Raw genomic sequence first — 72,089 nt, 5'->3', positions numbered from 1 at the left:
AACAATTACCAATAACAGGTCCTGCAACATGCAAAAAGTTGAACTCCCCTGCCTAACTAACCAGTTTTTTAGACTAAGCTTACTCATTTGGAGGTTAACAAGTTGAAGAACACATCTCAAACATAGCTAACTAAACATGAGAGTAATCATTATAGGGGTCCCCAAGTACTGAGACACCTACAGTGCCTACACCCTACAAGATGCAGGAGTTAGGTGGCTAAGCCCTTATGTTGTAAATGCTCTGAAACAAGGTAGCGTTTAAATCCAGGGTGTATTTTTTCAGTAAAAAAACTTCAAAATGTTGACTTGGCAGGGGAGATCACAGCATACAGTAACCCAGTACATTTTTAATTCTGATTGATCTTGTGAAATTGAAATCCTGTTTATGGATTTGAACAGAATAATCAGGATTCATAGATACATCTGAATTATTAATTTTAGGGGTCCCTTTATATCCTGCCAGGTACAGAATATTGACCGTTTTTCTGGCAGTTTAACAGGTGAATCACCATGAGCCAATAAAGGAATCTGGGTTGTAGTTGGCAGCCTGGAACTAAACAGGAGCAGTAAATGCAAAGTCCATGTGTACTCTCCAGGTCCTTCCCACAAATATAGTTGCGCTTTATTCATTTTTCTGTGATGGACCTTCATGTGCTTTTTCATGCCCAAGTTTTATTTTGCCCAAGCATTACTCAAATTTCTGCTCCTATTGGCATACCTTATCTGCTGCAAAGAGTGGCACTGGATATACAAACTGCTAAGCTCTGCTAACCCACTTAGCACTTAACACTGCTATGTCTGTTCCACTAGATGACTGTTGATTCTCACCCACTCCCTCCACTCTCCTAGAGCTGCCTGCTTTCTCTTTCCTGGTACATAAGTGCAGCCAGACATATCTTTATCTGCCACCTTCTCTTGGTAACAGCTCAAAAAAGGTGCCAACAGCTGGCATTGTGATGCGGGATGGTGTTGCTGCATGGCTCCCTGGAGTGTAGCATTACTATATTCATTCTGTGCTGTCCCACATGTGGCTCAACTTGCAACATGTCGGACAAGTGCTCAAACATTGCTGCTGTTTCCACATTGCAGACTTGGCATGGTGGAATTATGGTAGAGGTTGGAGAAATGGTGCATGAACACTGATTCCTTAGTGTCTAGGAGCTGAAAGATGGTGCAGGCAAGTAAAACAAAATCATCCACCTGCATTTGATTGATACTCTGCCTAATGAATCAAAGACATGCCTAGCGTCTGTGGCCACACCACCTATTTTCTATTGACTTTTTGAATTTCTAAATTTGAGTTTGTTTAATTATTTTTGCATGCAACAAATTTGGGTCAAACAAAATCTAGAAAAGTTAGCTCATCACTACTCCTAAGGTTATATGTGTTTGTGAGACTCATAGTATACTTTCCAGGTTGAAGGACATACAATATGTGTGCAATCTTCCTATGATAGATATGTTACCTATTACAAAAGAAAGTTTACTTAATGTTATTGATAACTTTCGAAAAGTGTTTTCATCTTTCTTGAGAAGGTTGGGAAATTCATCCTAAATTTGGTGAAATTTATCTAATTTATCCAGAATAGGGGCTGTGAGAGACTCCATTTAACGTATATCATGGCCTGATTGTAGAAGTCATCTACTGATGATGGTGATGTTGATATCCAGTATATAGTTGCGATGAGAGTGTAAGCTCATTTCAACATATCAATTTACATTGTGTAGGAGGCTGATTGGATATTAGGCCTAAAAGATGAAGGGGCATGGACGTGGGTGATATCTTGGGTAAAATGTTTGATTTGTGACCAGTAATTTTGAAGAAGAGGACATTCCCAAAAAATGTGTTCCAGTGAACCTCTAGAAAAATGCCTGCAGATATTTCTAGTGAATATCATAGTTGAAAGAATATCTTTTTTAGGGGAGATTGGAGGAGAGACCCACAGGAGAACATTAGGAATTCAGATTTTTAGGTTCAAATTTAATAGCACTATAGGTCAATAGTTAGAATGATCCATTGGATCTTTTCCAGGTTTAGGAACAGTAATGTGAGAGACCAGCATTGATGGGGGAATAGGTTTCCCCTCTAGGATGTCATTAAATAAAGTGTGAATGTGAGGGAGTAGGGTGGAGAGATAATCTTTATAGTAACTATATAGGAGTCCATCCAGGTCTGAAGCTTTTTAGAAGGAAGGTGCTGGATGACTTTAGAGATCTTTAGGGAAATTGAGCTGTTAAGCTTCTCCAGATGGGCCTCCAGGAGGGAGATACCGGGAAGGTAGGAGTTGAGAGTAGCCTGCAGGGAAGCGCCTTTGGAGGTCTGAATTAGGTGGGCTTTCTGATAGAGTTGTTGGTAGTATTGCTCGATCAGGGGAAACAATTTTAGTGGGATCATAGAGGGGCGTACCTTAGTTGTTTTAATGGCAAGGGATAGGAATTAAGAAGTGAATCTCATAACTTTCGGACTAGGAATGTATCTGCCTTGCTACCTTTTTTATATTATACCTGCCGAGTGGGAGTCATAGCTCAGCTCACTTTGTTTATTCCAAGCTCTCGCAGTTTGGATCTGGGGGAGGTAATTTTTCACAAGAGAGTAAGGGAAGGAAAAGACTGAAGAAAAGCCTCAGCAGCGCATAGATCACAAGAGTGTAGCTCTCTGAAGCTTGACGTCTTTCTTAAGACAGGTCCTAGGGATATATAATGGCCACGAATTACAGCGCTGTGTGCTTCCCGGTTGATATGTGAGAGACATTTTCCTGGAAATATTGTTGTGTTGCAGTGGAGATAGACAGCTTACAAAGTTGCTTGAGGAGATAATCATATAGACACACTCTCGAGGTTGAGGGAGTCAGTACAGTAGTCTGGCCATGGTCCGACCAAGTGATGGGGTGAATGTTGGAGGAAGTGTTGCAGGGTAGTAGGGGATGGTTGACAAGAGGATAATCTATACCTGTATGTGTATTGTGTGGAGTGGTGTTTGCATCTTTCAAATTTGTCAGTAAAAGAAGTTGTGGTAGATTTGCAACTTTGATTTGAAAAAAAAAAGAGAGCCAAGTGGCTTATTTTACTCAATGCTCTCAGAAAAAGGACTACCTGCTGGCCAAGAAGGCCAAACAATATTAAATGTGACCACCAGATGGCAGTATAAACACAAACTAATATTTCTATTGTTAAGTCACTGTGGTTAGAATACAAAATTAAATAAAAGGATAATGGCACCTCATGGGTAATTATCACTGGAAGAAAACCCTCTTATATGATGGAATTATTCTTCATCATAAAATAATACTTTTTTATGGCACCAAATGTTATCCCCAGGATACAGCCAGGGAGTCATAGAGAAAATATTATTGTTATACATACAAATGTACTTTTTCTTTTAACTGAATAGTTAAGTTGAGTCTTAACACCAAGGAAAAGAGAAGTAGACAGCTACAATACATATATAGGAGTGATTTTGTCTGGCAGGAGAATTTGTATTTCTGTCCATCCAGTCCTGATATGAACACAGCTTTGCCATAGAACTCTCTAGCAGGGTAGAAGACCTGTTTCCTTATGCAGTTAAGTAACACTGCTTGCCTTCACATCCTCATCTTGTGACTAGACAGTGGAATAAGAAGCACCAAACTTATGAGCTTGTTCCTCCGTCACTCTGCTCTTGCTGCTCTCCGCTTCTTATACTTTTTTTTTTCGGTTTGGAAAACTAATTTTTAGGGTGTGTTATTGAATACTGCTTTACTTTGTGTCTTTTATAGCAACACGCAGTAATCAGTGTTGAAGCACCGTGGTGCCATTCTGTATGGCACCCCAACGCACCCTCCCAGTGAATTCATTGTGTAGCATAATGTAGTGAGTGCTAACAGCGGTGCTAACAAAAATACTGCCTGCACTATTTCTAGTCCATTGTGGTGCTTTAGACATTTCAGTAAATGAGCTGCCATAGTGCAATGTGCATTAACACTCCACTGATGCGTAGACCCGGTATCAAATGATTGGGGTGCCCGACCCGAAATGTTCTACAATACCCAACAAAGGTTAAAAATACATTCCATGTAAAGCTGCATACCTTACAGACCTTAGAGGTAGTTGGTGCATGTAGTGACAACAGGGATGGCACCAAGTTCCAACAAGTGAAAAGTCACCAGCACTCAAGAAGAGATCTTTGTTTTATTCCTTTTTCATTGTATCATCAAATTGTCACAAAAAGAAAAAAAAAGCAATTTTTTTAGCACTGCACAAAGTTTCTTTATTAGAGCAAAATAGGGATAAAGCATTTCTGTACTTATGATTATATATTGCTAATATAACCTAATGCTGCTTACAAAACTTTGGTTTACATATATGTTCTATGGAATCTGTCAGGACCGTAAAAAGACAGCCAGGGCACAGACACTGCATCTAGTTGTTTCGTATTTTATGAAAGGGATTTTTGATAAGTATATGACTTCCCCTTTCATTCCTTCCTAACTGCACTAACAAAGTAAGCAATGTTACTCCACAGCCGGGCTCTCCGCCAAACCAAATGCCCCAGAATGTTAAAGCAACAAGCAGTCTGCCAATGACTTTTGGCTCTACACGATGGCTCATTTTATGTTTATTTCCTTTGTACTAGAAAAGGAAGACACTGTGGTTGGTAAATTGTAATGTGGTTATTTCAGTACAAGTATTGTTGTTTATAAACAGTTCTATACATACATTTTCACTTTTTTATGTACTATTGTATATACTGTGTATATGTTTATTGTTGCCCTTAAAATGTCATTAGAAAAATGTCTATAGCCCTGGGTTTTGAGAGATTAGATCCCTGGGAGCTGGGCACAGCTATTAAAGAGTTAGTTACACGCTTTACATGAGGAATTATCGCCATCTACTGCTGGCCAATAATAATGGACAAAAGGTTGTTTAAGAGTAAGAAAAGCTTCGTAACCAGCTCCTAGTCCAGACCATTGCCATAGCAGTTGAAGTTTCTGGGTTTAGCTTCTCACTACAGATTTCAGTGGATGACCACCCAAGACATGACTGATTCTGAACCCCTTTTCTTTTTGGTAAATTATATACTGTACCAAATTTTCTGCTGAGCTACAGCAAATTAGGTATAAACTGCTTCCTCTGTTACACTGCTTATGTTTCGTTTTCTGCAAATGTACATTTTTGATCATTCTGCAATAAAAGTAACTTTATTAATGTCTTCTGCTATGCTTCTAAATAATTGCAGACACCTATGTCAGGCAGTATTGCCTGGTCCTGCAGCAACACTTCATGATTTAACCAAGAATGAGCAGCAGCACTCTTATGAAGGCCCCTCTGCTCTGTCCTGCTGTCAGCATGTTCTCACTTTGTCAATCAGTGCTCATGGAATACATTTTTTGGTTTTTATGATTACTTGTAATAGGGTGTAGCGACTCCTTGTAGTTTACAACTGACTAAAGCTGGGTGATAGACAGGAAATGCAGCAACAGTGCAGTTCAGTCTTAGAGTTTTTTCCCCGGGTATTGGAATCTGGTGATGCCAATAATTACTTGTTTAAAAAGGAAAAGGTATTGTATCCTTCTTTGCTGGATTACTTTACTACAAGGTATGAGTAAAGTCTGGATCACATGCTACAATGCTATAATTTCATACCCAGACAGGATGGGCATCCAGGTAATTATACAAATAAATATGGCCAGCTTTGCATCCTGTTCAATCATATATATCACAGTTTGTTAGTGATTGGTTCACTTTCAATGAATAAAAGGTTTTATCATCCCCCCATACTGACATAATTAATATTCCCAATATCCTTGCTGGGTGAAAAAGATGATTAATGTGGCAAGGTATGACAACCAGGGCTCAAAAGAAAAAAAAGCTGAGAATCATAGGAGAGTAATTAGTCTTTAATTACATAATGGCTGGTGAAATGGCCATACTAGTATACTAACTAATTGTGCCTAATGATTAATGAATTCCCCCTTAGGAAACAATAAATTGTGTCTTTGGACATAATTAAATGAGATTATGTAATCAGAATCTGGGATGATTAATGCTGGATAATGCAATTATTAATGAATAGGTTTTCATGAATTAAAATAGATTTTACAGTAAAATTATTGGAAAATGGCGAAAACAAATGAGCTATAAGACTATTTTAATTATTGAGGTGAAAGGGCTAGGTGATCTTTCTCAGTATCCAGTAATCCTCTTTGTAACTGCAATCTTTGTTCCATGTGTTTTATGCCTAATATAAGGGTTCTTCAAAAAATTCCCACAATTTTGTAAACTCTATTAAGAATTTCAAAAACAAAATTACATCACTTTTCTATAATGTCACTATAACTTTTCTTTGTGATTCATTTTCCCAGCTTTCCTGCAACTTATTTAACTGTTATCCATTGTTTTTATGAATTAGTTCCAGGGTTTTCTTCTTTCATCACACAAGTATGGCCATCCTCCAACATTTCAATCCATTCATAGACGACTCTACGAGAGATAACTTTATCCCCATACTGAGCACACATGTGGAGATGAATTGGTGCTCACGGCACACCTTCTGACCACAAAAAGCGTATGACTGAATGCTGCTCTACTTTTGGAGCAGCATTGCACTGACGGTTGCACTTTGGTGCGATTTATAACTTTCGCAACCATCCTCACTGTAGTGTGACAACCCTTAGGCTATGTACACATATCAGATGATTCTCATCTGATTGTTGCCTCAGGGCTAGTATCAGGCATGAATCTGACGTGTGTACAGCCGCTGTCCGACGTTGTTCATGGATCAGTCCTGGCAAATACTGCAATACAAGTGAAGGGAGGAGAGCGCAGTGGGGTGCTGCTCGCTCGTTCTCCTCTCCTCCCCTTTCCATAGAACCGAACATCGCTCTATGTACAGCCCACGTTCATGCATATTTCAGTCTTTTGTCGTTGGAAAGGATTGTGAAAGATCTAACGTGTGTATGAAGCCTGCAATGTCAACCAGCTGGCAAGACTAGTCACATGACACTCACACACAACCAATTACTATTCCTCATTCCGTCACCGTTTCCACTGAAAATATAAAAGTGCAGAAACTCTTTGTTACCCCTCATACTTACATGTGGCAGGGCTCACAATTCTTAAACTACTATTAAAAAATAAAAAAAATAAAGATAACCTCAATATTTGGTAATTACCTGTCTCTTACATCCTTTTAAAATATTATACCAATTCAGTAAAAACCATAATAAATGAAGATATAAGGCGGATGTTACAAAGGCATAGTGCTTGTAATATTTTCATTGTTTGTCATTTTACAATTCACAAAAGTTTTTTTAATTTTATTAATTTAATAACCAGGGTTCCCCAGGATCAGAGGTGCCCAACAGGTGGATCGCGATCTACGGGTAGATTGCAAGGGCAACGCGAGTAGATCGCGGAGCCCTGCCTTTCAAAATTAACTTCAACGCGCACAGGAATTATTGGATCCAAGGTTTTGTTGTCGGTAGATCATTTTGACTTGGTCATTTTAAAAGTAGCTCCCAAGCCAAAAAAGTGTGTGCACCCTTGCTCTGGATATTACTAGGGGTTCCTTGAGCAATGAGAAGTTTGCACCTCTCAGGTCAGTTACCACTGACATCAATGATCTAATTGGCTATCTTCCCACTGTCATTCTTCCCACTGGCCACCACACTAATGTACTGTGAGCTGTGGATATAGAAATATAGAAGGGGTTCCCTGAAAGTTATTTCAATGGTTCTCCCATGTTGAAAAAGGTTGAGAAAGACAAAGCAATCTATTTCTAAAGCATTTTTAATTAACATTCACTGAAATATTCTTTGGTGGAAAATCAATTACAGCCACTGAAACACATGGATCTGAAAGATTCTTCAAGAGGAAATGTTTCAAAAATTGTTTAATTTGCTGCTTTATTAATAGATCCTATGATGGAGAATAGCACCTAGTCATCCTAAAGTAAAGAATTTTCACAAAAAAAAATCACTTACTTTTACCCGTGAAAAGTCCTGTGATCCAATCACAAACTGAGCCCAGTGAGCCCCATGCTGTCTTGTCTTCTCTCTTCTTTGCGGCACTAGCTGTCCTGTCCAACACCTCCATCTTCTTTCTTCCAGGTTTTTCCTCACATCACCTGAACTCCCACTATGGAGTCGTAAAACTGGGTGACATGTCTTCCTCCAAATATGTTGACATCACTGCACAGGTGTGAGAATAAGCACAGATGACACATGCCCAATATCAGGCATACGTAGAAGTATCCCATAACCTCCAGCAATATGTGACACAACTATCCCAGGAAGCTGTGGTAGTAAAGATGAAAGGGGACCTACCCAAAATAGTTAGAAAAAAAACATTAAAAAATATTTTTTTCTATTATATAAAATGTATAGCTTCCCTTTTGTATAATGTTAAACATTTGATGATAGGTCTACTTTTAAATGTTTTCAGTAGGAAGTGATTACTGTATACAGATCAGTTATCTTAGAGATATTCATAAGGTTCTCCTATAGTAATTGTTACATTATGCATAGTAAAAGAATGAATTTAAATGTTCAATAACAAAAAACATAAAATTTAATAAGAAAACAATATATATTCAGAAAGCATATCTTGTCTCTCTGACATTTTTTTCATGTGTCATGTGGGTGTCCTGTGGTGACATTCAGCACCCCACACTGTACGGTGACACAATACTGTAGGTTGTGATTCACAAAGTGATATTTACACCTTTTTGTGGTGCATCAGGCAACCCACACAACGTATTGGTATTGCGCTGGAATGGTGTACACTATAAAAGTATCAAATTTATGATCATTGTAGACTAAATATGATATTTTGTTTAGTATGTGACAGGTTCTCTTTAATAGTAAAGTCACAAATAAAGCCCAAGAGGCAACCACGTGTATAGTGGGGGATAGCATGAAAACCTCCAGGACAGTGAATGTTTTATGAAGATGAGATAACAGGAAACATTCACCCCAGTGCCTGATTGTAACATCCCAGAACAGCGGTTGCCAACCTTTCGAACCTCACGGACCACTAAATTAAACATTTTAAATCCCCCGGACCATTATTATGAATTAAAAAAAAAAATACACTTTTAAAATAATAATCTTCCTTATGGTGCCTGACAAGGACTGTGGAGTCTCTGATTCATTGATCAGCTCACGGTTAAGTGAAGTCTTACTATTGTTACTATTATCATTAGTTGCATTATCTTTGGTATTACTAGAGAAATACAAAATATTTGTTTGATTTTTCTCACTCATTATGGGTTCATTTCATTCCAATCTAAGACCAAACAAGAAATGATAGTTATCAAAGCCAAACAATTTGATGCCATTAAATATAATGGTTAAAGAAAATACACAGTTAAAGAGGAACTAAACTCAAGTGCCGAGATCGGGTGAAGTGGGTTGGAAAAAAATGCAAGCACATGCATGAGATCTGCAAATTTTTCTCTTTTCACGAAAAGGCTCCTTCTGCCCATGCACAGGAGGAGCAACCAAGAGCCTCCCAGGATGCGTGACATAGGTATTCCGAGAGGCTTTGCGCTCCCATTCATTCTTGATCGCCTAGGTAATCGAAAATAAAAGGACAGTGCTGTACCATTTTAGGTGTTTCACTTAATAAAAACTTAAACAAACAGAATTTTATTATAGTTGTCCACCCTTTTATGTAAAGTGAAATTTCTGGGTTTAGGTACACTTTAAGGTCATACTTACGTAAAAAAGCATCTGAGAAATAAATAAAATAAAACAATCAGATGAGATTGGGTATTGGCGGAGTGGGGTTACTGTTGTAATGGTGGAAACAATACTGAAGCGTACGGCTCAGCAACAGTTACCTCATACAACTTAACACTACACTGACGTCACACTGCGCCTCCCTTGTTTTTCTGTCTCTAGTACAGTTCGTGAATTTAGTGCAATATAAAGGCGAAAATTGTCATTCAGAATATAGGATTTTATTATTTTAGTTCTTATTATATTAAATATTATTAATAACACATAAAAAATGCATAATGTCAACATTTTTCTGTGGACCGCTAGTACAGTTGGTGACCACTGTCCCAGAATACAGGAGAATTATTGTAACTGATCTCCATGGTGACAATATGACAATATACAGCTATGTAGCGGAAGATGACATGCGTGCTGCAGCCCACGTGATTGGAAATATATGCAATGGCTCAACCGCTGTGCGTTCAGCTGTGACGGCACAACCAGGAATGAAAGTCTTTTAAGAAGTAGGCGTGTACTAAGACGACAGACCCCGCCTCCCATCCGTCCCTCTCTATCCCTGACACAATCCCTGAGGCAGAAGTCACGAGTCTTGTTTTCTTGAGTGACGTATCTTCCCCTTCCCTGGCCCCGCCCCCGGCACTCGCTTTGTCTTTAGTGAAACCGCAGCCTTGTGACGTCATTCCCAAGCAGGCGGTGTTCGGCCATAGCAGCAGAGAAGTAGCGGTCTCCGGTGTGATATTGGAGCCCCGTGACACAGGTACGTGCCCGTCCAGTGCGGTGTGACGGGCAGGCTGCCCTCCCGTCTAATTACACTTTCCTCTGTGCGGGGGGTACCGGCCTGTTTGGTGCGCAGACGTAGTTCACTTCAGGTGGGGCTTTGTATTCATCCTACCACACACCCGGGGCCGGGGGAGAGCTGGAGGCTGTCTGCTCTGCACCCGGGGCTTCCAATCCCTGGCTGGGTGCTTACCGGCTCCCTTCAGGATCTGATGAGTATTGGAATGGCTTCCATGTGCCAAGAAATAAAACTTCATCCACATTATAAGGAAACTGCAGCCAATACTTTGTTAGACAAACTGGGAATGTTTTTTTCTATTTCTGGTCCAGTGGGGAAATTTCCTCCAAAACACAACAGGAAGTAATTAAAATCCCCTCTCCGTTGCTGCAAGGAACTAAACCCTGTATCATTTACTTATCTGCGCTCCCTTTGCTGGGCGCTGCCATCTTTCTGCCTTGTTCTGCCCAGCGATGCTCTTTGGCCATCCTGATTGGTTGTGCTGGGGTGACGTAGGTTTATCCATCCCCGGCACACGCAGGGGAATGCCGGGTTTTCCTGGCAACCAAAGCTGATGCTGTACATGCGCGGCTCAGCCGTTTCACATATTTCTGGTGTGATCGGGCAGGTAAGTCGTGTTATTACAGAATCAATGTTCTCCCCGGCCCAGTTTAGCCGGGCCCATCACCCGGGACTTTTCAGTAGCCACCCGGCTGTTTTTGGTTGGTTACTAATGAGTTGGATCACAATACTGGGACTGCCACCGGCTACGGTTTCTTCCCACCCAGTTTAAAAAAATTCTGGATTCAACACTGAGAATAGACATCACCTGTCACCTTTCTGCAATAACCACATGCCTGAATTGCTAAAGTTCAAAGTGTGACTTTAGTTCCACCTTTAAAGCCTTTTCACATTGTTTATGATGGAGTCATTGAGGAGATTTACCCCTCACTTTCCATTGTGTGTAAAGGACAGGGACTGTTGGGGTCTCTGCTGTACAAATAGAGAAACAGTCAAAAAACAATCTGGAGGTCACTAACGGGTTCTCTTTAGGAATAAAATACGCATCAGCTGTCTGGCTTATGTGGTACCCCGATATGGCAGTGTTGTTGTAGGCGTCCATTACTTCCAAATTTTTTTTTTCTTTAGTAATGAATGTACCCTACCCTTGTGATCTAAAGCAGGGGCCCCCAACCCCTGGTCCATCTGACAGGTGGGCCGCGGCTCTGACTGGTGCACCTCCCGGCGGGATCAGGAGAAGGACCCGCTTAGGGGGGTGCACCAGCCAGAGCCGCGGACCATGTCCCCCGTACGGATCGCAGGCTCAGGGAAGTGGGCGGGCTGTGTCTCCGGACAGGCTCAGACCTGTGATAGGAGAGTGGGTGTGTTCTGGCATTATGATGTCACTCAGGGGGAGTGTCTTCCCTTTTGAGTGACACGACTCCCCGCGAATGCGTGGTCCAGGAGATTAGTGGTCCGTGAATTCCAAAAGGTTGGGGACCACTGCTCTAAAAGAGCTGATAAAACAAGTCCCCAGTAGAGATTGTAATTATTGACTGATCAGATTGTGGAGTTGGTTTTACTTTGTAATATTTAGAAGACCAACTCCATTCTGGTTTAAAGGTGGAAAAAAGTTCAGAAAAGTGCAATATGTTGAATTTTTTTTTTTATTTGTTTTTTTACACCTCAGTACACACCACTTTTTATAATATACCTCAAAAGTGTTAAAATGTGTTGTTAACATGGAACTAGATGTTGTACTGATGACCAGGATCATTTAACCCACTTCCCCTAAGCCCAATGAGTACTGTGACTGGACAGTGAAAGTTACAAGCAGCAGAACAATGGGTTTATCTATCACTCTGCTTTCAGTTTCCATTCGCTGATCTGACTCACCTCTTTTCTGCTTCTTCCTCCTATGCTCCATTTCCTTCACTTTGTAGCATGTTTTTGTATGTTGTGTTTTATATATACTGCAAATTAAATGCTCAGAAATATATTATAAACATTTCCAGATTGGTCAGACCACTTCTTGGCCATGTCCCCCAATACAGATATGTTGGGAGGAGGATGGTTGTTCTGTGATTCTGCAGTTTGGTAAGTCATAGGGTATGTTTCTATGACTGGCTGGCTGACATTGCAGCTGGTAAGTTTAGGTATCAGTTGGAGATGAGAAATAATTTCTGTTTCAGCGTATATAAAACATGGGAGATGGCTATGGGATTACATATTTTGTCAAAAAAATTTAAAGACCCCAGTATGATCCCAGTCCCGTAGATAGTATTGTGTAATTGTAGTCTGCTCAGCATTCTGCTGGATCTGTGATCTTTATTCTACAAGTTTATGGCCATCTGAAATAATTGGTCATGTGTGCAATGCATTGTGGGTAGACAGGCCAGTGTTAATTCCCTCTGGCTTGAAAGCGATTTACAGATTAAAACAAAACAATGCAACGCCTATAGGGAGCTGATAGTGAGATGGAGTGACTCGCCCATACTGACACCCACCGTCACATTTCTTCATTTCCAGCTTTGCCTCCTTCTCCCTGCAATGTTCAGCATTTGTTCCGTCTTCTGTATAGTTCCATTTTATGACTTCTCCAGGTATTGGGACACCACTGTCATTATGTGTGTCACTTTACAGATCAGAAATGAGAGCTATAAAGACCTCAGCTCTAGTCTGCTGGAGAATAACACATGTGTATAGGTGAACATGATTAGATTCTCATGCTATACGGGTATTTGTGTTGTGTGTCTGATGAGTAAATCAAAAAATACAGCCTGGCTGCTTTTAGTTTTTCATATATTGAGATACATAATAACATTGTATTCAGGGCAATATGAGCTGGCTGCTTTTAGTGAAATATCCTTATATAAGTAAATAGTTACATGGTTATCCCTATGTGTCAGGATGACTGCTAAACAGAGATGAGGAAGTGGGCATGAAACATGTCATTAAGTGTGATACCGGCCTAAAGGGAAAGCAAAGTGTGTGTTCAGTGAGTGCTGATCTAGTGGGTAGGTACCGAGGTTTATAGATCTGCACCTCACATCTGTTCAGCTAAGGTTTCAGCCACACTAAGCACCATGTTTCCTCTGGCTCATCAGATTTTGAAAGGAATCAGTAAAGAATAATTATTTATTAGCCCTGCATATGTAATGAACCAATGTGACAGGTACGTTACAAACTATATCTTGGCCCAGTGCAGTTTTTTTTTTTACATAATATAGCGCCAACATATTACACAGTGCTTTACAAAGTCCATCATGATGTCACAAGGTGTCCCTCAAAGGGGCTCACAATCTAATGTCCCTACTATAGTCTTATGTCATTAATACAGTCGAAGGTCAATTTTGGGCGGGAAAGTCAATTAACCTAACTGCATGATTTTGCAATGTGGGAGAAAACTGGAGAACCCAAAGGAAACCCACGCAAACACGGGGAGAACCTGCAAACTCCATGCAGATAATCCTGTCCGAGATTCGTACTTGGGACCTAACACTGCAAAGGCCAAAGTGCTAACCTCAATCAACATTCATGTCTTCAAAACATTACTAAAACTATATACTGCCCTTTAAAATTATCTCAAAAACACAAGAAGACAGTGGCCTGTTATTCATTTTCCAGCTTTATGGACATAAACAACTTTTCTTCTGAGGTCCTCAAACACCCCCTTAGTTTGAGCCATGATAAATATTCACAAACGTGTTGTATGTGTGATCTCTGCTGGATCCTCATTCTTTAAATAAAACCAGATCTCTCACACCAGATTACCAGATTGTCATCCCAATGATTATAAAACACCAGACTCACTGATTTCACCTTCGCATTATTTATTCCAAGGATTCACTTACTTTTTCCACACACAGATATATTATTGGATCATTTCTTTTTCAATAAATATATCACCGAATATCATTTATGTTTCATTTGTTTATCTAGATTTTCTTCACATACTTTTCATGACTGTTTTAGGTCACATTTATATAAATAAATTAAATTTTAAAGGGTTCACAAACTATCCAGCACCACTGTACACCCGTTCTTTAGTACATATTTCCGGATTCAGACATGAGCCGTGGTCACAGCTTTAACCTTATCTCTATATTTGTCATAACAGGAAATGAGCTCAGATGTGGTGACATTTTCTTCCAAATATAATAATCCAAAGGTATATACTGCAAGCTCCCAAATGTTGCCCGGGCAATTAATGTTAGATGATTGTTGCCTTTCCTTGAATGTCCTGACATTAAACTTGGGATGTGCACACATACTATAAAAATAAAGAAAATTGTATTGTGATAATAAGGACACATGCTACTAGTTTTTGTTCCAGTGAGGTGAATCTACCTATTGGGCAGAATGTTGGGAATTAGCAGATTGTGTAAATGGCTATGATGGAATATGTTGGATTTTTGAGTCCTTGTGACTATCATATGACTGTCATCTACCACAGATCATCTGACCAGCTAATCCTCTTCTTTACGACTTAGGTTTTTTTTTTCTCATGTAGTCACGTTATCTTTTTTTTTTTTTTTTTTTTCATGACTTTTTAAGCATATTTCTAAAATTAAACAGTGATGTTGCCCGGCTTTTGCTTCTCTTTCTAAATCAAGTGAATGCTAGATGCAAAATTAAAATTTTTGGAAAAAAATTTTTGTACTTTGTGGCAAAATCAGTAAAACAATTTCTGATATTGACACAATTTATTTCTACTCCATGGGCTCAGTTTATACTATACTAATATATTAAACTGTAAATCAAATATTCCATTGTGAAAATCTTCCAGGTCCATGTGTTTTACTGGCAGCGACTGATTCCCACAAAGGAACGTTTGAGGGAATGACAGATTCCCTGTTTTATAAATGGAGCCTCTTGTGAGCTTCACACTCTATACTTGTGCTAACTTCTCTAACTTTTTTTATTTGGCCTGTGATAAACCCATCAATGACAAATAGGGTTCTCTACATGAGAAGCAGCTGAGTGTTTATTTTTTTTCTCAGTAGATGTAATATATTTTATTATGTGTAAAAAAAAAAAAAAAAAAAAAAAAAAAAAGTGCAGGTTTAATGAAAAATACCCTAGTAATAGCCACTGGGTTATTTAAAATAGACCTAAACTCAAAGTTTTTACTTTACATAAAAGGATAAATAACCCTTTTATATAAAGTAGACATTTTTTTTTTTTTTTTTTAAAAGGTGCAGCCCCTTTATGTCTTGATTGCCGCGGCGGTCCACACTGAATGGGAGTGCAGAGCCTCCTGGGATACCTACATCATGCATCCCCGGAGTCTCTTGGCTGCTCCTTCTATATATGCTCATTCTTGGGCATGCACAGCAGGAGCATTTTACTTTTCCGCAGGCTGCGTCACCCAATCTCGCACCTGTGCAGTGGGAGATTGGGTGACATAGCCATGGGAAGTAATAAGAAAACTCACTATGGCAGCGCCTGTGCTTTCTCCACACCCAGACCAAGAACAATCCCAGAATGGTGTGGGTCCCAATCGAGGAAAGAAGTGAGATCGAGGGGTCTGCAAGATCCTTTCAGTTTAGTTCCGCTTTATCGGTCAACAGACACAAAATACTTACAGTACTTAGAATACTTAGAATTTCTTAGAGTGATTGTAATGTGTTTTTAATATATTTACAGTATTTTTTTTTTCTCTTATAGGAATAAGAACAATGTCTCTCTATCCATCTCTAGAAGACTTGAAAGTTGACAAAGTCATTCAGGTATATCTGGAACTTGCCTTATTTTTGGTTCTCTGGTTGTCAAGTTTACTTAACTTCTCTATTCTTGGTAGTGCAGACACAGCTTAATCCTCTGGTGGGCTGTTGGAAAAGAAGCCCGGGAATGTTGGATCTCTGCATTTGAATGAGGTTGGAGAAATGTGCATTACATTCCTAGGTCAGATTGCATGACTTGGGGATCCTCAGCTTTAATGCTTGTCCCAGCATGCTACATTCTTGTCTAACCAGGACTGGATGTTTACCCCATATGTGCTTGTAGAAATTTCCAGAGCAACCATTAAGCTGCTCTGGAAACTTGTAGGGACCTAAACATTATATCTAAAAGTCAGTTGTTGTTTCTGGTAAGATAGGTGGGAAGATCCCCAAACATTTGACATGGGGGTGCTAAAACATAGAATAAAGTGGAATGTGTCTTGATTTTGTAAAAAGTTCCCTTTCTTTTTTTCATTCGGCAGGTTAATAGTAAATATTGAATTATTGAACCTCCTTGTGGGGGGTCCAGACTCACAACAGCAAGTCAAAGTATAATGTTCAGCAGAAATATATTGCTGTATGCAGTTAATTACTTGGTGTACCGGAGATAAAAAATGCAAGAATATCAGAAATAATGCTTTATGGATCACAGGTCCAATATTAATAATAAAAATATTTATGTAGCACCAACATATTATGCAGAGCTGTACTTTAAATAGGGGTTGCAAATGACAGACATACAGACAGTGAAACAGCAGAAGGAGAGTACCTGTCCTAGAAGAGCTTACAATCTAATATTAAATAATGTTGTTCTTTGTTCAGCTAGCAAGTGGAGCTCTAGATTTCTTTTTCACATGATTTGCTTGATAACATTTCATTGGTGCTTCTGATATCCCTCACAGAAGTAGAGTGAGCCCTCGGTGGGGCGGATCAGTGCACTAGCTCAGGGCTCTGCAACATGCTCTAGAAATTCACGATATATTAATTAGTGTTGATTTGTAAAATGTAGATTGCTTGTAAATATGGAGAATCCAAATCTATGTTACATTTTTTTTTTTTTATGTGTCTAACTGAATAACAATTTCTCATCCAATGTGGATTGACAAACTACAAGCTCCCTTGCCTACATGTGAAGTGATGTACTACATATATGCTGCTTCTTTTTTATCTCACTTTATTATATTCTCTAGTTTAATTCTTCGTAGAAACAGGAGAGGAGCCGTGCCTCCTCCGATTCATTTTAAAGTGTGTGTGTGTGTTACCTTTTACCAGTTCACAAATGTTTGCTTTATAAAGACACGCCTTTTAGCTGGGATCGGTCAGCACTTTAAGCAGTGCATGTTGTGGTTTAAAGATTTATAATCAGCAGTATGGGTGTACATTGAGTTATAAAAGATGGTTTTGAAAGGAACTGATCAGAATAGAAATATGGAAATGGCCATTGCTTAATTGGTTTACATTTGCTGTTTATTTTAACGCAGTGGACTGGGAAACTGTTAGCACTTTATATGCCCATACTGGTGTCATATTAATGAGTAGTAAAATGTAAATGAAAACCTTGTGGGTGGTGATTGGACCTTCTATAACAAGTCAGTAATATCATTCTATAGATTTCTATCAGGACAGGGTCTCTTTAACGTATTTTCTTTTAACATACCTATTTTTCTTCTTGTTTGGTCCTGGTTTTCTGTAAATTAGTTTGTCAATACCCTTTTTTTTTAATATTCATGTCACACCAAAAATCACTTCCTAGAATACTAATTTTTTGTTAATGAAAAGAGGACCCATAAATGGCTTGGACCTTTTGTGTATTTTTTTGTGTTGCAAGAAAGGGAATGGAAGCAAGCCAAGACGTCATTTGAATAACTGAGTATGGCTTTTGTATGCACATATACATAATGTCTGTTTGTATTCCCATGGTCCACTGGGATAGGTAAAGAGAACCATTAGAAAGATTATTTGTGGCCCTTCCATTAGATCCAATGGGTTTAAATAATTAATGTTTCCTTATCAGCAGTATATTGTCCAGGTTATAGTGAATGATTGACCGGAACCCATCCATGTTTTACAGCCTTATGTTCATTTAGGTTGTCAGTTTGATAACTCATCAGTTCTGTAGGTTCTCTAGGTTTCTGATCTACTTTTGTATTTAATGCATTTCTATTATTTTTATTTTTACTTAATGCAGACTGGTTTATTAGGAAAGTTTCATTGTGTTTGGACTTTACTTATTATCCCCAAAAAATAATTCTCCTTACACACTTTTTCATCACATTCACTGACATAAAGTAAAGGTCTAAAGTAAAGGGTGAAGCTAACTAGAGGTGACGGATGGAAAATAAAACCTGTATTACGTTTGTTAATCCGAATTGGAGAACACCGATGGCAGTGTTCAACCCAGAAGTTTTTTTTAAGCTGGGTGGAGAAAAAAATTTAGGCCCCTCTGTTGTTACCCAACTTATCAGTAACCACCCAAAAACAGCTGGGTGGTTACTGAAACGTGCCGGGTTATGTGCCTGGCTAAAAGGGGCTGGGGAGAACACTGGATGGGTACTTTAACATGGCAGCGGTTTTACCTTCTTTACAACGTTCACAAATCTTAATATCCATTTTGTTTCAGTACCCTGACATTACAAGTGTAGTGATAGCCTGTTTTCTGGTTTTGCTACCAAATCAATCTTTAACTTCTTAATTAATATGTACTTTATGTTTTAAAATTTTGTTACAGGCTCAGACAGCATTTGCAACAAATCCAGCCAATCCAGCTATTTTATCCGAGGCATCAGCACCTGCAGCACAGCATGGAGGTATGAACACAGCATCTGCATATTTAAAGCCTTTAAAATACAGGGCATGTGGGTCAGAATATCTTTACCAGCTAATAAGAAGGAGAATGCTGCATTGTCATTTGAAATCTAATATCATATTTTTGTTTTATTGTATTTATTATAGAAAAAAGTTTTCTTCTGCTGCTCCTACCTATAGATCTACCACCTATAAATCCTCTTGTATTATTCTGTAGATGAGGAAGTGGGGATGATTTGACAGGTTAGGTAATCTTATGCACCTAGAAGTACATGATAGTTACATGATATGTAACTTCTTGAAAATCCTTGTTTGACCAAGAGTTTACAATCTTAATATCCAGGTTTCGTAACCCTTGCAGAAAGGTAGCATCACATATCGGCACTTTTCTTGGTGTCCTGGATAAAGTTAAAGGCTGCATATTTGTACTTTTTTATTGGGGATTTCTTCTGGTTTTGCCCAAACTTCCTCTGATTTAAATGTTTGTGTTTTCTTGGGCAGGTTTGTATCCTAAACTGTATCCAGAGCTATCTCAGTACATGGGATTAAGCCTGAGTGAGGATGAAATCCACAAAAACATGTCTATGGTGCCTGTAGATGGGGTAAGTCAATACTCTGTTCTTGATGTTCTTCAGATCCATAGCTTTTTATTTATTTATTTGTTAAAAGGACCACAATAATAAATATGTATACCTTTAAAATATACCTGAAACTTGCTTTTTAAAACGTGTCACCTGTAAGGTGACCTTGTGGCTTACTCATGTTTGTTTTTAAACAAAACAAAAAAAAGTACTAGCAAACCAACCAAAGCAAATGTCCCTCAAACACACAAAAAAATTTGTGGATGACACTTCTTCTGCTGTGTTCCTTCTGCGCTCATTGGTTTCTCTTGCCACCCTACCACTGTATCCTGTAGTAAGGTGGGGGTCAGGGCAAGGAATTATTGGAAGTATAGTGAGACATAGGAGATGAACAGTCCTGGAAATGATGGTTTTTTACGAAATGCCACCTGACTAGTTAGACCAGAGAAAGGTTGGAACCCCTGTCAGTGTGTTATCACTGGGACTGAATGTGATGGGAAAACTTCTATCTATAGGCAGCGTTAGGGCTTATGTCAGTGGGTGTTTATTCACATTCAAATGAGTTGGGAATATAAAGGCTGTCCGAAATAGGTTAATGAAGTTTAGGTCATTCACAGCTCAGGTACAGTTGTTGATAAACTCGGAAGTCAGATAGATTATTTATCCCTGTGTGTATTGGCTCAAAAGTGGTATTTCATCCAACACTTTCTTTCAAAGTTCTTCTATAGATAAGTATAGGACACTGTCCTAATGTTTCCAGCTCTAATATACAATACTAATAATAATATGTGTTCTTTTCGTTGAAACTGATTGTGCACATATTTTGTTGTTTAGCGCCAGGTAGCAAGACCATCAGCTGTAAACAACATGGTTGCTCCCATCAGTGGAAGTGATGTTGGGATTCGCAGAGCAGAAATAAAACAAGGAATCAGAGAAGTTATCTTGTGTAAGGATCAGGATGGGAAGATTGGTCTCCGCCTTAAATCTATTGACAATGTAAGTTGTTGTCTTTTCTCTGGGATTTGTCAGGTTCATAAGCCTGACCACTTCAGGGAAAGACCTATTTTTATGGATAATATCTGAGAGCAGTTACTATCTGTTTCTTGATCAATGTGAGTATTGTGATTTCTAAACATGGAACCACACCATTATATTTAATTTGTACATAGCTTCCAACGTAGAACAGTAAAAAATGGAAGTCCCTGAAGATAGGTGTCCTCGTGCAACCTATTGACACTTCTCATTAAGAGGTTTTTATTTAAATGCCTGTACATTTATAGTCACTATTAAATAGAACTGATCTGAGCGAAGAAAATGAAATGTTTTCCTCCTATTATGCTCACAACCTCTTGTGTAAATGTGTATTTAGTGATTTCAGCAAAGCCGGTAAAACGAAATTCTGATTTCATGAATTGACACCAAATATGTCAAACATTACTTTTTTTTCTTTGAGCAATTAAAAACTCTTTTTTGAAAACAGTTTACATAATCCAGAGCAGTTCCTGTTAATCATGTACACATTTTGGAAATTCCATGCACAGACTTTCTTACATCACTACCCAAGCAGCGAGTTATTGTGTCTTTCTAGTGACTTCCCTGCACATTCAGGAAAAAGTATTGATGTTCAATAATATTTAAAAACTTTTGTTTCTTTAGCTTGTATGTACTGCACATAAAGTGTTGTATCTCTGTCGACATTCAGCACTTCTGCACTAAATAGTATTTTGTATTTTAGGGTGTTTTTGTTCAGCTGGTTCAAGCAAATTCTCCAGCATCTTTGGTTGGCTTAAAGTTTGGGGATCAAGTTCTGCAAATCAATGGTGAAAACTGTGCTGGCTGGAGCTCAGACAAGTCCCATAAATTCCTCAAGCAGGTTTCCGGAGACAGGATTTCTATGGTTGTTAGAGACAGGTTGGTACATTTGTATTTCCTGCAGAAAGCTGGATAGTTTTCTGCACTTTTATTTTATGGAACCAAAGATAATGCAGATTGTTGACCTAGTCATTTAAACCTTTAACTTACAATGTTATGTCCCTCATGTTTTGGCAATCGAAATTGTTAAAAATGAAAGCTTGTTGTGTGTAGCCTGTTTGGTTTTCTGAACTTGAGGGCTGAAGAGACTAAACAACCTCTGATGTATTTTATAAGGGAAACTTGTCACTCCTTATATGTTAACACATAGATCATCTCAGCCCAAACAAATGCACATTTAAAGGGTGTGTGTGCTGCAATGGAGTTGAAGGCATGAAACCTTTAAATTAACACTAAAGCAAACATGGTAGGGATAACATCTTTTTTCATTTGTAGAATGGATGAAGCTGTGTACATGAAGTCTGTGTTCTAAACTTGTTTGTACATGTTGTATAATGGTCAAACCACCTGCAGAATACTAGCCCTATGATCTTGACTTGTGCTGGAGGAGTTACATTTAGCAACCATACACACTCTGTGTCCTGGAGAACTGGAGGATGCTTTGGTAGACTTTAAAAGACTCCAGTCTATTGTGCTTTTACAATACCCTTGTTGTGTGTTTTGCAGACCATTTGAACGCACTATTACAATGCACAAAGACAGCAATGGACATGTTGGATTTGTTTTCAAAAATGGAAAAATAACTTCTATTGTCAAAGACGGTTCTGCTGCAAGGAATGGACTTCTCACTGAACACAATCTCTGTGAAATTAATGGCCAGAATGTCATTGGATTAAAGGTATGTTGAATGCTATGAAATGGAATCCATTTGTTCAGATACAGACTCTGCAGACTTTGCAAATGTATTTGTTCTTGTGTTTGTGTGCAGTAATATATTTTACAATTTTATTTGCATAGACAAGTTTTGGACCAGACAAATTAGTTGGTACCCCCATTAAAAATTAATATTTGTTCCATTTACACCTTCATGTCTTTGCTATGTCATTAAGTAAAGCAAACAGGTGTAAAAATTGAGTATAAGATAAAATAAAAAGATAAATAAATGCTTATTCTACCAAGATATATCAAAATGGCCTGGACACATCTGTTGGTACCCCTACAAAAAATTGGAGAAAATTAAGGGACTGTTGCTTGGTACTATTTCTGTTCGTTTCACAACCATTGCAAATATTAAGAAGTTTAAGGTTTATGGGACTGTAGCCAACCTACGTAGACACAGCCACAAGAGCAACACCAACCACAGAAATGGCATATAGATAGTGAGAATGGTAGACAAAAGTCAAGGATGTAAGCAGAAATCCAAGGTCCATCTGATTGCACCATCTCTTGCTTTGTGAGTCACAGTGGTTGTAGTAGAAAATCCAAAAAGACTTCTGAAACATCTAAACAAAGCTAAACAGAAATTTGCAAAAATATATATTGAAAGGCAACAATGCTTGTTGACACAATGGGCCTGATTTATTTAAGCTCTCCAAGACTGTAGAAGATAGATTATCATCGGAGAAGCTGGGTGATCCAGCAAATCTCGAATAGAACTGGTTCAGGATTGAATACATTTGCCAACAGCAAATTGATTTCAAGAAATCCATTCCAGGTTTGCTGTATCACCCACGTTCCCTCAAGATCTATCTTCTACAGTCTTGGAGAGCTTTAATAAACAGGCCCAATGGGTGTTTCCTTTTTTTTTGAAAAATGATGATACAATTGAAGCATTTTTTACATCACTTACATCATACAAGTTACATCAGCTCTATGTCCACAATTGAAAAAAAAATAATACTTTAAAAAATATAACTACTGTGAAACATGGAGGGGGCTTGGTTATGTTTTATATATTCTTTGATGAATCCAGACACTCCAGATACCCCATACAGAACTGAAATTTATAATCTCAAGACTTTAAAGACATTCTAGAGTGAAATCTGCCTAATGTCTGAAGGCTCAGTCACATTTCATGGATCCTCCAACAGAAAAATGACCCAAAAAAAACAGCTAGAAGAACCTGTCTGTGAGCCCTGATTTCAATCCTGTTGAATATCTTTTGAAGAAGAAGAAAACAAAAACCTGCCTTGTCTGGAGAAGACAAAGTTCAAACCGGACACAGATGGAACTGTTTGGAAAGAGTGGGCTGAATTACCTATAGGCAGGCACAGAAATCTCAGAGAGCTACTCTCGGTAATCAATTGTTAGCAGTAACTGCCTCTAAAGGTTGTGCAATGAAATATTAGTTTTCAGTACCTATTCATTTATGTCTATGCCATTTAAATGTTGTTGACGAATTAAAACTCTTTAATTTTTTTTTTGTTCCATGTCTCTGCATGTGCTAAACCAGATGTACTGCATGTTTGTTGTGCTTCTCTGAATTTAAACTAGTTGGTATTTCTGTGTTTGTTCAGGATTCCCAAGTTGCAGAAATACTGTCCTCTTCTGCAAATGTGGTTACCCTCACTGTAATGCCCGCATTCATCTTTGAGCACATGGTAAAGAGGTGAGTGAATTGTCTTCCTATAGGCGACTTTACTTTCTTGCTCCTCATATACATTAACAAGTGAGTCATGTACAACAAAACAACTGACCTACAGAATGTAATAGTTACAGGACATTACTATCATACATTAGAGCCTGTTTCTGAAGTGAGTGAAGGATTCTTAAATTTTAGGGCACAGCTGCATGTTTATTAAACCTTCATTAAACCTTTCTCCTCACCAGAGACAAATCCATCTTGGCCGCTATGATCACCAGTCATTTGCGGGCTCAGTTCAGAGCTGTTATATGCACACTGGTGTCTATGCCATCACCAGAGGCATGCTTAGAATTTAGCATACACTTCTCATGGTATTAAGCAGACTTTACCTTTAGAAAACAAGTTTGATATGTTTAATTATGGATTTGATAACCTTATAAATGGTAAAAATATCTAATAAAAGTTTAACTTTTGGAAACTGTCAAATCGATTGGTTTAGTTCCACTTTCAGGTAAACAAGTAAGAAAAGCCAAGGGAAAACTTTGTGTGTTTTTTGTAAACACTAATTTGGAGTTACTGTAGTGTTTAAGTGTAGGAATGACTCGCTAAACTGATTGCTAACTTCTTAAAAACATTAATTTTGTATACATTTTTTTCCAACAGAATGGCTTCAAGTGTCTTAAAGAGCTTAATGGATCACTCTGTTCCTGAGGTGTAATATGCAGCCTCTTCCTTGATATAGATCCTTGGCTAAGCAAGGACTTATTTTACATGAAGCAGACAGCGGAGTTTCTTCTTTAAGCAGGATTCCTAATACTGCATGTTAACCCTGGCATTGTACATCACAGCAAAACCTGTTGCAACTGAATCTGTACAGTATTATATGTTAACAAAACTTTAATAATTAGAGAGCTGTGCAATTATCATTTAATCAACTACCTGTTTTCAAGCTGTCATATCACATGCTGTACAAGCTGAATGATGAATCAAATTATGTAATACTATCCTGATATACAAAACTGATATGTACCAACTGATTCTAGCTGTCTGCTGTTCTGAATATACCGCTGGTTTAGTAAAGAGATGCACTATTCTTACATGTAACTGTATCTGATAAAATGCTGTAATTTTTCTATTCTATGTGAGAGCTATTTTCCTATGTATGAATCTTCTTTAACTTGCATGCCATCTTGCTTTATATATGTTATAGGTTATTAAAGAGATAACACAATAGTGCAATGTAGTTTTCTATACTTAAAGGAAATCTATATCCATGAAAGTAAGATGGGATTATTTTAAATGCATTCACTTTGCACAAAAGACCATTTTGTTTGACCTTACACCTTTGTCCAGAGGAACATCTTTGGTTAAAGTCTGTGAAATCAGAAGATAGGAGCTATGTTGACTTTGCAAATGCATATATATGATGGCAACTACTCTCATTCTTCTGTCTCTGCTAATAAATTGGCTTCATGGTCATGTCCCTACTGAGTGAGTGGTTATTGCAGTTGGCAAAGGTCTACATTATTATAGGCTGGAGGCAACGGTCAATGTTTCCCTTTGTAATGGTTATAAGCCTATGTGTAGATATTTAGCCTAGATCTTTAGATGCACTAGCACCTTGTCTTAAACCTGTAAAGCAGGGAATCAAAGCTACATTTTAAAGTATATGTAAGGTTATATATTTTCTCCTAGACAAGTTTAGTTGGGAGCAGCTCATTCTGGCACTTTAGATGTATAGTGTGAAAATGTCAGATGGGATCAAGTGTTTACTTAGTTTTGTATAGCAATAACCTCTAAAGTGCCTCCTGGATGGTTGATGATTTTATTTTTTTATGAAATAGGTCAAGTCACTCCCACAGACCATGCAATAGTTTGCTAGACTCAAAAAATTCAAAAACCCACAAAACATTTCTTTTTAATGTAGCATCTTCTACAATTCTTCCTGCAGAGCCCACCATTGTCACACTTTGTGATGCAGCATTTTCTCTACTGTCAGTCTTTAAAAAGATTCCAAGGCTTAGGCTTGTGGTAGATAATAATTGTTAGGGATCCTTATAAGGCCACTTACAGACAGAATTGAGTGAATTTCTAGAATGTTTTTACAGAAATAGTTCAGGCCATGGAAATGGAAAAGAACTGAAATCTTGTAAATTAATCTTCTTGCTCCTTTAAAGCTCTGTAGTCTTACTGCAACATAAAAATTGATCCAAAATTGATGGATTTTTCAGTTCCAATGAGGCCTGTCATACTGAATATGCAGACACAAGTTAGAAGTTGTGTAGAGGGATTAATATGCTGATGCTAATCTATGCAGCTGCCTGTGCAAAAGAGAATGAAGCAAAAACACCCCAAAACCATTTGCAGGTAAATGCTCAAACCTTAGAACTATAGCCCCAGCCATAGTTGCATGCAATATGCAGAATCTTATGATACAAAAAGTCAGCTGTAGAGGATGGCTTGGCTGCATCTATAGTTCATTGTAGAATGTCCAGCCTAAACTACATGTCCACTTTATAAATGATGTTGATGCTGCTTGGTATCATGCAGAAAAGTTTGCAGCAGGTATACAAACAAACAGCGACACTGGTAACTAAAGGCCATATGGCACTCACAGGCCAGTGTTATGGGACAAATTGCTTTGACTACTTCATATAAACTCTGTTTTTGAGTTGTAAAAGTCCTGCAAAAACATTTGATGTATTTTCATATTAAAAAACATGAATTTTCATGGATGTAGTTATCCTTTACATGCTTACAGCACAGAATGTGATACTGCTGGTATAGTAATATCTGTACTAAAATAATGCAATGCTTTTCCAGTCCTGGCTCACGGTTGCTCAGGTAAAGCATGGAATATGTTTCTATAGTTCTGTATCTGCTATAAGCAATAGTACTTCAGTATATAAAGTATGGCATGCATGTTACATTGTAGCGCTAAGCAAATGAAAAATGAACTTCTGCTTGCCAACAGGGCAAGTAGTCATGTGGCCCAAGTAAAGTTCAACATGTGAGATCACTGACATTTTGTGTTCTCCACAAGATATAAAACTGTAGACCACACAATGTTGGTGTGATTTTAAAGAAAGCTTTTGTTTCAAAAATTTTGTAATAAAAAATAATCTACCTGGTTCACACAAAAATTGGCCCAAAAGTTTTTTTTGATACTTCTATTTTAAGATCAGGGAAGCAGCACTGAGCGATAAGTGGCTTTGTATAGTACAAAATGTGCTTGGCCACATGGAAAAGAAACATTGAGGGATGTTTTACTATATCCAAGTCCACCAGGAAAATGTAGATGGTTTAACACTCCCTTAATGTGTCCACAATTCTCAATTCCGTATACAGTACCTGTTTAAGGGTTGGCATTTACCATCTGTGCCACCTAGTTGTCTATCCACTTGCCTGACTACATATTTACACTTTTTTTTTTACTTCATCTAAGTTTGAGCCAAATGATCACTAGTGTGTAGATGGCAGACTTTGCTTTCTAAAGGGATAATACAAAGTAATGTTCTGTAAGCACATTTTATCACTTTTATTTTACATGCTTGCTGTTCCATATTGTAATGATTGCATTTTATAAACCAAAGTGTAGATTCTCTGCAGTGTCTATTAATGTGTCATGTAAGGCAGTAAAATTATCCCTGTTTGAATCTTCACATTAGTAGTTTACCCACCCTTCAACTGCCGATGGGTAATGGCTCATTTATTTGCTCCCTGCAGAAAAGAGAGGATTGATAAACTAATTAAAATCCATACAGAAACATGTGCACAACTGCTATATGCAAATATTTCTAGGCATTTTCAAATACTGTAAGAATGAACTAAGCCTTTACAGAGTGTAGAGCTAAAATTAGCCATGGCAAGAGTTTGTTGTCTTCAGACTGATTCGCATTAGATAAAAGGAACAGTAAGAATTCACACTGGTGTGGTGCATTTACTACTTCTTCATGCCAGGAACTGCTGTCTTTCTGAAGATGCTACATGGTAATGTCCCCCTGCAACAACTGCATAAGGAATGTACCTTGTACCACTCACTGCTGCCAGCTGTCATTGTGCAGACACACTGGTTTCACTGCTGTGGTGTGAGTGTATGGGTGCCTGCCAATGTAGCAGCTGTGGGGAGCCATGCAGGATCTCTCAGTTTTCAGGCAGGTCTGAATCTGCCCTTGGAGGCAAATATAATAATGACTATGAAGGAATGTAGCCCGCATGGTATGTTAGGAACAATTAAACTTCCACCATGCACATTCATAAATACAACCTATATACTGCAACATTATTTTAAATAAAGTATATCAGCATGTGCACTGTAAGTTATGGATTTGTACTTGTCCATGCAGCCTCTGAGAGAAACATAATGGGCCCGATTTAATAAAGCTCTCCAAAGATGGAGGATACACTTTCATCAGTGAAGCTGGGTGATCCAGCAAACCTGAAATGGATCTGGTCCAGGATTGAAAACATTTGCTAACAAATTGCAAAGGACTTAAGAAATCCATTCCAGGTTTGCTGGATCACCCAGCTTCACTGAGGAAAGTGTATCCCGCCTTTGAGAGCTTGTTGTTTAAAAGTAAACATACCACTCCTGCAGACCATAAATAGGAAAACTTTAAATCTGATTTTTTGCAGAAATTGTAAAGACAAGTTTAAATCCAATTTTAATAGGGAGAGCACTTATCCAATATGTAACATATTAAGATTTTTGTTAAGGTGATCAGAATCCTCTGTGCATCAAATATGTTTATAACTTTGTGGAAACAATGTTTGACATTCTTCCCTAAGGCTTTAATTTAAGTTTGCAGGTAAAGAGCCTGAAAAAAAAAATACAGAAAACAGTTTTAAAAACGTATTTAGTTCTATTTTATTGTGATTTGATATTTGGGTACACAGATTGCTCTACAAGAGCTAAATATTGCACATTACATTTTGCAGCTTAAGACTTACACATGAGAGTGGTGTAATAACATTTCCAAGTCTTCATGATTCTCACTAAATGTTCAGGGTTTGCAGGGTGGGAACCTGCTACCCCTCTTTTTTCTGTGATATTGCCTGTAAACCTGCATTGCTGGTGGGTGTTGGGGAAATACTAGAAGAGGAATGTGGCATATGGATTCTTCCTGGATATGTCTGAGCACTAATGTCATATATTTATATTTTGTAACTCAAAAAGCAATATTTGATAGTACTAATAGTTTTGAATTTTGTACTGCTAAATCCTGCTTGGTACACCAGGGGAATAATGTTTCAGTGACGGCTCTCCACATTCTTATGCATTTAAATACCTAAACTGAGGTAATCACGGTAAATAGTTATATTAGACGATTGTCCTTTTAGAAAAAAAATGTTGCTAAGAAAAATTGAAAAAAAAATGCCAAACATTAATGGGAATATGCACACAAATGCCTGACAATTGTATTTGAAAGCATTCTGCAGGGAAAGTTAATAATATGCCATCATATCAAGCTGCCTTCTCAGAATTTGATACCGCTAACATATATTGTATTTGCCTGACCTGGTAAAAAACACATTGGCAATATTCTTCCTATTTTTGCAGTTTGAACCTATTTTTGTGTTCACTGGGCTTTACAGAATACTTTGGTAGTTAACTATACTGTGCTGTATATAAGTGGGTGGTAAGGCAATATGCCTGTTGTGAAGTATTTCATTAGTCAAACGGTAAAAATGAATTTACCAGCGAGGCAACATGCACCTGTTGTGAAAAACAAAAAAACACAAAAAAAAAAATCAGAGCTCTGCAAGATTAGGATATTGTCATTGCTGTTAGGTATACAGTACTTATCCAGTAATACTAATGGTCATAATAAAGAAAAGTTCTAAAGGGGAAACCATGTATATAGTGCCAACATTAGATGGGATGATGATTTCTAGTAAGGGTTATTGAAGTTCGTCTGTGCCTGTGGATGGACAACTTTTTCAGCCCTTATAATCCACTATTGGTAGATTTTATTCTTGCTAAAAAACCCTTTCAAGAACCAAATATTTTTGGTCATTATTTATTGAACCCTTGCCTGCACTTCTACTTCTCATTCAGCCATGGATGCTGTGTATGGAATGTATTGAGGTGAGCACATGTACCATAAACCTGCTACGCCTTGGATGACATAAGCCCTATCATAGTCTGTCAAACATGTAACAGTATTAGACAGTAAAATACAATGTCTCCCTGTCTTTTAAAGTAAATGGGCAAAACAAGAGAAACATTTTGATCAAGCACCGTGCAGCTAAAGCAATGTACACATTTGACAATGGTTTCTCGCAGCAAAAATCTAGCATATGTACAGCAGTTCCCAAACATTATTGACCTGCCAGGGCAATGAACAAATGATCCAGCAGGGACAACCGCTGTACGGTCACATAAAGGAGGGCACTACAATAATTGCAGTACATTGCAGTCACTTTTATGTGTACATAACAGCAACTGATATCTGTTTGTGGTTTGGCAATTCTCATATAAAAGGCAGCATTATTCTTTAAATGGATCCTATGGTGAAAGAGTTACTTGAGTATTAAAAAGTAATTACCTTTCAATTATTACAAATGGAGACTATGAAGGCATAGTGCTGCATCCAATCTCAAAAATTACAAAACATTTGAACATTCCAATGGACTTTAAGGAACTTCTCAAAGCATTTACTATATTCAAAAATGTTTATAAAATTATTATTTATTTCAACATTAAACAGAGCATACATAACAGGTTATGACCCCATGCCTATTTGCAATGAATGTCACAAAATGTACTACTTTAGGAATAGATGGAGACCCATTCCTGAAAATATATTCCATCTATGCCTAAAGAAGCTTTAACAGTCCAATAGAATGTTCAAATGTAACTAAAAAAAAACCCACAACGTTGTACACTGTACCAATGGAACCTAATGGGCTACTGGGCCCAAGCAGGAAATCATAAGGTTTCTTTTTGCTAACCTTGCAGCAGCTTTTTCTGCATTCTTTTCACTTTTCCCAATTAATCTTCAACCCAGCTAGAGTCCCTAAAAAACTGCTTGATCTTTACAAAGCATATATTTTAAATGAAATTGAATGGGTCTTTTGACTTCAGCACAGTTAGAGTGTTTTTTAGATATTAGATAAATTTGGTGTTTTAGATAAAGATTTAGGGTAGATTAATACTGTTCTGTGTATGTGCACAGTAATGCACTCACATTGCTGTGAATTGGCCCATATAGTAACCCTTTAAAAATTCAACTGCAACACATATATGTGAACCAGCCACATAGGGAAAAACAGAATTTTACTTGAAATGCAGTTTCATGCAACAAAATGCATAAGCTCTGCCACAAAATAGGCAACAGTAAATAGACCCCTCCAGATGCAAGTTGCTACAATGATTGATCATTACATCTAAAATACAGTTTAAAGATAAATATAAAAAGATACCTAAATCTCCACTCTTACTAGCATAAAGCTGGCCATACATATAGCAACTGACAGGCAACTTCATCCACTCATCCAGCGACCACCTTGTGAAACAGCAACAGATTGCCAAATCCAGTTTGGTTACCATGTGATTTAAAAGTGGTTTTAGTTCACTGAAATCTGTATGGCCATCATTAGGCTAGATTTCTGGAGGGTATTAACAAAAAACATTTATTTCATGCAATGGCGTGTGGCAGTTTAAGTCTAAGAGGAGGCACCATCTTTTATGCAGACATTATGCTGCTCCTTTTAGATACAGAAAAATTGAATCCGAGATATCAATTCTCATTCACTAGCATGACTTGTTATAAGACATCCTCCAGATATGACACGACTTATGAAAAAATCATTAAAAAATATAGTGCAAGGTCAGAAACAAAAGGCATTTGCATAATACAAACCACAAAACATGAAAAGAGGTACAAAGTAGAAGGCTGAATTATCAAGGCACAGTCCTCTAAGCATTATTACTGTACATTCAGGTACCACACAACATTTTACATAAAACAAATCTTAAAATCTTCAAGTTTTCAGCAGGCAAAAGTGGGAAATAAAAATTCAGTATTGCAGTTTCCAGAATAAAAGCTGTCTGTCCGCAGACCCCGTGATGATGGTGTTGCATGGCTCATTCATCCATATACAGGTAACAGCATCTAAAAAACAGTGAAGAAATCAGTTATCATTTTATAAAGGGAAACATTGTGACATGCAGCAGCAGAGAAATATAAAGAAGCATACTAACTGAAAAGAATCTACAGCAGGAAAAACAACTTAGACACTGAAAGACCGAGGGAGGAAAAAAATTGAGGGCTTTTTGACACTTGGGCATTATGGAGACAAGCACCTTCAAATAATGTGGGGTGAAGCATGATGCATGTATTGGTAAGGCTGGGTTGCTATTCATTCCTTATGGTAGTGCAAAGTACCAAAAAATAGATGCATCCAATCTGGAAGTTTACGATAGTCAAGAGGACTAAGGGCTAAGGATTACAGTAGAAAAAAAAACGTAACATTTTTAAAATTGCAAGCATGCAGGTAGTTATTTTTGTTGTAAAAGGGCCATCACCTGTCCCTTCTATAATAAACTCACCTGTCCACAGGCCATCACCATCTTCACCTGGACCTCCAGGTCTTCATGATTGGCCAGTCTGGATTATCATAACTCCAGCACATGCACGCAGGAGTTTATTCATTCTGAGTAGCTTGGAAGGGGATGCGGGATACCTGGCATCATACACTGAGCTGTGCACCCAAAAGCGAAGCACTAGGAAGACCATGGTCTGTCCCTTTTGCAAAAAAAAAAAAAAAAAAAAAAAAAAAAAAAAGAAACTGCCTGCTTGCCATTTACTATTAATGTTTAGTTCCTTTGTATTGCTAGGTTTTATAAAGGCACATTTACTGCCCTGGTATCAAATTTAGATAACTGGAAATCAGAATGTCCCATTTTAAAGATCATATAATATATGCATATATACACATTTCTGGATCAATTTGGGTTCTTGACAGCACAAATGTGTAAAGACTGTGGGTGCAATTTTTACAACACCACAGGCTCCATTACAATTTATTACCACAAGGGAATGCTAGATTCCCTCCATGGAAACACATGGATTTGTCAGACTCCTTATTTTATAAATCAAGCTCCATGTTGTCTTCCTACACTGTACCCTAATAACACGGAGTATATGTCAGAGATGATGAAGTACCTGCATGCCCAGCTATTCTTTCAAGAATCCGTCCTCCTACAAGATCCCAGACAAGCAATTCACCTTTGTCATTACCAGACAGCACAGTGTGGCCATTCCAGTGAAAACACCTGAAAAGAAATGAGAACCAGAATTACTTATAAACAGTTCTTGTTTTAGAGGGGTGACAGTAATTCTAAAATAAAGCAATTTACAAAGTATGTCTGGGGTCACCCTGCATTTTATCAATTATCCCCATGCAACATTATATGAAGATGGCGATGCATATCTACAGAAAAACCGCAATTGTCAAGGAGATCACGGATGTGGGCACTGTCTCTGGAGGTGGCATATGCTTCATTTTTAGTCAAATGTGAAGTTTCATCAGGAAATCAGTGATGCTAGCTAACTTTTGGAAATGCCATTCAGATAAATAGTTTCACAAATATTCTTGCACACATACCCCAAAATAAGCCAGAACTGGCAATAAATTATACTATTTGTGTTATTATTTAATGTTCATCCCTTACATCTGCACACCCCATATAGTCCAGAGCAATCTTTTTGTGGGCTTGTTTTTTTCAACCATACCTTTGTGTATCATGAAAATATTTATTTATTTTTATGGCAAAGCTATATTTTTGTGCAAAGGCTGTGCAGGGTAATGATTGTTGGAGAGCTACAGAAGTATTAGTAGTAGATTTACTGTATATAGAAGTATTTTATTATGGGGTTACACATTACATTTCCTCTTTAATTAGTGCAATATTAGGGCTTTTTTCCTAGCAAAGAGTGTGCAGCACTAGGCAGAGGAGCCACACCGTGAAGATCTCTAAAATAATCTAAAAGTAAAATTAGCAGCACAGCAGAAAGTAACATACTCATCTCTAAAACTAAAATCTCTTTTACCAGTTTTAAGTAAATACAAAGTTAAAGTTGTAAGGAAACTTATTCCTCCTCATAGGGATGCTTTACCTCTGAACTTCTCCTGAGGGTAGAGAAGAAATGAGCATTCCAGTTTGAACATCAGTGATTTTTAGGCAGCCATCTTCCCCAGATGAAAGTACGTGTCTGTTGTCTGAAAGAACAGGTTTAATTGTTTTTTGTACAGTCAAAGCCAGATGAGACAAATGTCTTACAGGAAAACTAGTCGGTCACTATGGCGCACATTGCAGGTTTGACGTGTTAGTTAAGTTTTTAAGTATGACCATCTGTATATGACACAGGAAACAAGCATGCAAATAAAGATTTCTGATTTACTAAGTGGCACAAACTACTGAAGGATGAATGACAGGTAAAGAAATAGAGCCTAAATAATGAAAACGAACAATGGCAGGCTCCACGTGTCTATAGAAAGGTTACCAAGTTGATCACAAAGCTACAAAGAAATAATCCATCCATGTACCTCCATATTGTCCTTCTAAAACTCGGTATACTTTATCACAACTTAAATGTTAGTCAATGGTAATATCTTCTTCAATCTGGAACTCTAACCAGGTACAAAATCAAATATTGTGCCCTCATCCCCAATCTCGGATCAGTGGGGAGAAACCTAACCTGAAAGTTAATTTTATTTGAGGTTCTGTAATATCTCCTTGACAAAATAATTCCTTTCTTTAATAAATCCTGTATTAGCTGTAAAGAAAGACAAATGTTATGATTCCTTTGACTGTTCAGAGATGGCTGTTAAGTTGGTTGAAAATGTGTAATTTTACTATTAAATGGGTTTCAAACAAAATAAGTTAGATAGGCTCACCAGAACTACCAAACACTGAATATATTAAAGAATTATGTAAAAATAATTACCAGGACTAAAAGAAACATCCAAAACTGTTCCATTGTGGCAAGGAAGCTGATGTGTTATAGATGAATTAGCAATGTCCCAGATGCTTACAGTCCCTTCCTTGGTTCCCGATACCAGCAATGATCCATTGGAGGTCACATTGATTGCGTTTACCTAATAACAAAATATATGAAAGCTGAAAATACTAATTTGCAAAAGACCCGATTTATAAAAGGCAGAGGGAGATCGCAATTTTTGTGTTGGTGAGAATTTTGAAGGATATAGCTGTATTTGGACAGCACAAATCATGTTTGTCTTTAATAAATCCTCGCTTTACTGCAATGCCTGTACATCAGAGCATTGGTCAATGCATCCTTTTTAGCATAGCAATGATTTAAAGGTTTCCAGCTGCATCTAAATCCATCAGACACATTACCATGGATATACATACATGGACACATACTCATGATTAGTGAAGGCATTTTTTATATTCCGGTTCTAAACCCTACCAACCAAACAGCATACTTTATATTTTCAAAGACTACTTTTCTATATGCTGCAATGTTGCAACCACAATAACATAGCCAATTGGCATCAATAGGATGTACTGGAAATAGATCCTGCTACCTCTTTACCCATAATGGAGGATTAGTAAAATACCCAACAGTGTCATCTGAATTTTTTTTATTCTACTCTTTCACACAGATATTACATGTAATTTACTTCAGCATCCCCAAAAAACTCTCAATATACTCTGCATGTTTAGACTTGGAGGCAGACCAGTGGGATGATCTGACTCACTTAGATTTTATGACTCTTGGCATTACCTTTAAAATGCACGTTTTTTCCCCTATGTACATAATGCAATACTGATTTAGCAATTTTGAAAACTATGCTTGCTAAAGAACGTATAAAAATGTCAAATATCAAAAAATTCTATTAAAAAAACCCAGATACAATAGTTTGCTTTTGTAATGTTGGTTAAATTCTAATGTCAAATTAACAAGTAAAAAATTACTGTCTCTGTATAAAAAAAAAATTGATTTCTAAATAGCATATGTAGCCTGCCTGAAATCAATATTCATACATAAAAGCTTTTAAGAGGCACTTATTTGGATCACAATTTGAAGTACAGCGAGACATTAGAGGTTATCTGAGGACCATACATACACAGTAATGTTGGGCCAAAATGACATAAATTGGACTTTACAATATAAAGAGTGTGTGGCCAACCCCATCAGCTGGCACCACTGGTCTCCCTGCTTGGCTTGATCATTAAGGACAGACCATCAAACAATATCTATTCCATCCCTAGCAATGCCTCCATCTTATCTCAGAAAGTACACCGTCTACTACATAGACCTCTGTACCATCTACCTTGTCTTCCTAGGAAGACCACATTAAGTCAAATAAACCTCACTTTCCTACCATACAGCAGCTCAAAAGGGTAAGAGGCCGGTGGACTCTTGGGGTAACTCTCTGAAAACAATATCTTACTCATATGCAGTTCTCCTACAGACTGTCATGTGACTTCACAAATGTCTGTAAAATCTGTTTCAGGGTACCATTGAAACGTTCACACAGATCATTTGTTTGTGGGCGATAGGGACTAGCCACAATAGGGTCATCTGTATTTTTGCACACAGGGGTCCCCATTAGGTCAGACGTGACCTGTGGGTGTTGGTCACTGATGAGTTCGGCTGGGAACCACACATGTGAAGATTCCCAGCAGAGCAGCCACTTTCCTGCCCCGAGGGAGGAATATGCCACTGCTTCTGGGTACTTAGTGGCTTTATGCACTATTGTAAACATGTACCACTTCCCTGAGCTACTGGCAATGGTTAAGGGCCTAATGATATCTACAGCAACCCTACAAAAGGGATCCTCAACTACTGGAAAAGAATGCAAAGGGGCACAGTGCACATCTCCCCCATTGCCCATTCTGACAGAACAGTATCGACAGTAGCAATTTATGTATGCACCTATGTTTGGCAACACCCAAGTGACCTGGGAGGGGAATTCCAGTGCCACAGGGTGGGATGGTGGACCCACCGTGTCACCAGGCCAATTGGCCGAGACGTGCACAGGGCGCACAGTCCAAGCACCAGCTCAGTCTCAACCAGATCAGCTCTAGAGGGGATGATGTTATGCTGCAGGCTGTTGCCAGGTTGGGGCCCCAGCACATGCAGAGGCTGGTGACTGCTGACAGATAGAATAAAGAGTGGTCCAGAACGAGAGACAGGAGTATGGTCAGAAAAGCCAGAGGTCAGGGCAGGCTACAGACAGGAGTAGTAAGGGGCAAACCTGGGGTTGGTGCACAGGAAAATCAGTAACAGGAGACAGACAGGAACAACTGAAACCTGGGAACAGAGCCAAGAGGAACTCCTTGTTCAGGCAACTTCCTGTTGGGAATCACATGACCAGCAGGTAAGAGAACCCACCACCAGAGGGATTGCTGGAGCAGAGGCAACTGAGCTGGTGTTCACACTTCTGTGGAGTATTTTGGTTCTATGGGGGTAAAAGGGCAGCTCTCAGAGGATCTCATGGCTCAAGACCAGGAAGGGACCAGTGGACAGGATTCCTGAACAGGGCTCCTGCTGGCTGTAGAGGAATGCGAGATGGGCAACACAGACAACGGCACAGATCCCCTGGTCCTGCAGGGGATCTGTGACAAAAATTTTTATCTGTTCCCTAAATATGTACTACTACAGTTAGTGGGCAGATCTTTTCGGTACAGTGGCTTCTTGTCCCAGTACACCATGAACTTTGAGACCTAGCTTCAACATTCACAGAAGGTAGCAAAGTGACTACAAACTTGGGTCAAAACCACAGTGCTTGTGGGGTGCAATGCCTATCCACTGTCTTGTGGCAAACAGACAGTGGGCTAAGGCCGAGTCTACTAAATATGAGCAAGGAGATGGGTTAGAAAAGAACTCTATGTTCTCATATCAGAGTCTGGGCTTGAGCAGCTTTCTCGGAACTGCAAGCAACAGCTAACACTGGCAATACACGGTCATCCACTTCATACCTGGTCATACCCAGTTTTGCATAGTTTACACATTCAGAAATCTCAGTAGCAACAGGTTTTACAACCGTTAAACATAAGGGTGCATGTACAGCCATCATCACTTGCCTGTCCTCTTCCCTAGCAAAATTTTCAACCAACTACCCCCCTCTGTCAATCCCCAGGTTCCACAGATGTTGCAACTGCATCCTTGCACAGTACTTTGCAATCTTCAGACTGTCCTGTTGGCAATTCCTGGATATACAATATTAACTTTTATCAGATATCTATTGAAGTAGGTGTCTTCACTGGATAGATTTGTTTACTCAAGGCTTCTTAAGTTACTCATTTAACCTGGTTTAAAAACGGTTACGATATAAGCAACAGAGTGCATGGTCATTATTAGGCCATAGTTCTACTTTAGGTAAGTGTAGTGAAGAGATTATCAAATGATGTGGCTCAAACCACTAATTTTAATTAAAGATTGCATATTCATAGGATTCAGGATTCTATGTCCATTTGTGACACGCTTAATTATGGAACGTTACATGCTGTGATATGCCTTTCATTATACTACAGTCCCAATTTATTAAGGGCTTACCCCAGCATCATGTTCTAATTCAGCCAGCAGCTCAAAGTTATTCCTTTTGGTCCCACACACATCAGAAGGTGCACAGCGCCATACCTGCAGGAGTGAAGAGGATAAAAAGACTTAACATTCTCGGACAACAATGGGTTACAATGTACCATATCAAAAATCTGTCAAGTATTTATAGGTCAGATGATTTTACCACTCCCCTGCAAACAAACACTTTACACCCAATACATTATACATTTTTCATATGCTAAACAACGCTTTCTCAATTAAAAAAAAAAAAAATTAGATACAGTTTTTCATTACACCATAAATTATGGTTAGGAGAATTTTTATTGGATACTGGAAAATTAGGGTAGTGTAACGCAATAGATCAACGTAACCAAATTAAAAAATCCCCCACCCTGCCAACCACTATCACCTTTACATAATTAACATATCATTACTTCCTTGCTGCTCTTTCCATCTAAGAGAAAAGAAGCCCTATCAAAGCCTCAAGTAACAATATAAAGAATGCACAGTATTAAAGGGTACTCCCATTTTAGTCTCTTCTCGTTACCAAAGGCCAAACAGAGCCCAGTTTGGTTCACAAACTAACCCATACCTGGAAGCAGCAAATACTTCTTGCTATTTCAGGTAGATGACGTGTCAAATAAAATAGGAGGGTATAAGCAGTTGGGTAAGGCTAGTAGTTAAAGTAGTACTACAGCATTGTGTAATATATTGGTTTTATATAAATACGGTTTATTATTAAGTCTTAGACAGTGGTGGTATCTTCACCCTGTCCTCCAGCTTCGGCTCTTTAGCCACCTTGAACTGCAAGACCGGAATCATGTGACCCAGCCAGCCACATGTGCAACTCTGTGTATATTAAAGAAAAGATTGCAAATGGCCAGGTTTATTCTATTGGACTCAAACATTTAAAGGATAAATTCACCTATTTACTATAAAAGGAGATTGCTTGTTTGCTTCGCCTAATTTCTGGATTACAAAGTATTTAGAACCATATATAACATGCGTAAAATCCAAGCTGTGCTTTTAAATTCTTATGATACTTGAAATTGTGCATCTTGCCATTTTTATTGAGTTGCAAGTACAATGTCCCTAAAACAATTTTATTGAAAAAGCTTGTTTTAAAATAAACCTGCGGGTTCACTTATCTTAGTATAGTTGCCCCAGGACCTCAAACCAGACACTTAAGGTGGTTAGCTCTCTATTAGGCAAATATAGCACACCTAAATATTATTCACACCTTTACTGTAGAATCCCAGGATGCTGAGAACAACCTATTGTTATACCAGTGGATTTTACTAACAGCATCGTCATGTCCCATTAAAGTGTCTTGTCTCCTTCCAAATGCTATGGAATAAAAATATCTGGGGAAAAAAAACAAAAAGGAGAATAAATACATTCATAGAGAAACAAAACCAAATTAGTTATTTTGAGGTCTAGAAAATCTAAGGGCAGTTCATGTGTTTGGATGGACCTGCATCTGTTTAGAAACAAGTTAAAATATGAATGACATGACTACAGCACTATTTCACATCAAATGTCTTAAAGTGACATATAATATTCCACTAAACTCAGTAATAGGAATTAAAATAGCTTTGTCATCTCCCAATATCATTTCAGCTACAGAACAAATTACCCTAGCAAACCCTTCAAATATTTAAAAGCAAAGTACAACTTTGTCAATGATTATGCCCAGCACAATAGTGCAATTCTCTGCGTATGTGTGTGAACATTAATAAAGCTTTGGATGTAGTTCATTAATAAATTAGCCCAAGAATATAATCTGTCATTTTTTTGCCATCTGTCCCATTCTAGAAATGTCCCTTTACATTCTGTGCTGTATACAAAAGGATAGGAGGAAATCTATACAAAGCAAAGTAAATGTCCTCTTAGAGTCCACACAGACCTTAGTGCCCTAACAGTTTAGGGTAACATGATTTAACTTGTATTGTTGCTGCATATTCAAATCAGCAGACTAGCAAAGCACCAAAACTTCAATGCAACGCAGCATATTGCAAATTAGTGGGTGTGCATTAGAGTTGCAATAATGCTTTAGGGTGCCAAAAAAAGAGCAGACAAAGTCTACTCATAAAAATGGCTACCAGGACAAATAAAATGTGATTATTTTCAGTGATAATAAAAAACAAACATGGGTTATAAAGCCCCTCACTTCTCAAAACAAAGGCTACAAATAGTAGGTGTTTGTGAACCCTATATGATCCCAGACTGTAAATGTGTATTCATGTAGTTGTATGTCTGGTCGAATGACGACTAACAAATGGTCAGATAATTAAAAAGGAAGTTACTTAATACGCACACATTATTATCCCAAGAGGAGCACATAACTGTTGTATCGCCTGGTAAAATTATGCAAGATGACAATGCCTGTATAGGAAGAACAGAAAAAGTGAATCATTAAACGTTTAGCCATATATTCCCTACTATTGCCACACACCAGTAAAGTGTGCAAACTCCTTATTCCTATGAGATACACTAGCATGGCTCACTTCTATTATCCCTTCAGTGGTTCTATACCATCGCTACCCCTAAAGCTGGCCATACATGAGTTGATAGGTTGCCAGTCATTTCAATCATCAAAACTGAAAGCAATATGATATGTAGTAAAAGGCTTCAATCTTTAAATAACATTTGTATGCCAAAGACAAAACATTCCTATTGCTATGGCGATGCTCCCTCATTTACAAAAATTAAACCTTATTTTGAGTCCCAACTATGCAAGTATACCTTGATGCCACATACCAAAACACTGTACAAAGTACTAAAAAGAAAACATTTTACCAAACCTATTAAAATACAATTTGTTTAAAAACTATTAACCTAAAAACATAGGTATGTTATCACAAACACAAATGGTACATTGATATATATCGCATATTTTATCCAACTCAACATGTTTCACAGATATGAAGCCACTTCTTCAGGAGCATACCAACAGAGGAAAACACTTTCCAAAATGTGGACAGTAAAATGCTTCCTCATTTGCCAAAATACAGCAGAATCACTGGCAGCTCACTATTCCACCAAGTAAATGATGACATAGGAATCACATTAAAACTATTCTTTTCCACCTATTAATGGATTTCTTTCTTGCATGAAAATTAAATATCCAGCCATCAACTGACCGAGGCATGTATTGATATAAAAAAAAAAATATTTTATAATATATATATATATATATATATATATATATACACACACACACAAAATTAAAAGGCTTTATTTTTTCAGCTGATGCTTTTCTTCCCACTAGTCTCTAAACATGAAGTTATTGTTACCTGAAAGGGACCTTCTTACCATATTTGAGAATGAGACACTTCTTTGAAGAGATTTCTGGTTTGTGCAGAACATCTTCAATGTGGAATCTAAAATACAGAAACACTTTAAAATAAACAAATTTTTAATTTCCTGTCCACTGCTATAGAAGACAGAATTGGAATGGGGCAAATAACACGTTCTACAGATAGAGATTACCAGAGGAGAGCCCTTTGAATGGGAATTTCTATTGAATTATGTGCCAAAACAGCCTACTGTTTTATTTCCTGAACTTTATATACAACCATACCAAAATATTAATCTGGGAGACTTTTCACTTTGGTGTCTCCATAAATATTTATTGATGTCCGACATTCCACTTCAAATGAAGACTTCCAAATGTTACTCTATTAGCTCTCTAAATGAAGGGCCTATAGATTTTATTTCACAATCTTTCCCCAACTAGGCCTACTATACCCCATATATAGGACACTCCGTTCCATTTCCAACTTTATAAACTACTAGAGAGGCTGGCAGTTCTGGTGGCTGTGGTTCTTGCTTACGTTTCCAAATGTGATTTTGAAATCAATTTTTCTTATTGCAGGTGTCTCCCTACCACAAAGCAGTTTCTACAGATACCTTCCAACTAAGCTCTTCGGGGCAGGGTCCTCTGCCCCTGTATCGCTGTCTGTATTTGCAAGCCCTATTTAATGTACAGCGCTGCGTAATATGTTGGCGCTATAATAATCTTGTTTAATATTAACTCACAAGCACAACAATTTACTACTGCCTCCCTAAGTTATCCTCTTATGGCATAGTCAAAGGCAGCCACAAAAAGTACCCTAGCAGGACTTCCATAGCTGGAGGATTTCATTAAAAGCTAAATTGAATGTTCATAGATCATACCAATTTTGCCAGGGAGATATTACAGCAGTAAATTAAGTAGAATAAAAGCAATGCATGAAAACTCATGGCAAGGTTTCCATGTGTGCCAATAGGAGAAAAATACAAACATCTAAATTTACATAAACTTTCTAACTTCTCATGTTAAATACCCGCTGCCTTGGATGTTATCTGTGAATCTCATTTGGCCCCTAAAAATATTTTAGAAGCAGATTCTGAAATTTACTCAGGATGCAATTGGGTGTCAGATACAACTCACTACTTCAATATTGATTAAACTCTTGTTACATGAACTACTCCAAGTCAAAGACAGTTGTCATTTCTTGGATCTCAATACCATCCAGTGTACCAATGGCTAGGCCTTATTTACACCCAGACATCCTGTACAATGGGCAAGCAGTCTATGCAGTCCCTTCAGTGTTCCCCTCCCAATGTCCACATTGTTATTAGATCTTCTTTTACGGAGAGCACAAGAAGTAGATACTTAAATTTTGTTCTCATAACTAACCTTGAGATGTTGTGAAAACAGAGGACCCATTAGAAGATACTGCAATTCCTGTGATAGTTCTGTTTGGATAAAAAAAAATTGTTAGCAAAAAAAACTAAAGTTTTAAATTTACCTTTTTATTAGTTTAATCATATTACCATTAAAACATAAAAATAGATCCAAGTTTAAACATTGAGATGTACAGTATTTAAAAATTTAGAATAGAAACCACATTTTATTATTCATATATAAAACACCCAACTATGACTCATTTGTGATTTGCCAGGCTTATTACAGTAAATATAAAAGAACCTCAATTCCAGATGGATCTCCTATTCTATTGTCTGGAATACAGCTACAAAACTATTTTCAGCAAGTAATTTTATTTCCAGAAAAAGATACAGACCGATACTATTTCAGTAAAATATTCTACTGTTGCTTACAACTAAAAAGATGTAATATCTACATACTCTTTGTGAATTCTGTGCCCGCTGTCTTTTTGAAATTTAGTAATATTGCTCCAAGCAATGGTTTTACTTTCCTCTGTTAAATCTTCAAAAGAATCTTCACTGGGGGATACTGAAAAAAACAAAAACAAAAAAACAAATAAATGGCAAAATAAATTTACTAAAAACTATTCAATTAAACACTATTTAAACTCAAGACTTGCAAGGATATGGGACAAGTTTAGAAAAAGCTTTGGCATCACATTTGTGCCTCTCATCTTCTACAGAGTTTCATAGGCAACTAGTGTGTCGTAACCCAAAGCAACCAGATTTTAGTAGTGAAATTTATGCAGAGAAATTAATGTGGATTGGTGTTCCTTATTTTTTTCTGATAATGGAAAACACCACTTCAGATATGCAAATGTAACCAACATGTGTGCAGACCTGCCTTCTCTCTTAATCACCCAAAACCCTTTTACAACATGGACAATTTTGCAGCTTCATTTCCTATACAAGCTCTTTGTCCCAATATGCAGACACTATTACAGTAATGCTTTGAGGAGATGAGATAAAAAAAAACAAAACAAAACACATACTTCATGGTCAGTAAATAGTTTAAAATTTAGAATGAAGGCTATACTTTAAATACAGAAAGTTTAAAATTCAAAAAAGAATTCTGCTTTAGTGTTTACTTCTTACTGAAACCGATATTCAAGTCACTTAAAATTCCAAACACAAAGCAAATGGAAGGATCCCAGTACAACAGAAAATAAATGTTATCACTTTATTTATTTCGGGCAAACAGCGGGTCTGTAAAAAACACAACCTCCAACCCACCAATACCTACCTATCCCCTCTGCTTCTTGTGCACCTATAGCAGAATATGACATCCTCCCAACTACTAACTAGTCTTGAACACCCTCACATAACAAATGGGTGTTGCTGCTCTCCTTCACATTCTATGCCAGCTGACACTGGGCATTTTGAAGGAAAAATGCTATGAGGCAAGAGTAGCTGGTAATACTGGAGAAGCACACAAAAGGTGATGTGTGGGTAGGTTTTTCTGTCACTTTGACTTAAGAGACCCAGTCATCTTGTTCGTTTACTTGGCTTGTGTATACTTCCGTTCCATAAAAACATTTATATCTCCAGATTAGCCAATTAATGTGATACGTCTACTAAAAGATGAAATGGATAAAAGTAGTAAACTACCAAGGGATACCAAATGGAATGGAATGTCAATTTACCACTAGTTATTAGGATGTAGCAGAAAAGTGTTAACCCCTGGCAGGGGCACCCACAACACCCTTTTATTTAGTAATGCAATTGGAAATAATACCTTCCCCATTTTACTGTTGCTCAAAATTTGCCTTGCCTTTTTGAAGAAAGATGTAAAAAAAATTCAGACCTACCAGGCGAATCAACTGTAGAAATATTTAGACTGGAAGACCGTGAAAAACTTTTTGACTTTGTAAATATTCTCTTTGGATGAGGTTTCAGGAATAGCTGCTTGGGTGTCTGGCCAAATTCCAGAATTTGTGTCAGCATTGCCACCTTCTGATCAGGATCGTCAATACTAATAAAAGCAGAGAGAACACATAGAAATCAGTCTACACATTTGGAGTCCCATGCAAAAATCTGGTAAACTTTTGACGGCAAATTAAGCCAAATATAAATATGGAACCAATAGAAAGGGTTAATTAATAAAGCATTGAATAACGTGTCACTGTTACTATGCTCAATCAGTTCAAATTTGTGCACTCTAAAATTGCCTGGCTAGCAACTCCAATCCACCTGCATATCTGCTCAGGAAAAGTTTGTAAAGTCAACCACAGCATTTGATTCCTTGTCATGCAAGTGCGGTGCAGGCAATATGACCAATCTCTAGTTCTCCGGCAACAGCTACATTGGGAGAGCATCCTGATTCAAACTATTGGAAATGGCTGGCTAGCCCAGAGTGGCCAGAAACTATATGCAACATCCAGAACTGCACTACAAACCACCACAACATGAACACAACAGAGTGCCATAAGATGGTTGCAATGGGAAGAGTCAGGAAACATGGTTGGTAAAACATTTTTTCAGGTCCGATTTTACCCTGAATATACGGATTCTCACCTTTCCTGCAATACCAGGCAGGCTCCTTTCCACAAACAGATCAGAGCACTCAGAATAATGGTCAGACATCTGGCTCCCAATACATTTGGCACTATAGGCATGTAAAAGGACTAAAGCTAAAAAAATGCATTTTTTTGGATTGCCTGAAGGAGAAAATTACAAAAATACAGTTGTGCAACAAACACACACACTATTATTTATCAATGAAAGGTTTCTGTGTGGCCTGCTCGGAAAAGTTTTAGCTTTGTCTGTGGAAGTACTATTTCTTTTATCACCATGTATTCATAGGCATTATAAACAAGCCTTCCATCATCATTAACATATAAAATAACTGAAAACTAAAACATTAAGTGGTATATACACGACAACCATCACAACAGATGCAGTGGTTTAGATCTATGTACTTCTCTATGTCTATTGTTACCTGTTCAAGTCGATTTCTCCTTCATATGTTACAGGGTGAAACACTACAAAAATATAAAACGTTAAAATAAGACTACAGATATACACAATTAACTAAATGCAATCCATGCTGTGGACAGGGTTCAAAAAGTGTTGATACCACTATATTGGCAAACAAACATCCCTACTTGAATAGGGTAAGAACTTTTAAGAAAGTTGGGTTAAACTTTACTATTTTTAAAATGTGACAACTAATAGTAGCAAAAAAGGATATTATAAATCAATGTAATGTTTTCCTTCAGTTTTATTGACATTTTGTGCATGGTTCTTTTGCAGTTTCCAAAATTCATCTGTTATAAATGAAGTTCAAGAAGAGGTGAGGGTGGATGAGAGGGGTGTTCCTCTTCATAAGAATTTGGCGCTGTACTATGAATAGCAGGTCACAAATGACATGCTCAGTAAAAGGATAGAGTACTGCACCACCTGCTGGCTGTATTTTATTAAATTGTACAAATTCATTGAACTAATATTTAGACTTGCTCACAAAGCCCCACATTTAAATTTAAATATATTTTTATGATAAAACACAGTAAGGCTCAGTCTACATGGACTGTTCTCCAAGCATTTAACCTGAATGTTAAACGCCCATGTGTTCCGATAGGCTAGTCTACTCCAGGGCGGTCATAGGAGGCATGTTATTGCGTTTTTTTTAATCAAAACTGTTCAGATATACAAAGTGTATACATTTTTGATTGCATTGTTCTCCCTAGACCTTTTAGCTGGGTGCACCACCCGACACTTTTCCGTAACCACTGAACTGTTTTTGGATGGTTATTGAATAGTTGGATCACAATACAATACACCTGGCTACAATTTCCTTGCACCCGGCTTAAAAAGGTTTCTGGGTTGAACACTGGATTGATCCAACTTTGTGTGTAATCAATCGAAAACATACCAAGCTGTACATTTGCTAGCATGCTGGATACCCATAAACTCAAGAAAGGAGCACAAAGTGGCCGACTGCTTTATTCTGCAGATGTGGCACCCTTTATCTGTTATGTAGGGGGTTTCGTGTGTTAACAATCACTGCGATTTATAAAACAAAAGTGGTTTCCTACCGTTGTTAGCGGCAACAGCTTCACTTCCTCTCTGCTTACAGCCAAATATCAGATCAATCCAATCATGGAGATGATCAGAAACATACTGGCTTTCCAGTGCTTCTGTGTTCTTCCGCAGAAAATCCTCTGGATCTAAAATTAGTGGATGAGGCGTTATACAAGCCACACAGACAGTGAAAATTATTACCATAGACAGTAGCCATATTCATAGGTACCAATTACATGCTACATGAGGACTATATTACCTGAGGCCCATGGTGGAAGCTCTACATCATCCACCAGTTTTCCTCCTTGTCTCTTCCCCAGCTCCAGGTTCAAGTTGTTTAAAAGAAAACTCCCATTGTTGCCAAAAAACTCTGGAATTAACTAACAATACAGATTTGAGTTATAAAAAGAACACACAAATCAATCTAGTATAGAATATTTTAAAAAGATTACCTCTTTGAAGTCTGTCACACCTTCTAAACAATTTCTCCAGGTCTCTGCAATACTGAAAACAAGAGGTGGAATCGGTTTTATAATTATATCTTACCTATGGGGCATATTACATGGATGGAATGTAATTTACAATGAAGCATTGTCTTTTGCAGCACAAAAAGACTTACCTGTTGAACATTCTGTCTGCATGGTCATACTTTCCATTCTGGATGCAGAGCATATGCTCTGGGGCTGGGGAGAAATAATAAAAGAGACCATTTTAGAGCTTAAACAAATGTAAAGCTTGTGCATCAGTACTTGTCTCATGATCTGTACACTGGCACCAGAGTTTTATGGCAACATTTGACTCCATATATTCGGTCATCTTCTAGAGTGCCCCAAGAGCCCAAAAACCTAGAACACAAATACCATCTTGTGCTGGTCTCCTTTGCAAGCTGTCCATTGGTCAGTGAGTTGCCCTAACAAATGAACAGAGAGCAACCCAAAGACATACTGGTTTTTACCAACTGTTTTCAGCAATCCTGATTTTATTAGTATAAATTTTAAAAAAACGTACATATGGCATTTAAAGTTGTAACTTTTTTTTTTTTAGTTTTAATAAAACCACTCACTTCATAAAGAGTCCACTTTGGGCATTTCCCAATTTAGGGTAACATTTAGTTCGCTCACATGCACTTCTAGTAGAAACGAATATAATTGTGCACCTCAAAGCATAAGTATGTTCTGCCAAAATTACCATGAGCACTAGGTCTTAACAACTCTAAAATGTAACTGTATGTAGCCTTACCAACTCGGACCAGGTAGAAGAGAACATATCCTGGCGAGGAATAGTGGCTTCCATATATAAATTTTGGTTCATGCATTTCATGATAACGCTTCTATTAAAAAAAACAAAATGGTGCATTATAAAAAAAGTAATATGTAACATGGTAGAAATTATACAAGGAACAATTTTTATTTGTTTTTCCATAGGAGAACAGCTATCCTGGTGCCCCATACCTGAAAATGTGCTGAGAAATTTCACCTTTACCCACTTCTTGCACATTTGTGATATTCTTTGCACTAGAAAGTAGGGTATGGCTAAAGCTGGCATCTCCAAGCAAATGTCCTATAGTTTCTAAGAGGTTTGTGGGCGACCTTTTATGATGGAACACTACTTTCTCTGAACAAGATAATACCTAGATTTCTTTAGTCAATATGAGTGACAGTTTACATTGCATCGTTGGAGATTGCCTTTTCCCCTCTTACATACCAACAGCCTTTGAAGTCTATCTTCATTTAAAGCTCCAACTGGTTTAGTCAAGTCCCGGAAGGTTTTTGGATTGGACAAATCTTTAAGGGAAAAAAAAAAAAAAATAAAAGCTTTTAATTACATGCACAAGTAAATGGTAAAATAATATATCATAGGTGTATGGGAACATTGTATGGTGACGAACAGTTATACAAGTTCCAGCAAGAAAAGCACTGCATCCTACCTAGCTCAGAACTTGTGTAGTCGGCAATTACCCAAGGAAACACAGGATACTGGGACAGATCATTGCAGCTCCGGTCTGCCAGGTTATTGAGATGTAAGAGATACTGGTAATTGGATATATGGCCCATCTGCCACTGGAGCATGTAGCTGTCTGCAGTATGCTCAGTCACATGGTTTTCTGCAAGAAACATGAGACACCGACATTATTTTCAATGCCATCTTCCCTAAGCATTATGTTCCTAATGCAAAACATTGAAAAAGGTCAAACATTCAAAGGTTTCTGGTGCTTTTGCTAAATACTGAATAAGCTTTGTTTTATAGTACTCTAGGCAAATACAAGCATCTAGTGCAGAGTCATTCTCTGTTGAAGAGGAACGGAGTTGGGCTCCTCCTCAGTGCAAGGGATGTTTTTGTGTTTTTTTCATGTTTGGAGTCCTAATAGTCTTTCTATGTGTTTTGTTTAACCAAATAACTGGCTTCAATAAGTCTGTAATTTTATGGTGATGAACTGTAACAAAAACCCAACCTATATAAGCTGCAATATAGTAGTATAGTCCATCACGATCTTTTGGATTGTAAAATTTGAGGTATATATCTGAACACAAGTCGTTTTCAGTGCAAAATACTTCCAGTCCCTAAAAACGGAACAAAACAAAAAATAAATAAATGTGTAGTTACCCACAACAATGACAAGTTAAACATAAATAGTTTTCACAAAGGAAAGGACTGCAAAACAGTAGATGAGATGGTAAATTGTGTATCTGAAAAGGTTCTCATTCATCCAGGTACCTTTTAACTAGAGCTGTACTTAAAGCCAGATTTCCAGGTAACAATTGTCATCATTGTTTCAACATAGCTGCCCAGGACACTTTGCACTTATGCTGGACACAGTTACAATAATATTTACATAGCCTGTCAGGTCACTCAACCATTCTTCCTCACTTGAATTGACATATCTAGCTCCCTTACCTGCCCCGAGTCTAAAAGCACCAATCCCACACCTTCCTCCTGTTTTATGAAGGGACCCAGGACCTTGTAGAACAACTTTAATTTAGGGGGGTGAGGGAAACAAAAAAGCAAACAGTTTTGTTTCTGACAAATACACCATCATGATCCCAAAAAAAAAAAAAAAAAAAAACTCACTAAGGTCTACATTTCAATATCAGTGGGCCCTAACCTAATATTACTGCACTATGCTCTGTGACAGTTTAGACTTACATGCTTTACACTGCAGAGTGTTTCATTTTATGATGAAAACTGAGAAACTTACCAACCTGTTACTGTATTCTAACACACTAATGAAATAGCCATGTCACACAAATCTATGTCATGAGATTTTAAGCCAAGCCATACACACTTAGATCTATTAAGGTATAGCAATATGTGAAAGGTAAGAGAAGGAAGAGATAATTTATCGAAGATCACCTAAACAAACTTACCACTGGCATTAGCATGTGTCTCCTTTTGTATATTCTCCGTATATCAGCCAAGCTGATGCAAACAACTGGTTTCTAGAACAGATAAGCAAACACTTTAAAATAGAATTACATTTTGCATACATTAACAGATACAATTATCAAACAGTTTTTGCAACAGTTACACTTCTCCTTAAAGTAAATCTGTATTTACCCTGATTGCCATATTGTTGCAGTATCCGGTTTAGTAGGGACTACATAAATCTTAAGTCATTTCATGAATGTCTATGGTGTACTCTACACCAGCAGTCCCCAACCTGATGTCAGGAGAAGGACCACCCTTGGAGGGGCGCACCGGGCAGAGCCGTGGACCATTTCTTCTGTATGGATCGCAGGCCCAGGGCGGTAGGCGGGTTGTGTCTCTGGACACAACCCACCCACTCTCCCATTGCAGGCTCAGACCTGTGATGGGAGAGTGAGCGGGTTCTGATATCATGACGTCACTCTGGGGGAAGTTTCTTACCCAAGAGACGCGCTCCCCGTGCATGCACGATCTGAACTACATTAATTTAGTGGTCAGCGAGCTCCAAAAGGTTGGGGAGCATTGCTCTACACTACTTTGCTTGATATGGAACCTTAGGAGCAACTCATAACACATAAAAATCATTATCTGTCATATTAACAGTTATTTATCAATTAGGGCTGGAAAGAAAAGTGATGGAAAAGCTACAAGGGGGTGCTGAGAAGTTCCTGGCTTTGCCCCCTTCCAGATGAAATAGAAAAATGAGTGTGGGGTCATATGACAGCCTAACATCTTAGTATGTAACTGTGCAAATATCAGGTCTTTGCGATTCTTAAAACGTTTTTTCTTTTAGTGAGAAGCTGTGATGGCAGAGGCACAAGCAAGTTTCACGTCATTGGCGTTACGGGCCGTCATGAAGTTTTTGTTTCTCCAGGGAAAAGTCAGCAAAGGACATTCACACTGAGATGTCACAAACACTGGGGGAGAAGTGTCCTTCCTACAGCACTGGCAAAACCTGGATATCTCGTTCAAGACTGGGCATTTCACTGTTGAAGATGAGCCCCGCAGTGGGAGCCCCCCAACTGACCTGGCAACCTGCGATGCTGTCCATGAGCTGATTATTGAGGACCGGTGAATATCCGCAAAAAAGATAGCCCAGATACTCGACATCTCACGGGAGTGTGTTGGGCTTGTTATCACCACTATCCTAGACATGCGCAAGCTTTCAGCGAAGTGGGTGCCGAAATTTTTGAACAGTGATCAGAAGAAGGAACGAGTTGAAGCATCCAAAGCCTTTTTGCCCAATTTTGAAGCTGCACAGGACTTTTTGGCTAGGTTAGTGACCGAGGATGAAACCTGTCTCCACATCTATGATCCTGAAACCAGGGAATAGTCAAAGGAATGGCGCCACAGCGGGTCCCTGCGGCTGAAGTACCAAATCCAGAAATCAGCCAAAAGTCATGATGTCTGTTTTCTGGGACAGAAGGTATTCTGTTGGTGGACTACCTACGTCAGGGCTCTAGTATCACCGGACAGTATTATGCTAACCTCCTGGACCAGCTGAAGGAGGCAAATAGGACAAAACGCCGTGCAAAGTTGACCAAAGGGATCCTTTTTTCGCAGAACAATGCACCTGGGCACACGTTCAATGTTGTGGTTGCCAAATTGAACACCCTGGGTTTTTAATTGGTCCACCAAACCCCCTACTCACCTGACCTGCCCTCTTCGGACTATTATCTGTTCCTGAATTTTAAGAAACACCTGAAGGGGCAACGTTTTGAGGATATTTCTGACGTCAAGGATGCTGCTGAAAGCCGGTTTGCGGCCCAACCAAAGAGCTTTTATTTGAACAGTCTAGAAAAGCTGCAACTACGCTGTACCAAGTGCATCAGTCTCAGGGGGGAATATGTTGGCTCTCTTCTTTCTGGGCAAAGCCAGGAACTTCTCAGCATCCACTCGTATGAACTTAGTGAATTTTGCACATCTACTGTGTTTCCCCAAAAAGAAGACAGGGTTTTATAATAATTTTACCTTTGAAAATCGCATTAGGGCTTATTTTCAGGGGATGTCCTATTTTTCTCATGTACAAAAAATCTATAGAAAGATACTTCTGTTACCTGTGACTTGTCAAAATCACATTTTTTCTGTTATAGCAGCAACAACCCTTTGAAAAGAGATTCCACCAACCCCTTATTAAAGTTGTAGTGTCATACCAGAGTAGGTTATTAACCACCCTGCGATTTCTTGACCCCTTGCTCCAGTGCTTTTAAAATCTCCTGCCCTCTCTGTCTGCTCTCTCCTTCCTCTTGTTATCCCTCTGTGTACCACGTGACTGCACTCTCCAAAGATGCCGATAGGGCTTACTTTCGGGGTAGGGCTTAATTTTCCCCTCTGCAAGATTAGCATGCTAGGGTTTATTTTGGGGCTAGGTGTTATTTTCTGGGAAACATGGTAGTTAGTGAAGATATCTGCCCTTCCCTTTACTAGTGAATCATATAATAGTAATCATATTTCATCAAACAGAGGTGTTTTCCTTCATTTAGTTGCTCTGGGTGTTAGCATCCCTCTTCCTCTTTCCCTTTTCTAGCAAAATACAGCGGATCTGTAAAAGTTACAAGACTAGATAATTCATTTTGGCGTTGTTTTGTGTCCATAAGAGCAATTTTTAAATTACCTTACTAAATCATGCCACCCCCGCTTCATAAACTTATGATAGACCTAGAAATGCAGAGACTGCAATATCAAGTGATGATACTGACAACACATGACCCAAATGCAAAAATTCACTTTAAAACAGGAAAAAAAATATACTTACTGGGTAGCCATTTAATGGCTGAAAATAGAGGTATTTGTCCGTTATGCAGACATGTCCTGGATTTGTGACCAATGGTGTTAGCACTTCTGCTACGCATTCCATGTGGGAAGTTTCAGATACACTTTGAAAGCTGTAAAGGGGTTGAGAATATGAAAAGATTACAATTTTAAAGCGCTGTGGGAAAAAAAAAGGAGGCGAGGTTTTCTTCCAATCACAGACCTTTGATTAACAGGAAAAACACCTTAGGGTTTCACAGCACCCAAATTAATAGGGTGGTTGTAATGTGCCTAGTGCATTCTAGAGATCTGATCTCATTTATGAATTGGTAAATTGATCTAGCCAAATATTTTCACTAACCTGTTTTTATCAAATGATGATCTTGCTAAACGCGACTGCAAAATGGCAGTAATCTAGTGAAAGAAAAGAAAGATTTTATAATTTTGCGCCAGAAAACCAAAACTGCTCCTTGTAAAAGGCTCTCAGCTCTTACCATGGCAGTTTGATCTCCAAGTTTTTCCAGGCGAGAAGCTCTTTGTAGCTGTAAGAAGGAAAAAAAAAATAATAAAATGAGGGAAGACAACTAAATAAATACATTTTTTTTACTAATGCTGCAAGTCAACACCTAAAGTTTGCCTTTGACCATCGGGCTGCCTTTCTCAACAGGGGTCAATTTAAGAGGACAAAGAGGCCATATCAATTCTACAAAATCAAAGCAGTGGCTAAGCATTGTCTGCCTTAATAACGGAAGTTGTTTCTGGCAAAAACTACTGAATTCTTTTTGTTTTACTTTACCCAAACAATAAAATTGTATACAGTCAAGCTATGTTCAAAGTAAATGATCCTCAATGAACAATAATTTGCACAAAGCATATCAATTGAGGATGCTATACACAAGGCAACAACATGATAATCAGCAGACCAATGCACTGATGGCAGATGTGATCACATAAGGATTAAACAATTACTGGCCAGACATGCTTGATTGCATGCAAACGGTTTTATGTCTAATCAAATCTGTACACACTGTTAATCCCTAGAAAAACGGTCAGGATGAATCATTCTGTGCACCCAAAACTCATCATGGTAAGCCATGTTTCAATGACATTGGATATTTTTTTTTTTTACAATTGATTATCCAACACTTATTGATTAATAGCTCAGTTTAAATTATCCAGTGTGTTTGGATAGCTTAAAGTTATGATTTCAGGATTCAGAAACAGTCAGAAATATACTTTATTTTACCTGAAGCACAGTTTGTACAACATCATCAACCTTCCTTGAATCTTCCAACTGGAACAATAAACTACTTCCTCCCTAAAAAAAAAATATTATAATGGATACACGTTAAACAGAAATCTATGCCAATGATTACATTCAATTCCATCTGGCTGAGCCAACAAGTTCTGATGACTGGTTATAGGGGAACAACAATTATCCATTTTGTTTTATTTATTTTTTTTTTTTTTTTTTTTTTTTTTTTTTAGGGACACCTGCATTTCTCTTAAAGAGGAACTACACTCAAAACACAAAAAACAAAAAAACAAAAACACACTTACCTTCAATCCCACAGGACAGACTGATCACTCTGGGGATGTCCGGCGTCTGGTCCCGCGTTGTCCCAGCAACTAATGTTCCGGCAACCGACCCAGGCACGAGATCGGGTAACATAGGATGAAAAAAAAAAATTGCCAATCTCACTGCTCATGCGCGAGATTGGCAAATTTTTCTCTTTGCGCAAAAAGGCTCCATCTGCACATGCCTGGGATGATGGGCATGCGTAGAAAGAGCCGCGCCCCCCCCCCCCCAAGAGCCTCCCGGGATGCCTGACGCAGGTATCTGGGAAGGCTTTGCGCTCCCATTCATTCTCGACCACTTAGGCGGCTGAGAATTAGGGGGGCAGTGCTGCACCCTTTTTTAAGAAAAACACACACAAAAAAAAAAACAAACAAAAACAAAAACACAGATTTGTAGAAAATTCAGAGTATAGGTATGCTTTAAGACAACGAGACGGAGGTATCTGGCCTCCCTCCACATTAGCATGCTGCAGCATAATACTTCAGTTAGACAATTTATGCAAAAGTGATAAAGTATATCTACTGGCAGTAAATTCTTGATTCTAATTAGCAGATTCTAATTTGCACTTACTACGATCAATTACAGATCAGCACTGTCAAACCATATAGCCTCAACTTTCTAAAGAGCTTGGCTTGGAAATTTGACCCCTTTTCCAGAGTTACCATAGATATACAAAGACACACACAAAGCCAGGGCTGTACTTGAGAAGTGTGCCTTTGTCATAATACAAAAATGATAAAACCTTGGCCAAAAAAAAAAAAAAATTTACTGACCAGCATCACTAAACTGGCAGAAATGCTAAATGCTCTTTTCTTGGTGCACCCCAAAAATAGTGATACAAAGATTGTATTCTGCTTCTAATCCACTGCACAGCATCCTGGTACCCATGAAAGCCAGCATGCAGTGTAATGCAGACAGCATACATTGCTGGTTCTAGTCCAGCAATGTCACTAAGACTTGGGAAAACCATAGGGGTTGGAGAAAGGAACTTTCGCACATTTAGGAGACCAGGATTCTGACACAGAATTGCTGACATCAGCATGTAGCTCTAGAAGTAGGATACATGGGGAAACTTGAGTGAATCATGTGAGCCTTTCTGTGCTGCAGCATTTTTTTAGCCTGACAGTTTCTAAAATTTGCTTAACTTGATATTTTAGAAGTAAATTTCATGCTTTTTTATCTACTTACTCGTTGAGCCTTGTAAGGTGCTACTGTGTTTTTCTCCTTGATAAAGAACAACTGGGGGAAAAAAAAAACAAAAACACATAATACACAAAAATGAATAAATTGCAATAAATGCATGCAATGTAAGAAAGTAGATGTAAACCATAAATGAAGACAAATTCGTTTTTTATATAGCCAATGACACTATTAGACAGCAAGGAACGGTTTACTGAGGGACAGCCAAATATAAATGTTTTTTGGGTACTTCCATAAATGTATTATATGCATAGCAGTACATTGTAATTCAAATCCATAAAAGTGGGCTTAATATATTAGGGTATAGAGGTTGTCCTTTATTCGTCCTGTCTGCAACGTAAAAACTGCATATAATATAAATTCAGATTAAAAAAAAAATAACCCATACACAACATGCACCTGAACACTGAAAGTCTATAGACTGAAGTAAGTCCCATGCACCCAAATTGATATTTCAGCTATGTGGGATACAGTTTTAATTTTTATATTAAACCTGCATCTAAAGCATTCAGATTTTCTTATGTTCAGAATCCCTTCATTATAAATATTCCAGTATGGGCTTTATTCCACTTTACCAGGATGAAAGGTACCATCTAAACCCCAAAAGCACTGACATTTTAGTTTTCTATGATTTCCTTTCTACATACTAAACTAGTTCTAAAATGGATTTAAAAAAAAACATGTGTACTAATATATTACATAGGATTAGATTCAACTTCCTATGATGGTGCATTGCTCCCCAGGACAAACGCTGATGGGGATTTTTGCAAGGCACTGTAATGAAATCAGGCTGCATATACCGTAAACTATTATTAAACCTGATTTATAAAGCACCATCATATTACCTGTGGTACTTTTATTATTTCCATTATTAATAATGATTTATATAAAATCAACATCTTCTGTGGCTTTATACACTAACAAAGTGCATACTACAGACAGTACAAGGGAAAATACAGTTAGTGCATTACTGAACAACTTGCTTTGCACACAGTACATAGAGGGGGAACAGATATGTATACCTCAATATTGGAAACTGATAGAGAGAGCACTATAAAAAGAAAAGAGTTATGAAGCCAGTAAGGTATATATAAGGTAGGAGAACAGGTCTTGCGGTGTACTACAGGATAATATGATGGTAGGTAGATTAGTGTGACCTAGGTCTAGGATTAAATGCTTGTCTGAGAAGGTGAGTTTTAGGTTGCATTTGAAGATAGTAAGGTTGGGCGAGTGCCAGAAAGACTGTACAAAATCCAACTAGAGAAGAGGTGATGAAGATGGTACCTGTAAATAAGTACAGTTATGTAGGGTGAACCAGACTGTAGAGAGCTTTATAGGTAAAAAGGTAGAATCCTGTATCCTTTGTGTGATGGGAAGGCAGTAGAGGATTTGAATGAGGGGCAGCAAACAAAAAGGAGGTAAGCAAGCTGTACAGAAGTGTTAAGGTCGACTTGAGTGGAGCCAACTGGTTAGCAGGTTGGCCACAGGGATTGTTGTTGCAGTAATCAAATCTGTATATAATGAGAGCAACAACAAACCTTTTTTGAATTTAAAGTAAAGAGGGAGCGAATGAGAGATCCTAAGTTGGTAAAAGTGAGGTTTTAATGAGAATGAGAGTTAAAAATACAACAGAACAGGTCAGACAGAAAGTTAAATATCCCTGCAGAAAATGCCAACAGTAACATGCACTGGCTGGTTAATCCTTAAAGGTTTATGTTAAAGATCCTGACTAATAAAGTTGCTTTTAGAAATACGGACAAAGAAATCTTACCTGATTGCATTCAACACAAAATTGTTTGTTTGCATTCCTAAAGATGAAATAAAAACATAAAACAATATCACAGGCATGTTTTAGGCCAGATCATATTCACAGTGCTGAAGAGCAAGTATATTGTAGTGCCTGAAAAGATCAGTCTAGAAGTAGATTGTAAACCCAAATGGGCGACATTTAACTTGCTAAAACTGAAACCTAAACTGCAATCCCTCCTTCCCCCATGATACACAGCTTTCACTCTACATTTCACTTCATCTTTTGTCCACATCATTGCTCTGTACTGGGGTTCTCATGACTGCTTGTAGGGGCGCATGTAACAGAAAGACATCACATAAGCACAACTGGGAGACTTTAATACCTTATAACAAGAAGTATATTTTAAAAATTGGGTAAAATCATACCCAGCTTGAAAAGTGAACCCCCTTGTAATTCTATTTAGATCTACACTACTTTAAAATTAATTCCTATGTTCTCTTGGAGCTACTTGGGCTACAAACAAGTCTACAGTTCCTTGACGGATCATCTCTACAGTTAAAGACCAGGTCTGGGCCCTCCGGGTGTAAAAGTCTAATTTCTATCATTCAACAATCAATCAAATACTAGAATCAGAGAGGGCAGCAGAGGCTCTGATCTAGAACTTCAAGAATCACACAAAGAGGTAGATATGAAGGCAGACCAAATATGAAGTACGGGCAGGTCAGTGCTGATACTTTAAGCCATTACTAGACCAGGATAATTAAAAAATGTCCGCTACTGCTAGAAACAAAAATATTATTACCCATGTATATGAAATAACATACTTGCTGTAAAGATCATCATCATCTTCCGCTTCAATCCTTGTGCAATCCCGCAACGCAATCTGTAACAAAGCACAAAAACCTTACAGCTCTGTGTACTTGTTCCAACACAAAAATCATATGCTGCTAGTTATGTCTACAATGAAGATCTGGAAATGCAATGCCAGATTTGCAATGTGATAAATGTTAATGTGTTTATGTAATGTGCCATATAATTGGGACAGAACGGGGATAACCAATAATCTGCAGTGTTGTCGACAAATGTCACCCAGAACTGTGCAAATGGTATTCCAGACTATAGGCTGGATCTCAACTATAGACTTCCAAAATAGGAAATTATCAGATGTAAGATAACACATGGATGAATACATAGTGTGTGTGTGTGTGTGTGTGTGTATGAAAAATATTTATTATGCACACACACACTAAAAGATACAATATGAATTAGTCTGTCAGCCAACAGAAGAATCAACAGTAATATTGACTTCTCACCTTAATTATGGGTAGATCAGTTTGATCAGGTTCAAAAATAAGAGATTTGGAACATATTTTGAGGGATCCACTTTCTTTGCTATTAAAAACAAACATATGTTAATTTGAAGGTAAGACTGTAATAAGGGTTGACTTCATTCACAGCATTTCTAAAACCATTGCAGAATGAATCCATTTGGTCATCTTGTTATCAGTCCCTAAGCTTCATGAATAAAAATACAACCAAAAACAACCAATGGGTTTTTCCTTAAAAACTGTTTATTCTAGCTCAAGAAAAAACTCTGGAAAAACAAATGGATGTCTCCATACTTTGTCTTGGGGACAATAGTCACCAGGACCATAAGTGTAAAATCATCCACAAGACAGGTGGACTTAAAAAAATAAATAAATATTTAAATATTAAATAATTTTATTATCTTTCAATGACCACAGAAAGAATTTGTGGCTGGGCTTGAAAAGGCACCTAATATCCCCAGGCAACTAAGAGACCTGGAGAAGTTTTTAAAGAGAAAGAGAATAAGAAGTTGGAGGATCCAAATATGCTGTCAAAACTTCATCTACTAAAAATTAAATGAAAGGAAATATATACTAACAAAGTATTTTTTTCTGTTTACACCTAAATTACTTTGTATAGACCTGCTTTCACTTTATTTAGTATTTGTCCATTCGAGGAATTATGTTATGTTAATAAAAGCCACAATTATTCCAAGGCATGTTAACATTAGTCAGACTACCGGTTCTGATATAACATTTGCCCAATTCATGACACCTGATATTTAGGCAGTCTTTATGGTTAACTCACTTCCTAAAAAGCAGTCTTCAAGAAAACTTCTTACCCTCATTGAAAGTGTAAGATAACAGCTAAAAGTTCAGTGAAACCCAGTGCAGGAGTGTATTTACACAGAAATAAAGGATGTGTGACACTTTCCAAGATGTCAGTAATTTGTTTAGTTCCAGTACATGATTGCTGTAATGAGAAGGACAAGAGAAGAAACTCTGGGAAAAGTTCAATATTCAGCAGGACACGTTTTCTGTAAAATGAAAGCAGGGACCAAATTTTTGCTTTCCATGCAGAAGATGTAAACTTCAAATTAATTTCAACAGACCCCAATTTTCCTAAAAGCTTGACAAATATACCATGTCTGTCAGTGAATGTGTGGTCAGCTGTATTGGAAATGTTAGAAGGAATTACAATAAAAGAGGAGGGATATAGATATATATCTCAAGGGTTGGAAAAAGGAGTCAAAAAGTCTTTGATTGACAAAACTCTGCGACTAGCTTTAAACACCCTTTAGTATATTTACAATGGAATTAAAAAGCATGATCATTCTTTAAATGCAGAAAAGACAGTTTGCCTCTTCTGTCTCCAGTGTGCATGTAGTCATCATTCCAGCCCAGCCAATCACAATTATCAAAGATCTACTACCTTAATGTTTATGCAACAGTTTAATTTCTTTTTTTACCTTTCTGATGAATTCAAGCCTCTAGAAATCTGATGGACAATGTGCTGCTCAAAAAAATACTCTTCCAAATCCAACAGCAACAGAGAAAACCTGTATGAACAAGCACTTTATGTTACTACAATACAACTTCCAACATTATAAATGTATTTATATTGTGTATGCGTGAATCCATTTTCCCCCCCAGGATTTTTATTTTTCTAGTTAACAGACAGGAGTCCTACAATTGCTCACCCGCTACTTCATGTTCAAGTCCTGTCTCTTGTAGGCACATGTTTTCCACTGTTAGGTATGGATGGATTGGAAATGTAGTCTGACATATATTGTTCCTCTACATTGATCATATCTGGATATCTTGTTTCAAGACTTGGCATTTCATCATTGAAGATTAGCCCCGCAGTGGGCACTCCCCAACCTCAACTGACCCCGGCAATCTTGGATGCTGTCCATGGGCTGATTATTGAGAATATCTGCAAAAAGGTAGCCCAGATACTTGACATCTCACAGGTGCGTGTTGGGTTTGTTATCACCTATCCTAGACATGCGCAAGCTTTCAGTGACTTGGGTGCCGAAATGTTTGAACAGTGATCAGAAGAAGGAACAAATTGAAGCATCCAAAGCCACTTTGGCCCATTTTGAAGCTGCACAGAACTTTTTGGCTAGGTTAGTGACTGAGGATGAACCCTGGCTCCACATCTATGATCCTGAAACCAAGGACTAGTCAAAGGAATGGCGCCACAGCGGGTCCCTGCGGCCAAACAAGTCATGGCATCCGTTTTCTGGGACAAAGACGGTATTCTGTTGTTGGACTACCTACCTCAGGGCTCTAGTATCACCAGACAGTATTATGATAACCTCCTGGACCAGATGAAGGAGGCAATTAAGACAAAACGCTGTGGAAAGTTGACCAAAGGGATCCTTTTTTGCAGGACAATGCATCTGTGCACACGTCCAACGTTGTGGCTGCCAAATTGAACACCCTGGGCTTGCAATTGGTCCACCATCCCCCCCATACTCACCTGACCTGGCCTCTTCGGACTATTATCTGTGCCCGAATTTGAAAAAACACCAGAAGAGGCAACGTTTTTTAGGACATTTCCGACGTTGAGAGCTGGTTTGCGGCCCAACCAAAGGACTTTTATTTGAAAGGTCTAGAAAAGCTGCAACTATGGTGTACCAAGTGCATCAGTCTGGGGGGGGGGGGGAATATGTTGGCTCTCTTCTTTCTGCGCAAAGCCAGGAACTTCTCAGCATCCACTCATATAGACTTAGTGAATTTTATGTTGAATTGAATAAATGTGTTATTTCATAACTCTCTGGCTCCTTTTTTTCTGGGCAAAGCCAGGAACTTCTCAGCACTCGCTCAAACAACAAAAACATCACTCTATGTAAAGAGGCGGTATGTTTGTAATCCAATTCTGGAAAAAAAAGTCAAGCTTTAAAAAAAAGGGCTTGGAAGAAAAGCACAACAACAAACCGGTGTTGATAAAGTAGGAAGAAGCGGAGTTACCATGCATCTAGTAGAAATTAGTTAGGCTAGGTACACACATGCAATGGTTCTCTTCCGATAATCAGCTCAGGGCGGATTTCGGACAAGAATCTTGCGTGTGTACAGTGCTTGTCATTCCATCGATCAAACTACTGTAATGCAAGTGAAGGTGAGCAAGTGCAGCGCGGTCCTGCTCCAATGTTGTCCCCCTCTACTCTCCATAGAGCAGAACAATGCTGTATGTACAGAACTCGTTCATGCATCATGCAGTTTGTCGTTGAAAGATCCTTTCCAATGACAAATATTGCATGTGTGTACTTCGCCTTAATCTGAAAAATTAACCACCAAATTTACAAATTAGTAATGCATTTGTATTTTATCTATATGTAGTTGTTTGTCAGAGTTTGTTAAATTGGTCATTAGCGTCATGTGTATTAACCTAGAAGAAAAGTTGAATGGGGGGGTGTAGGTCCATTTTAAGAGGTAAAATGATCTTGACGTAAATAAAAGCATGAAGTGTATAATAAAAATTTACAAATAAACCCATGATATAATCAGATTTATCACAGGAAATGCAGTTACATCACAGTGGTTTAGAAATGAACAAAACGTTCCACGGAAATAATAAAATGGTAAATTAGGAAGTTTAGTTGGCTGACCCTGGAGTAATAACACAGAAGGGGAAATACCAGTGTAATAGAAATGTACTACGACGGTGACACAGAACATTGTCTAGTCCCTACTACAACTGCTCAATACTGAGCGTATATTTCATTAAAAAGAACTGTCGCATCCACAAATTTAACAAAGCCGTGCTTCTATAATCCACTCAGTTACTTTCAAGAACACCCTTTATTCTCTAAAATGGTCAAAGCATACAAAACAACCCTGTAACTGATACACAAAGTTATGGCTTTTTGTAATCAACAAAGCCCACCACTTTCTAATACTTCCCTCACCCCCTGGGTCACACAACTGCCACTAGAAGGGCAAAACTGTTTGGGGTTGTGACAGATCACTTGATTTCACTTTCTCTAGATACTCCTAACTCCTTAATCTTTTACAGAAGACTTAAATCTTGCTTTCACCTTTTACATGGAACAATATCATACAGTATCATACATAAATTACAGTATTATGCTAAAATTATTGACACCACTGTGTAAAAATGTGGAGTCCTAATATCCCTATTCAAGTTCAGGTGCTGTTTTTCAGGGGACTTACAAGATTCAGATTTTTAGGACAGTTTTAGTAAGCTGTAGATTAAAAGGTCTTTATGATGAATACATATCTAGATTCAGCTTTTTTGTTTAATGTCCTGATGCTCAATCTTAATGTAGAGGTAATAACAGCCTATTTTCTCCATGGATATTGCAGAGATAGCCCTGCTTATACCAATAGGGGATCACATACACCTACATTTTTTATCATAACATTTTGGCTCATAGTTGCTTGTTCCATAGTGTTCCCGATACAATTCAAGTTGTGAATTCCTTCTGCTGTGAAGCATTAATCAATAAAATACAATTATGTATCTCAAAGTGTTAGCAGCACTGTGAGGAATCAACAAACAGGAGCGTTTCATTTCTGGCTCCAGATTACCTTTTTCCAGTAATTGAGTACATCTCTTTATGAGCCCATCTGCTCTTTGTTTCTAATGATCTTTTTTCATCAGTCATAGGTCTGTGCTCAGGCTAAACAATGCGGGCCCTGCTTCTGCACAATATATTTATGTTCATATAATGCAGATGACAGATATTTGCCTAGGGCTGCAAATCTGGACTTCCACCAGCCACAGAACTACGGGCATCTACTGGTTCTATACAATATGGACAGTTGGACACACACACCAACCCTGTAAACTAGCTTTGCCATCCTAAGACAGAAATAAACTTGACAAAAAGACTACTAATGCAGTCACCCCAATCCAAGAACTGGCAAGTTGCATTCATGGAGCACACAGGACATGAATAGGTCCTTGCACTGGGACAGATTTGGCCAATACAACCCAACACTGCTGGGGCAAAGGAGCCCCAAAGTAAAAATCTCACTTCAAAAGAACATCTTACAGATGCGAGTACAGCCAAGTACAAATTTGTGGGTAAAGCTTATTAAAAAAAAACTGCTTTATGCCTCTAAAATGTGAATATATAAGCTCCATGTATACCTGCATGCCTTTATTTGTCAATGAGTAAAGCAAGTGTGAAAAGTATATAAGTATACCAGCCTGGACCCATTTGCTGTTATTCATTGAAATGTTTTCAAATAATTGGGTGTGTCGTTGGAAAGGATCTTTCATGATCCTTTCGAACGACTAAGAACTGCACGATGCATGAATGAGTGCTGTACATACATCACCATTTTCCTCTATGGGGAGGAGAGGGGGAGAATGACGAAGGGGCACCCTGCTGTGCGCACTCACCCGCTTCCTTTGCATTAGGATCGTTCGTCATCCATAGATCCGCCAGGACAGTCGATCGAACGATGGGCGCTGTACACACGCTAGATTCTCGTCCGAGCCGATTATCGGGCGAGAACCATTGGACGTGTGTACGTAGCTTAATATCACACTGTCTCCAATCATGCAAACAGCCTAATAATTAGAGAAAAGTAGTCACATTATAAACATGCTTGTTAAAGGCAAAGAGTGTAAGACTCCTCTCTAAGTTTATGTTCCTAAGAAAACACATATTAAAAGCTTTAACGTCTATAGCTAGGTACACACGTCCAATGCTTCTCGTCAAGTTATCGACTCAGGGCCGATATCGGACGAGAATCTGGAGTGTGTACAGCGCCCATCGTCCGAACGACTGTCCTGGAGGATCCACGGAAGACGAACGATCCTTATGGAAGTGAAGGGGGAAAGCGTGCAGTGGAGTGCTACTCTGTCATTCTCCATCTCCCCCTCCCGTAGAACAGAACGGTGCTGTATGTACAGCCCTCAGTTACTGGAAAGGATCGGTAAAGAACCTTTCCAACGACAATTATTGCACGTGTGTACCGAGCTTAAGGGACAGTAGCCAACCTCCCTGGGTGTGGCCCCTAGAGGGAAACTGACCTCAGAATGGAGAGAAGCAGTGTGACCTTGGTAGACAAAAAGCAAAGAAAACCCCCAAAAAACAAGCTTAACTGAAAGTACAAGGTCCATCAATATCTAATCACACCATTTTGTATCTTTTTGAGTGACAGTGAAAAGCATACTGATCCTTCTGTTGGAACATCCTTTGACAGATAAGACAAATCTGGTGCCTTTTGCAAGTCGCATCAGTTCCAAAAATAAATCTTTAAAAAGACGACCATATCTACTGTGAAACATGGAGGAGGTTTGGGAAGAGTCTGACATGGGGTGTCATCTCCACACTATTAAGACATTCTGGTGCAAAACATTCAGCTTAGTGATGGCAAACTGTCTCCTTAACAGGTCATGGACCCCTCAACTGGATAATGACCCAAAACACAGCTATATGCACCCAAGGAAGGCCAAGAACAAACATTGGAATATAGTGATGTGCCCTTTATGAGTTTTTATTTGAATTCTATTAAACTTCTATGTAAAAAAACAGAAAAAAAACAAAAACATGCAGTTTGGAGAAAGCACCTCTCTAACCTGACAAAGCTGGAACAGTTTGCCCTGATAGAGTGACCCACATTTCCTGTGCAGCAAAAGTCTCACATTTTGCTCCATTGTCCCCGCCATGCCATCCCTTTATTGCTTTTTTAGTCATTGTCACTATACCACTCCATTATAAAACTATAAAGCAAAGTCTGATTTTTGTGGCAATTGTGGGTTTTTTGTCACAAAGGGGTACCAACAAATTTATCCACATTTAATTGCCTTCCTCTACCCCACCGTTCCATTCAAAAGCTGGGAGTAAAGGGAAAGTCAAGTGCAGGCAACTGAGTGAAAAGTTAAAGGTCTTTAGACTCCCTCTGTGTAGGGGTGTGAGTTTTTTTTTTGTTTTTTTTTTTCAATTGTGGATAAAGTAGGGACAGGTAACAGCCCATCATTCTATTTTTGCAGTCTTTGTTGGGAGATCTCCCTTTATTTCCTATTGCAAAAAAGGCAACGGAAAGTAAGTGGATTTGTTCCCCAAAGTCAAGGTAACCCTCCTTTACCAGGATCTAGGTGTCTATTGATTGCCTTCTTATCAAACAATATCATGGTTTCATTAATCCAGCTTGCAACATCCAGGTTCATATTTTTTTTTTAATCTTTCAATCTACCCATACTAGCTGCAATAAAGTTTTTAACCCCCACCCTTCACATGCACACTTTTGTACTTGGGAATTTTGTTTTCAGAATGTAGAATACATACATACATAACATACAAAATAAACCCTAGCATGCCAATCATGCAAGGAGGAAATATAAGCCCTACCCTGAAAGTAAGCCCTATCTTTAGTAAGCCTGAGAGTGGTACACGGAGGGATACCAAGAGGACAGAGAGAGCAGGTATCTTTCTATATAAATATATATATATAAATAAAGCAAAAGCACAATGCTGTGTTCCAAAACATCAGTCATTATAAAAATAAACATTGCAGAACACAAAAATAATTAGAAAACAAAAAAAAAGGCCCAGTCTACACCCCCCCCCAAAAAAAAAAAAAAACACACACACACCTTTTTATACAGGTAGTCCCCAGGTTAAGGATATCCGACATTCTGACGACTCCTAGATAAGAACAGGCTTCCCTGCTCCCTCAAATGCAGGACAGAGGCTTGACAGGGGGAGGGGCAGTTTGTATAACTTGCAGAAGAAATCTTTTGCTAAACACAGTGAAGTTGTGAGAGATCTTAGGGGGGTGAGCTCTTTCTGCAACATCTTTTAACTCTTTAATGACCAAGACAAACTCTGCAGTTTCTTTTTACATATCAAAGCACAGCTTGCTCCATAAGCTAATGAATATCTAGGCTCCATAAAGTTCTTTTTTTGCTTTGTTTGTGATAGCTCAGTGAGGATATTAGACAGTAACTGACACCACGCCGCCTAATAATATATTGAGACAAACATCTGTCCTAATTGCATTTATCAAAATAATTTACTTGTTCCGACTTACATACAAATTCAACAGAACAAACCTACAGCTTCCATCTTGTATGTAACCCAGGTACTACCTGTATTATTGGAATTTCTGGATTGTTGTTTGAAGGTAGGGCTACAGTTTATATTTATGGCTGATTGCAAGGATGCATAGGGTAACTCCTACTAAAATAAATACCCAAAATAATAATAATAATAATAATAATATATACACACATATGCAAAAGGTCACATTATCTCCCAGAGCCCAAAGAAAACTCCCAGGTGAGATGTAATAGAATAAAAGGTGTCATTGTTTTCCAGATCCACCCTGCAATGAATGCCAGCTAAGTGTGTAAAGTGTGATGATAGCACAATGATGATAGCACAATGATGATAGCACAATGATGATAGCACAATGATGATAGCACAATGATGGTGCTGATCACACTCATTGCTCGTGCTAGGACACATGACCATACATTCAGTAATAAGAATACATTGGAACAGCAATGCCTCCCCACATGATTACACAGTGTGACACAATGCTACTCACCTCTCCTTGGTGGAATATTGCAGGGAGTCTGATCTCTTCCAGAAAGCCATGGGCTAGCTGTAGCCTGGCACACACACCTGGCACCCCCTGCTCCACACAGCTGATAAATACAATCACACATGCACAGATCAACCACTCTATGAGCTCAGCACGCACAGCCACTGCAACTGCAACTGCAACTGCTGGGCGGCTCAGAAATGAAAGAAGCTTCCTGATTGGCTAGAAGTTCCCCGGGCAGCTGCATATGACTGGTTCTTATTGAAAAGTGAAAGGTGAAAAAAAAGTCGCGACTGATTGGTTGCTGATTGACTTCCTTGTTGTAGATACTGTTTGTGATTGGTTAGGAGGGCAGAAGCCGGCGTTTACAGGAGTGGAAGTGCGCAGTTTGTGATTGAGGAGGAAGTGAGTGAGGTGCACTCTGTGTAATGGAAGATGTTATTATAGACAAGCAGAGCAGATGATGTGTCAGATATTGCTGAGTTTATGCTTCTGCTACTGATCATGTGCAGTGAGGTAATTGGCAGCAAAATCTGATATTTCTCCTATCAAAAAATGTTTCCTGTCACAGTTCCTGTTTGTGCACTCTGAGGTAATAAATCTGTGGAGGAGTACAGACTGGAAATGTGGGCATAGACATGGTACCCCTGTGGAAATGTACTCCCCTTAGCTCTAAGGGTTCTAAGATATGGGGGTCACAAGGAAAATCACAGCACCCTGCGCCCCTAGATGTCAGCTACTACATCTTCTATTTCTCCCACGCACAGCCCCTGCTTCCCCTATTCCTTAACACTGGGGACACAATCATATGAGAGAAAAAATTGGGAAACTTAAAGTGGACATAAACTCAACTTTTTTACTTTACATAAGGGTAATCAACCGCTATATTTGAAGTAAAAATGCAATTAAAAAAAAAAAAAAAGTGTGCAGCATCACCCCTGTAAGGCAATGAAGATTGTATGGGAGCGCAGATCCTCCCGGGATATCTACGTCATGCATCCTCGGAGACTCTTGGCTGCTCCTCCTGCACCATGTATGTGCAGTGAAATCGGCTTCCTCTTTTCCCATTTGCAGCGGGCTACATCACCGGATCTCACACCTGTGCAGTGCAAGATCAGGTGACTGTCAAGGGAAAATGTGTTTATTTCTTAAAGAAACATCAGCTGGTAATATTATGATGGTCAGAGAACAGACACCAATTGATCTATAGAGTTGCTGTGTTGATTTATTCAGAAAAGATGGTGTTATTTTTACAAAGTAAAGTAGGTGGTAGAGAAAAGTAATTCAAGTGACAAGTGACTCTTCAGGAACACTGAGTGATTGATGGCCATAAACAGTGGTCCCCAACCTTTTCGGACCACTAAACTTACGGACTCCAGACCGCACATGTGGGGGAGCCATGTGTTATTCAAAGGAGAAGAAACTTCCCCCAGAGTGACATCATGATGCCAGAACCCACCCACTCTCCCATCGTAGGCTTAGACCTGTCCAGAGACACAACTCGCCAACTGCCCCGGCGCCTGCTATACTATAAGTAAAGAAGATCTTATCTTAAAAAATCTTCAAAAAATCCTTTCCATATTTGGTAGAAGTGGAATTATGTTTGACAAAAAAATGCCTTGCTGAAACTTTTGACACTATCTGATCAGTTTATATTTGATAGATATATATATGTGGATGAGGTAAGTTAATGCTACTGTTCTATTTATTGATTATATTAATAGATCGGGTTAAATTTTATATATATATGGATGGATATATATATGGATATATATATGGATCAAAAAACCTGTAATGCAGAACATAAAATTTGCTTAGACAGTTTAACAAAGTGTACGCAGGATACACTGGGACAGACTAACACTGAGATCATTAACTTAGGTTCCATCTACTTCCGTCACTTTAGTTCCACCTTCCGTGTGTACAACAGTAGAATGTTTAGTTTGTTTTCTCTAAACCTTGACGTCTACCTCCAGAGCCTATGAAAAAGTTTAGTAATGCTACTTTTTCTCCCCTTAGGAATTGACATTTATAATTATTATTTTTTTTATTATACAGTATTTATATAGCACCGATATATTACACAGCGCTACAAAGTCCCTAGTCCTGTCACTTGCTATCCCTCAAAGGGGATCACAATCTAATGTCCCTACCTCAGTTAAATGTCTTTAATACAGTCTAAGGTCAATTCTTTGGGCGGAGGCCAGTTAACCTAACATCAACATCTATATGCATCATTCAGAGAGGTTGAAATCAGCTAATGATCAGGGATCAAGCCTCATGCTTGGGATTGGACATGTTTAATAAATGTTTGAATAGCTATTTAAACGCAGATACAAATGCAAATAAATGTGAATAGTTGTGTGGGATGCTAAAAGGTTCTAGGCCGACCAAAACCATGTAAATAACCTAGAGCAATAAACTCCAAATAATGACCCCAAAGTCTTTTCTACATTTTTTCTCACATTTCTTACATAACCCCTCTGGGAAAAATGCTGATGTCTGTTCACTACTCTGTCGTTCAAACATTCCCTTCCTTTCAAATTCTTTTTAAGGTTTGGAAACAGGAAATAGTCGGATAGAACAAGATCTGTTAAGTAGGGTGGATGGTCTATGCACTCAAACCCCAAATTCTTCAAAATGTTTATCATCTTGTGAGAAGGTGCATTGTTCTGCAAACTAAGGAACACATTTCCACAGCTTCCCTTTTGCTTATATTTCCTAATGCCTCAAAATACATTCCCTATCCCCCCAAAAAAAGTAGTCGCCACTATGTATATCTGATACAGTACACTAGGCACTAACATACCCTTAATACTACACACCATGTGTCAAGGTAAAGCTCCAGCTTTTGTCCATTGCCATGGATTGACATCCAATTCTAAATGGATGAGCTGCTTTACCACAATATATGTTAATGCACAAAATACCACATGTATTTTCCTTTAAATCAATACTATTATCATTGGAGGACACCAGAATCACAATATCATTAACTAAGCCATACTTAGCAGCACTTGTTTTATTATAAAGTGAGTGAAGTGGAGAAACTCAATTGATTTATGCTGTCATCTTTGGCAGTGGTGCAATCCTGGTGCAAAACAATAGTCATCTAATCCACAACTGTGAAACAGAATTGTAAAGTAAAATTTGAATTAATCTTTTCTGCTGTCATTTTGTTTTGTTTCAAGATGCACATCTTCTGTACAAGGAAAGCAGGTGTTCGCCACAACTTATGATAGGAATGTTTTAACCCTGTTAAGTCTACAGATATGATACTTTTCAATAATGTCACCATGTGTGATTTAAAAAAGTCACCTTATAAGCATCTCCTAAAACAAGTACTAAAGATTAAGGGGTCAAATTTCTAACTCCATGGATCATATAGTATCCTATGCAGGAGCCAAAGTAAGAGTTCCATTAAGATAACATAGTAAAAACAATATGAAATTAAATTGGGGCTTCTTTTTCACTTCTTTTGCCTACTTGATGTTGAAAACTGTGCAACTTCCCCAATGTGTGGACGTTGCCATATTAAAACAAAGGAATCTTAATTATATTGTCAAGTTTAAATTTGGATATCAGCCCAGCAAATATACTGGGCCTCAACAGCAAACTTTAAAGTTTTTAGAGACTGGGGTCATGTTACTGCTGGAGATCACAGACCCTTTAAAAATAAAAGTCTCATTTGTGATTTTTACAGCCTCCTTACAAATGAGTTGTGTGGCATTTGATATTACTACCAGCAAGATACGTTACAAAAGAAAAGGAAAAATGGATTAAAATACAGAAAAATTGGAACAGTGCAAAAGAACCAGGCCAGTTAGGTTCTAGAAGTCAGTTTAAAGAAACGTTTTCCTTCAATGGTTTAGATAAGCACCAAAACATACAATGTTTTATGTGTGCCATGCCGCTCTCAGGTCACAGGTTAGGCAGAGTGGCAGGCTTTGTGGCAGTAAATTCTGTCTTCATCCATTGGCCTGCCACAGATGATGTTATGCTAGTCCATTTTTATGAAAATGCATAATTCCGGCTGCTAACTCAGTCTCGTGTTTTTACAGATGGTAGGAATAGGCCTGTGATTGAATTCTGTGTAGAAGCGACATGCAGTGTTTCTTCTGCCGTAAAACTCTACCTAATAACATTTTATATTATATATGTAATTTTATTTTCAATTTAACTGCCATGGTTCATAAAGTAATGCATAGCACCGTACTGAACATATACAGGTACACTGTTGTTACAAGCTGACGTTTGGGGAATTCAAAATGT

The 72,089-nt window shown here is 38.2% G+C and overlaps 2 protein-coding genes across 2 annotated transcripts; one reads left to right on the top strand and one right to left on the bottom strand.

Annotated features, from left to right (window-relative positions):
- The first annotated feature begins 10,323 nt into the window (after positions 1 to 10,323).
- Positions 10,324 to 27,142, top strand: SDCBP (syndecan binding protein). The gene is made up of 9 exons (XM_072411154.1): positions 10,324 to 10,476; positions 16,165 to 16,226; positions 18,946 to 19,024; positions 19,524 to 19,624; positions 20,438 to 20,599; positions 21,339 to 21,514; positions 22,142 to 22,313; positions 23,932 to 24,023; positions 24,663 to 27,142. The coding sequence occupies exons 2-9, from the start codon at positions 16,176 to 16,178 to the stop codon at positions 24,715 to 24,717; spliced, it is 888 nt and encodes a 295-aa protein (XP_072267255.1). The 5' UTR covers positions 10,324 to 10,476; positions 16,165 to 16,175; the 3' UTR covers positions 24,718 to 27,142.
- Positions 27,143 to 28,841: 1,699 nt separating this feature from the next.
- NSMAF (neutral sphingomyelinase activation associated factor) lies at positions 28,842 to 67,995 on the bottom strand. The gene is made up of 31 exons (XM_072411153.1): positions 67,821 to 67,995; positions 60,755 to 60,844; positions 59,292 to 59,370; positions 58,803 to 58,861; positions 58,000 to 58,036; positions 56,217 to 56,267; positions 54,696 to 54,767; positions 53,944 to 53,991; positions 53,811 to 53,863; positions 53,454 to 53,583; positions 50,641 to 50,712; positions 49,728 to 49,836; positions 49,203 to 49,379; positions 48,980 to 49,059; positions 48,515 to 48,605; positions 47,895 to 47,958; positions 47,728 to 47,779; positions 47,535 to 47,655; positions 47,290 to 47,421; positions 46,194 to 46,236; positions 45,064 to 45,227; positions 43,676 to 43,784; positions 43,227 to 43,285; positions 41,858 to 41,925; positions 40,860 to 40,927; positions 39,783 to 39,906; positions 38,537 to 38,620; positions 34,955 to 35,105; positions 34,124 to 34,226; positions 33,170 to 33,279; positions 28,842 to 32,116 (listed from the first exon to the last, which is right to left on the bottom strand). Exons 1-31 carry the CDS (start codon positions 67,868 to 67,870, stop codon positions 32,022 to 32,024), a joined length of 2,745 nt encoding a protein of 914 aa, XP_072267254.1. The 5' UTR covers positions 67,871 to 67,995; the 3' UTR covers positions 28,842 to 32,021.
- Positions 67,996 to 72,089: the final 4,094 nt, after the last annotated feature.

This window comes from Pyxicephalus adspersus, chromosome 5, assembly GCF_032062135.1.
Source record: "Pyxicephalus adspersus chromosome 5, UCB_Pads_2.0, whole genome shotgun sequence".
NCBI classification, from domain to species: Eukaryota; Metazoa; Chordata; class Amphibia; order Anura; family Pyxicephalidae; genus Pyxicephalus; species Pyxicephalus adspersus.
Note: the sequence above shows the minus strand (reverse complement) of the source record. Positions and strands in the feature narration are given on the sequence as shown.

Coding starts and splice junctions, on each gene's coding strand:
- SDCBP (XM_072411154.1), top strand. CDS start 16,176: ATGTCTCTCTATCCATCTCTAGAAGACTTGAAAGTTGACAAAGTCATT. Junction 21,515..22,141: donor TCTATGGTTGTTAGAGACAG/GTTGGTACATTT, acceptor TGTGTTTTGCAG/ACCATTTGAACGCACTATTA. Junction 24,024..24,662: donor TTTGAGCACATGGTAAAGAG/GTGAGTGAATTG, acceptor TTTTTCCAACAG/AATGGCTTCAAGTGTCTTAA.
- NSMAF (XM_072411153.1), bottom strand. CDS start 67,870: ATGGCTTTCTGGAAGAGATCAGACTCCCTGCAATATTCCACCAAGGAG. Junction 60,845..67,820: donor CAATATTCCACCAAGGAGAG/GTGAGTAGCATT, acceptor TTGTTCATACAG/GTTTTCTCTGTTGCTGTTGG. Junction 58,862..59,291: donor CTGATCTACCCATAATTAAG/GTGAGAAGTCAA, acceptor GCTTTGTTACAG/ATTGCGTTGCGGGATTGCAC.